The sequence below is a fragment of the Prionailurus bengalensis genome, chromosome B4, assembly GCF_016509475.1.
Source record: "Prionailurus bengalensis isolate Pbe53 chromosome B4, Fcat_Pben_1.1_paternal_pri, whole genome shotgun sequence".
Taxonomy (NCBI): Eukaryota; Metazoa; Chordata; class Mammalia; order Carnivora; family Felidae; genus Prionailurus; species Prionailurus bengalensis.
In genome coordinates this window covers 80,733,767-80,805,855 of record NC_057358.1, presented here as the reverse complement: position 1 = coordinate 80,805,855, position 72,089 = coordinate 80,733,767, and the positions used below count along the sequence as shown (strand labels likewise).

Sequence of the window (72,089 nt, the reverse complement as noted above, 5' to 3'; positions counted from 1 at the left end):
GTCTCTTACTATTATGGTATTACTATCAATGAGTTTCTTTATGTTTGGGATTAATGGATTTATATATTTGGGTGTCCCCCATTTGACGCATAAATGTTTACAATTGTTAGGTCTTCTTGGTCTATAGACCCCTTGATTATGATATAATGCCCTTCTGCATCTCTTGATACAGTCTTTATTTTAAAGTCTAGATTGTCTGATACAAGAATGGCTACTCTGGCTTTCTTTTATTGACCATTAGCATGATAGATGGTTCTCCATCCTCTTATTCTTAACCTGTAGGTGTCTTTAGGTCTAAAGTGGGTCTCTTGTAAACAGCATATAGATGGGTCTTGTTTTCTTATCCATTCTGTTATCCTATGTCTTTTGATTGGAGCACTGAGTCCATTGATGTTTAGAGTGAGTACTGAAAAATATGAATTTATTGCCATTATGATGCTTGTATAGTTGGAGTTTCTGGTGGTGTTCTCTGGTCCTTTCTAATCTTTTGTTGTGCTTGGTATATATATATATATATATATATATATATATATATTGGTATATATATGTGCTTGGTATATATATATATATATTCACCTTTGTCCCCTCAGAGAGTCCCCCTTAATATTTCTTGCAGGGCTAGTTTAGTGGTCACAAACTCCTTTAATTTTTGTTTGTCTGGGAAACTTTTTATCTCTTCTTCTATTTTGAATGACAGCCTTGCTGGATAAAGAATTCTTGGCTGCATGTGTTTCTGGTTCAGCACACTGAATATATCCCACCACTCCTTTCTGGCCTGCCAGGTTTCTGTGGATAGGTCTACTGCAAACCTGATCTGTCTTCCCTTGTAGGTTAGGGACTTTTTTTCCCTTGCTGCTTTCATGTTTCTCTCCTTGCTTGAGTATTTTGTGAATTTGACTATGATATGCCTTGTTGATGGTCAGTTTCTGTTGAATCTAATGGGAGTCCTCTGTGCTTTCTGAATTTTTGATGTCTGTGTCTTTCCCCAGGTTAGGAACGTTTTCCGCTATGATTTGCTCACATAATCCTTCTACCCCTATATCTGTCTCTTCCTCCTCTGGGACCCCTATGATTCTGATGTTGTTCCTTTTTAATGAGTTACTGCTTTCTCTAATTCTTAAATCGTGCTCTTTTGCCTTAATCTCCCTCTTTTTCTCTACTTCGTTATTCTCTATAAGTTTGCCCTCTATATCGCTGATTCTCTGTTCTGCCTCATCCATCCTTGCCGCCGCTGCATCCATCCGTGATTGCAGCTCAGTTATAGCATTTTTAGTTTCATTCTGGCTATTTTTTACTTCTTTTATCTCTGCAGAAAGGGATTCTAATCTATTTTCGACTCCAGCTAGTATTCTTATTATCGTGATTCTAAATTTTGGTTCAGATCTTGCTTGTGTCTGTGTTGGTTAAATCTCTGGCTGTCGTTTCTTCGTGCTCTTTCTTTTGGGGTAATTCCTTTGTTTTGTCATTTTGAAGGGTGAAAAGGAATTAATGAGGTAGAAAAATTGAAATTAAAAAAATTAAAATTAAAAAAATATTAAAATTAAAAACTAAAAACACACCCACACAAAAATCGAATAGATGATGCTAGATCCTAGGTGTGTTTTGGTCCGGGTGTAGAAAGTGGTTCGACAGATTAGAGAAACAAACAAAAAAAAACCCAAAAACAAAAAAAAGGGGGAGGGAGGAGCGAAAAAAGAAAAACACAAGGAAATCATTTGAGAATTTGAAAAAATGAATACACTAAAGGAGACTAAAATACACAAAAGTAGAGAATACAGTAGAAAAAATTATGGAAAAATATTTTTAATAAAAATTAAAAAGAAATATGAATTTTTTCATTTTCTGTATTTAAGAAAAAAGAAAAACAAAAAACAGAAAAAAGATAAAAAGGAAAAAAAGGAAAAGACAAAAAAAAAAGAAATCGTTCGAAAATTTGAAAAAGTGAATACACTGCAGTAGACTGAAATAAAATGATGGGAGTAAGATAGAATTTGAAAAAATTTACATAAAAGCAAAAAATATAGTAATAAAAGTTAAATGAAAATATTTTTAAAAGAAATTGAAAGTAAAAATGAAAGTTTTCTCTTTCTGCATTCAAGAAAAAGAAAATAGGGGCGCCTGGGTGGCGCAGTTGGTTAAGCGTCCGACTTCAGCCAGGTCACGATCTCGCGGTCCGTGAGCTCGAGCCCCGCGTCAGGCTCTGGGCTGATGGCTCCGAGCCTGGAGCCTGTTTCCGATTCTGTGTCTACCTCTCTCTCTGCCCCTCCCCCGTTTATGCTCTGTCTCTCTCTGTCCCAAAAAAATAAATAAAAATATTGAAAAAAAAATTAAAAAAAAAAAAGAAAATAAATGAAAAAGAGAAAAAAAGAAAAAGAAAGAAAAAAAGGAAATTGTTTGAAAATTTGAAAAGGTGAGTACACTGAAGTAGACTAAAATAAAATGATGGAAGTAAAGTAGAATTTGAAAAAATTTACACAAAAGTAAAAAATATAGTAATAAAAATTAAAGACAGATATTTTTAATAAAAATTGAAAATAAAAATGAGTTTTTTTCTTTACGTATTCAAGAAAAAGAAAAGAATTGTAAAAGAGAAAAAGGAAAAAGAGAGAAAAAAAGTTGAATAGATGAACCTGCTAACAGATTGAAGTAGGACTGAAATACTTCGTTTTCCCCTAGAAGTCAGTCTATGTAGCTCTTTATAGTCCATAGATTAAGCTGGCAGTGAGGTTCGTGCTCTTGCAGAGCAAAGTTGGCCCAGTTGGGTAGGGCTTGGTGTAACAGCTCCGCTCTCCACTAGATGGCGCTACTAGCCTACTGGGGTGGATTGTTGCGGGGCTGGTAGGTGCGTATGCGCATGCACCGGAGTGGTGAAAAATGGCACCACCCAGCCACCTGGTCTGTTCTCCCAGATCAGCAGTCACGCACCGGTCCTCCGTCTTCAGCTCTCGTCCACTCCCCGCTTTTCCACTCTCCGTGACCAGGCTCCAGGCAGTACCTCTCTCCCAAGTTTTGTCTCAGATGCGGCTGTTTCCCCCGGCCCCTGACTTCCGAAGGACTGCGGCTTTGACCCGCTTCGCCCCTTTGTGAGAGGGTCTCACCAAGCGATGGCCGAATGAGCAATGGCTGAATGTCGGCTGCACCCAGGAACACCCGCTGGATCCTGCTGTTGCCGGTTTCCCTCGAGACTGCAGCCAGGTGCCAGCCGGCCCCCCCAAAAAATCACGAGACAGTGTAGCCTCAGCGTTTCAGGGACCATGGAAAATCGCAACACACATCTGGCACCAGGCTTCACCCTCAACAACCTTGCCCCAACACCAGCGAATGTGGCTGTCTTCCGGGGTCTGCTGGGACCAGGTGGCTTCAACAGGCTCTACCAAATGTCCTTCCAGCAGTGGAACCGCTTTTCCCCATGTGGCCCAAGAAGCTCCTGGACCCCACTCTGTTCCTGGGGATTCACCTTTCCCACCCAAGCACCTCCAGGTATCCAGCTGCGTGCGGACTTGCAGCCTTTGTGCTCCCCTTGTTTACAGTCTTAATGGGATTTAAACCCTCTCCTTTCTCCTTTCTCCCTTTTTAGTCTAGTCCCTGTGGCTGTTTCCAATTTTCCACTTTCCCTCCAGCTGCTTCTGGGAGGGGTGCTTTTCCCGTATGCTCCCCTCCTCCCCAGTCTCCGTCCTCTTTCCACCCGCAAAAGGGGTTCCCTACCTTTCGGGGCTTCTTGCTCCCCAAGTTCAGCTCTTCATGTTGTGTACCTGCTGAATTCTGTGGTTCAGGTTGTGCAGATTGTTGTGTTAATCCTCCAATCGGTTTTCTAGATGTGTAGGATGGTTTAGTGTTGGTCTGGCTGTATTTCAAGGACGCAAGACACACAAAAAGCTAGAAATTATTTTTAAAAAAACATAGCCCAGGGTCAGGTCCCATGGTCAGGCCCACATTCATTGTGAGTAATTCCAGTTGAGTAACTGGAAGATATAAATGATCATTCATTTTATTGCTGACTTTTACTCTTGTTACACATAATGATGATTAACCATTATTACTGATAAAAAACAAAAAAACAACTGTAAGACAAATGTGCCTATCACGTTCCAGTCACTATTCCACATCCCAGTTAGCAATTTTATAAATGTCTAAAGTTTCTACAACATTGTACTAAGGAGAACGTTTTTAATTGGATATGTAGGGGGGAAATATCTCAAACTGTCTACAATATTAATGGAAATGATTGTCTCATGGCCTTGGAAGGTTAGAGAGAGAGTTGTCTTTACATATAGCTAGAACTTGTAGTCCCAATGGTGGGACCAGAGGACTTTATTCTTTCCATTTCTTGCCTCTGATTCTTTGATGATTGGTTATATTTTCAGTGAGTTTTGCCCTTCATCCTCCTAGAATTGGCTTCCACTCAGTCCTGGCCTCAAATCCTTCCCACTATGTATAACATGAAGCATGAATCTCTTTCCCCTATTTCAATACAAAAGCTTTTGGCTTCAGTCTGATTGGATCAACCTAAGTCACTGGCCTCTCACGAATCCCTCCATTCCTGAACAATCAACTGTGACTGAAGATTGAAGATTCACTCACTGGTTTGCTTAGGTTTCAGCCACAGGTTCCACCCTAAAGACATGGGTAGATTCAGCTTCCCCAGAAGCACATGGAGCTACCTGAGAGACACGTGGATATTCATATGTAAAGCAGGCTAGAGTTACACAGGAAAAAGGAAATTCATCCTATACAGCTAAACTACCATCTATAGACAGAAGACATTTTATGTATTTCACAGTGCATTCCTAACATTTAGGAAATAACTTTCTCCTGATAAAAATGCGAGATAAGTCTCATTGGCTGCACGTTTGTCAAAAAGAGGAAAACAAAATTAGAAGTATTACGTGACATGTCTAAGACCTAACAGGAGGGGTCAAGGGCCCTCATCTTCAAATAGCCAACCTATGAGTGGTTCACAGAAGTGACCATCCAACTGGATGCCTGGGGGGCTCAGTCAGTAAGCATCCAACTTCAGCGCAGGTCATGATCTCACAGTCTGTGAGTTCGAGTCCCGCGTCAGGCTCTGTGCTGACAGCTCAGAGCCTGGGGCCTGTTTCAGATTCTGTGTCTCCCCCTCTCTCTGTCCCTTCCCTACTCGCACTCTGTGTCTCTAAAAAGTAAAATAAAAAACATAAAATATTTTTTTTAAAAAGGGACCATCCAAAGTGAATTTTCCAGGAGGTATGTCTAGTGTTGTTTATTAGTACAGTTTTATTGAGAAATAAATAACATAACACTGTGTACGTTTAAGGTATACAACATAATGGGTTGATATATGTGTACATTGCTAAATGATTACCACAATAGGGGTGGTGGAAATCCATCATCTCACATAGTTACAATTTTTTTTCTTGTAATGAGAACTTTTAAGGCCTACTCGTTTGGCAACTGGTGGATACATATGGTGAACATATAGAGTATGGTGAACTATAGTCACCATGTTGTACATTATTCTCCAGAACTTCTTTATCTTATAGCTTGAAGTTTGTGCCTTTTAACCACCTTCACTCATTATATCCTTGCCTCTGGCATCACCAATCTGTTCTCTGTATCTTTGAGCTTGATATTTCATTTTATGATTCCACATACAAGGGAGATCATACAGTATTTATCTTTCTCTCTCTGACTTATTTCATTTAGTGTGAGGCTGTCAAAGTCCATACATGTGACAAATAGCAGGACCTCCTTCTCTTTTATGGCTGAATAATATACCATTTGTGTATATCTCCCATTTCCTTTATCCATTCATCTGCCAGTGGACACTTACGTTGTTTCCATGTCTTGTCTGTTCTACATAGGCTTCCAGTGAACATGGGAGTGAAAATACCTTTTCAAGATAGTGATTTTTTTCCTTCCAAAAAATACCCAGATGTGGATTTCCCAGATAATATGATAGTTCTATTTTTAGTATTTTGAGAAAATGTCACACTGTTTTTACATAGCAGCTGCACCAATTTACATTCCGCCAATGCTACACAAGTTTTCTTTTTTCCAAGAACTCAGTAAACACTTATGTTTTCTCTTTTGATAATCTTTACAATAGGTCTTCATATCTGGTCATAAGCCTTGAAAGGTTTGAAAATTTCTTCTTCTTCCAAGACTTCTTTTGCTATACATGTAAATTATAAAATAAATTTGTCATTTCCACAACAATACTTTATAGGATTTTTTTTATTTTTTTTTTCTTCAAAGTTTATTTATTTTTGGGACAGAGAGAGACAGAGCATGAATGGGGGAGGGTCAGAGAGAGGGAGACACAGAATCTGAAACAGGCTCCAGGCTCTGAGCTGTCAGCACAGAGCCCGATGCGGGGCTCGAACTCACGGACCGCGAGATCATGACCTGACCTGAGCCGAAGTCGGCCGCTTAACCGACTGAGCCACCCAGGCGCCCCCGTACAATTTTAAAATAACTGGCTTATTCACATTATGGAGTCCTCAATTCATAAACATGATCTATTTCTTGGATTTTATGTTTTCTTTAATTTATGTCAATAATATTTTCTATTTCTTAATGGAGATGTCTGGGAAAGTTTTATTAGATTTCTTCCTGGATATTTCATCCATTTGAACTGATAATAATTTCACATCAAAAATTAATTTGGGGGCACCTGGGTGGTTCAGTCAGTGAGGATCCAACTTTGGCTCAGGTCATGATTTCAAGTTTTGTGAGTTCGACCCCTGCATTAGGCTCTCTGCTGTCAGTGCATAGCCTGCTTTGGATCTTCTGTTTGTGCCCCTTTCTCTGTCCCTTCCATGCTTGCTCTATATCTGTCTCTCTCAAAAATAAATGTTTTTTAAAAATTAATTTTTACTTTGTTATTTCTGGTAAAACCAAGAAAGAAAGAATGAGAAATGCTTTGGTACATTTACTTCATATGCAGTTATGTTGCTAAATTTTATTAGTAATCCCAATTAATTATCTTCAATTTTCTATATGTTAAATATGTTCCTTATAAATGATGTTAATTTTATTTCTTCTTTTCCAAGCCTTAAACCTCTTCTATTTTTTTTTTCCTGCTTTATTGAACTGGCTTAGACCTTCAGTACAATGTTGAATAAGACTGGTGACAGTGGGCAACATTCACCATACTCAATCTCAGGTAAAAAGGGAAATGTTATTCCAAAGCTAACAAAACTCTTCGCACATATGCTCAAATGATCTTACATTTGAACACACTTAGGACTCTGAAATCAATCATATTACTTCTCTATTGCTGCATCACTAATTATCACAAATTTAGTGTGTCTTTAAAAATTATACATTTATTTTCTCATAGTTTCCATGGGTCAGAGGTTTAGGCACTAAAACACCAGGTCCTGGCCACAGACTCCCACAAGGCCGTCAGCAAGGTTTCAGCCAAAACTTGTTCCTTTCTGAAGCTTGGATCTTATTCTAACATCACGTGGTCATTGACAGAATTCATTTCCTTGCAGTTATATGACTGAGAGCATAGCTTCTTACTGCCCCTCAGCTGAGGCCACCCTCAAGTCTGAGAGGTCAGCTGTAGTTCCAAGTCACCTTGTTCTCCCATAAGCACTTTATATCATGAATGTTTGGTTTTTCCAAGCCAGCAGGAAATTTTGTCCCTGCAATGTATGAACAAAGCAAAACCAAAGGAGTGACATCATACGAACCTTCTCATGCCCTATTTAGTTAGAGTCAAGTCACACGTGCCATCCACTCCAAGGGAAGGGATTACACAAGGGCAGGCGTGGATCAGTGGGGTTCAGTCTACAATGTGGACACCACATGATGAAATCTCCTAATGGTGAACTATGTTTTCATTTTCATGCCACCTTGGAGTATTTAAGGGAGAGTCTGGAGAGCTATACCTGAACACTAGAAGAAGAATTCCATCAACAAAAGATGTGAGTCTAAGAGACCTTTTTTCATATTTGTCAGTGAATATGCTTGAATCCCATCAAGGAAGGACCCCCAATTAGATAGAGAAGGCATGACCAGGCAGTTTCACTTCAGTGGGTCAAGGAAGAATGTCACTGTATGACCCCACACCCTGGTACTGAGCAGGCATTCAGGTGAGAGACTGAATGGTAGGTGTTGACAGAAAGAATGATCCAGAGAAGGGATCAACAGAATCCGAAAACAAGACTGAAATGGTCCAAACTGAAGATCAAGCTCTGAGACAGAGCAGAAACTTGACCGTCACCTGCCATGAAAGGAGAACGTGAGTAGTTCAAGAAAGGCACATTATAGTTGTCAGTTCACTGGAGGGGCTGATGCGCAGGCTACCAACAAATTGGACCAAATCCACAAAGGTTTGGCCACAGCTATTTAAAAACGACTAACCTGGGGCACCTGAGTGGCTCGGTTGGTAAGCATCCGACTTTGGCTCAAGTCATGATCTCACAGTTCATGAGTTCAAGCCCTGTGTCAGGCTCTGTGCTGATAGCTCAGAGCCTGGAGCCCACTTCAGATTCTGTGTCTCCCTCTCTCTGTGTTCCTCTCCCACTCACACTCTGTCTCTCCCTCTCAAAAATAAATAAAGATTTTTTAAAATGTTTTCGATGACTTATCTGGGTATCTCAGTCAGTAAGTATCTGACTTCGGCTCAGGTCATGACCTCACAGTTTATAAGTTCAAACGCCGCATCAGGTTCTTTGCTGACAGCTCAGAGCCCGGAGCCCACTTCAGATTCTGTGTCTCCCTCTCTCTGCCCCTCCCCCAATCATGCTCTGTGTCTCTTTCTCTCCTTCAAAAATAAATAAACATTAAAAAAATTAATAAAAGATAAAAACGACTTGCTTTTTGCCAGAACAGAATAACCTTTCTTGTGATTATGTCCATTTCCCCAGCTCTGTAGGCAATAAGTAGGAAGCAAACAGAGCCTGAAATAGGAAATAAAAATGCCCGGGGAAAACCTCACAGCCCCAAAGGACACTTTGCTAAGGGTTGTTCGCAATACTTGCTTCTGAGTTTCCTCATATGATAGTTTTTCATTGCTGCAGTAACAAATAACCACAAAATTATCATCTTAAACCAGTATGCGTCTTATCATTTCTGTGGATCAGAATTCAGAGCACTACTTGGCTCAATTGGATTCTCTGCTTAAGGTCTTACAAGGCAAAAGGAATTATGTTCCTTTCTGGAGATCCTGGGGAAGAACCAGCTTCCAAGTTTATTCAGGTTGTTAAAGAATTCACTTCCCACTCAAGTGGTCCCCTTCCTGTCAAATTTACAAAGACACGTTGACCCATTTACGTTACTCAAATATTTCTACCTTTTACCTCTGCCTTCCTCTTTTGCTTTTTGGGGCTCACATGATTACATTGGGCTCAACTGGACAATCCAGGACAATCTTCCCATTTTAAGATCAACTATAGTAACCTTCATTACTGAAATTTCCCTTTTGTCCTATAACACAACATATTCATCAATGTGTTGTTTCTTTATATTTACAGTCCTGGGGATTAGGACCTCTGATCATTTTGGAGGTCGTTCTTCTGCCTACCTCACCTTCTACATATATAAAATATCTGTGTGTGTGTGTGTGTGTGTGTGTGTGTGTGTGTGTGAGTCTGTGTGTGTGTGTGTAGTTCTGTGAAGACTGTCCGTCTTCATTAATGGCATTGCTATTGTTCCAGTTGCTCAAGTACAAACCTTCAAACTATGCCTCACTCTTCTTTTCTTTCACAACCCATACCCAACTAGACAGCAATTCTTAAGCTCCACCTTCAAAACACCCAGAAACAAACAACTTCACATCACCTCAATTGTTGTCCTGGGCACGGCCAGCAGCATAGGTGGCCTGAAATAGCTTTCTATCCTTTGTCTTTGCACAGACACTGTCTCCCCATGTTCCGTCTTTAAGAAATTAGCCATAAGTGTCATGTGAAATGTTACTTCCTGTCATGTAATTCCTCTCCTTTCAGTCCTCTAAGGTTTGAAATCTCTCAGCAAAATCTGACGTCTTCATGATTGCCAACAAGCTCTACCTGACCAGGCCTTCTACACAAGACAGACTCATAGGTGGTTGCAGTCAGAGTACGTGTGGCTACAAAGCAGGGGCAGGAAGAGGAAAGAATGGAGTCAGCTAAAAACACTAATAGTGAGGCATCAGGATTTTATTTCTGACACTAGGAAAATTTTTTTAAAAATTTAATCCTCACGACTGATAACTGGTAACTAGCAATGAACTGTGGTTACTCTGTGACTGTGTGGCATAAGACATAAGTGAGACCACTCTGGAATCCTGGATGGACCCACTGCCACAGGACACGGTTCCACAAAAGTAATCAATCATCCCCCTTTAGTGGTGAGCATGTGTGATTACAACTGCTCTGTCAATAACAAATATTATGCCAAATTGATTCCTCTCCTTCCTTAGATGAAAAATTTGAGACACCTGCAGCTGTAGGGTCCATTCAGGAGACATAAACCATACAAAATTAGAATAAGAAATGTTGACCTGTTGGGCGCCTGGGTGGCGCAGTCGGTTAAGCGTCCGACTTCAGCCAGGTCACGATCTCGCGGTCTGTGGGTTCGAGCCCCTCGTCAGGCTCTGGGCTGATGGCTCAGAGCCTGGAGCCTGTTTCCGATTCTGTGTCTCCCTCTCTCTCTGCCCCTCCCCCGTTCATGCTCTGTCTCTCTCTGTCCCAAAAATAAATAAACGTTGAAAAAAAAATTAAAAAAAAAAAGAAACGTTGACCTGTTATTATGTGAAGAACATATAGAAATAGAACATGTAAAGACATGCAACATTTGGAATATATAAAAAAGAACTCAATGGAAATTCAGAAATAGCAGATACAGAGAGCAGCCACCACTGCTGGAACTGGAGCTGAGTCCCAAATTCAGAAGAAGGATTCTGAGGTTTAGAATTCACATCTTGGTGGAGAAAATATGGACGTGGCCCACTGCATAGCAGAGACATGCTGAACTGCTACGGGAAGCTACCCACAGGCAGGAAAGAACTCACTGGGGCTTATGGAAATGACTGGGAGGCTACCAGTGGAGAGAGGGAGAGAAGGAGCTTCTGGGAAGCTACCACAGTGGGGACAGCAAGACCTGCTGACACAACTGCTAGGGCACCACATCTTACTCCAGAAACAGAATTTGTAATTAGGAACCTGTCACAAGGAAAACCTCCAGCTTCAGAAGTCGTCCCTAGTACCTTTCAACAAGCACCCAGGGAAGAATTTATACTAGTTCTGTATTTAGAAACAAACAAACACCCCTCCTAGAAAATGTGAAAGGAGAAACTTCCCAGGTTGTTTTCATGAGGCTACCATAACGTTGATCCCAAACCTGACAAAAAGACTAAAATACATAAAATCACATACCAATAGTCTCATGAATACAGCCTCTTATAGTCACACACTAAGTAGACAAAACAAATAGCTTTAACAAAATATAGACAAAAGAACAAACAGCAGGTAGAGTGTATCCAAGGAATGCAAGGTGCAGTAACATTTGAATGTCAACTAGTGTAATCCAACAATTCAAAAGAATAAATGAGAAAACACATGTAATCTTCTCAATTGGTACACGTAAATTATTTTAAAGAATCAAAACAGGAGCGCCTGGGTGGCTCAGTCGGTTAAGCGGCCGACTTCGGCTCAGGGCATGATCTCACGGTCCGTGAGTTCGAGCCCTGTGTCGGGCTCTGTGCTGACAGCTCAGAGCCTGGAGCCTGTTTCAGATTCTGTGTCTCCCTCTCCCTGACCCTCCCCTGTTCATGCTCTGTCTCTCCCTGTCTCAAAAATAAATAAAACGTTAAAAAAATTTTTTTAAAAAAAGAATCAAAACATTGTCATGTTAAAAAGAGAGAGAGAAGAAGAAAATAACTCTCAGTAAACTAGGAATAGAAGAAATTTCTTCATCTGCTAAATAGCATCTATAAAATGTTACAACTAATAATATATACAGTGGAGAAGCGCTGAATGCTTTCCCCTAATATCAGGGATCAGAATTTGGTAAAGATCTCTGCTCCTATCACCTCTATGTAATCTTTATAAAGGTTCTAACCAGTTCAAAAGACAAGAAAAACAGGAAGAGACATATAAAGACATTTATAAAGACATATAAATAATGAAGCAAACTGACTTTCCTTGCAGATAACATGATGGCACACATATATAACCATATGCACCCATGCACGCAAAAAAAGTTTACAAGAAAAAATAAATAACTTAAAGTAACGTCATAAGACCGAAAGTCAAATATAGGAAGATCAATTATTATATCCACATGTCAGCAATGATCAACTGGAAAATGAATGCATTTATGAAAAATAAGCATTTATTTATGGATAAATTTATCCAAATATGTGCCCAAACTCTATAGTGAAAGCAACAAAACATTGATAACAGAAATCAAAACACCATAAATAAATGTAGGTATATTATGTTCATGTTTTAGAAAAACCAATGACCAAAAGGTATGAATCTATCTATATCTTCAATTCAATCCCAATCAACTTTTCTGTAGGATTTTTTTTTTAATTCACAGTTTCCAAAATGTACATGACAAACTAAAAACTGACAGGTAGAAGAAAGTAAATGGGGAGGAGTCAACATGGCAGAGAAGCAGGAGGACCTGAAATTCCCTCCTCCCTCAAACACAGCAATATTGAAGCCAGAAGACTTAGAATTCCAGGTATCCAGGCTACAGAGTGACAGAAACCTCTCCAGGGGCTCATGGGGACAACTTGGCAGGTCATAGTTGCATGATTGTGAATTGGGAGAGATAAAGCAGGTGGCGTAGGCATGGAGGGGAGGAATCCTCTTCTGTGGAGAGACAAAAGGAAGAGAAAGAGAGTCTGTGGGAGTGTAGGATTGTATTTGGATAAAAGAAAAACCACAGACTGGGGAATGAAAAAAACGAGAAAGAACCAATTTTTAACAAGATCCAGGGTAGGTCTTTATCCAGACTGGGGCCTGCCACCCTGTACATGCATGCAGGGAGGAAGGGAGTCAACCACAGGCTCGGTAGCAAGCTCAGAGGTGAAATCAGAGAGAGCAGTCCCCTCCACCGAGTGCTCCAGTAAGAAGGTATAAAGACGCTCCAAGGATAAAAGACCCTACAGGCCAGCCAGAGGCCTTTGTCAGCTGACTGGGTGGAGTGGCACTACCCCAGACCCAGGGCCAGCAGAGAGGCATCCTTTAAATCCGGGGCTGGTTTGAATCCCAGCTGAGCACCTGGGAGGTGCAGGAGACTGTGGAGCAGGACAAACAGACCCACTCATGCCCATGTGGCACTATGAGGATGGCTAGAATAGAATCGTTTTGGTCACCCAGTCCAGGGAGGAGAGACCAAGGTGTTGCCATTTTTCTCCTCAAAACCAACAAGGTGGGGCTTCAGGGAATGGACAGTGCTTCCACAGTGGAGGCGGGACCTGCCTACACCAAACCATGGCCCTCCGTGGTTGGTAACTGCATGTCTACAGAGCAATATTGACACTGACCAAACCAGACGGCCCCTCCTCCAGACCAGCACAGCCACCGATTCCAAGACACCATCAGATATTAGTCTACTGGTTTTCCATTTTCAGATTTAATGCTTAGTGAATTCTTATTATGTATATATTGTATATTATATATTATATACAATATATAATATATTACATAAAATATATAAAACTATATTATATAACTATAAATATATATATAATATAATATAATATAATATAATATAATATAATATATATATTGGGTTTTTTTCTTCTATTTCTTCCTCTTATTCTTTCTTATTAACCCATATAGTTTCTCTGATCCACTACCTGGTCTTTTTTTTTTTTATTCCTTTCCTCCACACCTGTCACTTCACTCTTTGTATGAGATAAGGCTTCTTCCACCACCCCCCCCCTTTTAAAATTTTTTCCAGGGTTACTACCATGAACAAATCAAAGCACCCCTGGTGGAAAGTCCAAACCACCACTACAAGTAGGGAGATAAAGCAACCAGAGTCACAACAACAGAGTGCACACAACACACACACCAAACACACCTTCTGAAGGGCCAAGCCCTGGAGAGTGTATGAATTCTTTTTTAAGCTGGTAGTGCTTGCAGGTGCAGGACACATAACAAGCTATTAAAACACATAAAGGACAGAAAACTAGCCAAAATGATGAAATAGAAGAATTCTCTTCAAAAGAAATTCCAGGAATAAATGACAACTAGAGAACTCCTCAAAACATATATACACAATATATCTGATCAAGAATTTAGAGTAATAGTCCATAAGCTGGGCTTGAAAAAACCATAGAAGAAAACAGAGACTCTATTGCTGCAGAGAGCAAGGAAATAAGAAATAGTCATGACAAATTAAGAAAGGCGATAATGAGGTGCAAAATAAAGTAGATACAGTGGTAACAAGGACAGAGAAAGCAGAGGGGAGAATAAGTGAAATAGAAGATAAAATTATGGAAAATGATGAAGCTGAGAAAAAGAGAGATAAGAAAATCCTAGACCGCGAAGGGAGAATTAGCCTCCACTTACAGCAAAGAACGGATTATCTAGTCAGGAAATCAGTAACAAAACAATGGCCTTGAATGATACTCTGGACCTGATGGATTTGACAGATATATTCAGAACTTTTCATCCAAAAGCAACAGAATACACATTCTTCTGGAGGGCACATGGAACATTCTGCAAGATAAATCACATACTGGGTCACAAAACAGCCCTCAATAAATATAAAAGAATTGAGATCATACCATGCATATTTTCAGATCACAATGCTATGAAACAAAATCAACCACAAGAAAAAGTTTTGAAAGTCTCCGAAAGCATGGACGTTAAAGAACATCGTACTAAAGAATGAACGGGTCAACCGGGCAATTAAAGAAGAAATTTAAAAGTATATGGAAGCAAATGGAATGAAAACATGACAGTCTAAACCCTTTGAGTTGCAGCAAAGGCAGTCTTAAGAGGAAAATACATTGCAATCCAGGCCTATCTCAAGAAACAAGAAAAATCCCAAATACAGAACTTAACGTCATACCTAAAGGAACTAGAAGCAGAACAGCAAAGAAACCCCAAAATCAGCAGAAGAAGAGAAATATAAAGATTAGAGCAGAAGTAAACAATATAGAATTAAAAAAAACAAAAACCAGTATAACAGATTGGTGAATCTAAGGGCTGGTATTTTGAAAGAATAAACAAAATTGATAAGCCACTAGCCAGACTTCTCAAAAAGAGAGAGAACCCAAATTTATAAAACCATGAATGAAAGAGGAGAGATCACAACCAACATCACAGAAATACAAACAATTATTAGAGAATACTTTGAAAAATTATATGCCAACAAACTGGGCAACCTGGAGGAAATGGACAAATTCCTAGGTATGCATACACTAACAAAACTCAAATGGGAAGAAATAGAAAATTTGAACAGACCCATAAACAGCAAGGAAATTGAGTCAGTTATCAAAAATCTCCTAACAATTAAGAGTTCTGGGCCAGATGGCTTCCCAGGGGAATTCTACAAGACATTTAAAGCAAAGTTAATATTATACTTCTCAAGGTGTTCTGAAAAAATAGACAAATGAAGGAAAGTTTCCATACTCATTCTATGAAGCCAGCATTACTTGATTCCCATCCCAGAGACCCCACTAAAAAGGAGAATTACAGGCCAATATCCCTGATGAACATGGATGAAAAAATTTTCAGCAAGATACTAGCAAATCAAATTAAACAGTATATCAAAAGAATTATTCACCACAATCAAGAGGGATTCATTCCTGGGCTGCAGGGCTGGTTCAATATTCACAAATCAATCAGTGTGATATGTCACATTAATAGAAGAAAGGAACAGAACCATATCATTCTGTCAATAGATGCAGAAAAAGCATTTGACAAAATACAGCATCCTTTCTTAAAAAAAAAAAAACTCAAGAAAGTCATGATAGAAGGAACATAACTTAACATCATAAAAACCATATGTGAAAAGCCCACAGCTAATATCAGCTTCAATGGGCAAAACCTCTGAGATCAGGAATACGACAGGGATGTCCACTCTCACCACTGTTGTTTAACATAGTGTTGGAAGTCCTAACCTCAGCAATCAGACAACAAAATGAAATAAACACATCCAAATTGGCAAAGAAGTCAAACTTTCACTCTTTGCAGACAACATGATATTCTACATGTAAAATCAGAAAGACTCCACCAAAAACTGCTAGAACCACTACAGGAATTCAGCAAAGACACAGGATACAAAATCAATGTACAGAAATAGGTTGCATTTCTATAAACCAATAATGAAGCAACAGAAAGATAAATCAAGAAATTGATCCCATTTACAATGGCACAAAGAACCATAAAATACCTAGGAATAAACCTAACCAAAGATGAAAAAGATCTGTATGCTGAAAACTATAGAAGGCTTATCAAAGGAATTGAAGAAGACACAAAGAAATGGAAAAACATTCCATGCTCATGGAGTGAAAGAAAAATATTGTTAAAATGTCAATACTACCCAAAGAAATCTACACATTCAATGCAATCCCAATCAAAATTGCAGCGGCATTCTTCTCAAAGCTAGAACAAACAATCCCACAATTTGTATGGAACCACAAAAGACCCTGAATAGCCAAAGTAATGTTGAAAAAGAAAACCAAAGCAGGAGGCATCACAGTCCCCGAGTTTAGCCTCTATTACAAAGCTGTAATCATAGAGACAGTATGATACTGACACAAAAACAGACACATAGACCAATGGAATAGAATAGAGAACCCAGAATTATACCCAAAATGTATGGCCAACTAATCTTTGACGAAGAAGGAAAGAGTATCCAATGGAAAACAGTCTCTTTAGCAAATGGTGCTGGGAGAACTGGACAGCAACATGCAGAAAAACCAACTTGGACCACTTTCTTACACCATACACAAAAATAAACTCAAAATGGATGAGAGGCCTAAATGTGAGAAACCATCAAAACCATAGAGGTGAATACAGGCAACAAGCTCTTTGACCTCAGCCGCAGCAACTTCTTACCCAACTTGTCTCCGAAGGCAAGGGAAATAAAAGCAAAAATGAACTATTGGAACCTCAAGATAAAAAGTTTCTGCACTGCAAATGAAAAATCAACAAATCTAAAGTCAACCAGTAGAATGGGAGAAGATATCTACAATAGACATATTGGATAAAGGGTTAGTATCCAAAATCTATAACTTACTAAACTCCACACCTGAAAAAAAAATAATCCAGAGACAAATGGACAGAAGACATGAATAGACACTTTTCCAAAGAAGACATTGAAATGGCCAACAGACACAAGAAAAGATGCTCAAAGTCACTCATCATCAGGGAAATACAAATCAAAACCTCATTGAGATACCACCTCACAGCAGTCAGAGTGGCTAAGTATAAAAACTCGGGAAAAAACAGATGTTGGAGGATGTGGAGATACGGGAACCCTCTTGCACCACTGGTGGGAATGCAAACTGTTGTGGCTGCTCTGGAAAACAGTGTGGAGTTTCCTCAAAAATTAAAAATAAAATTACCCTATGACCCAGCAATAACACTACTAGAAATTTATCCAAAAGATACAGGAGTGCTGATTTACAGGGGCACATCTATCCCAATGTTTATAAAAGCACTTTAAACAATAGCCAAATTATGGAAAAAACTCAAATGTCTATCAGCTGATGAAAGGATAAAGAAGACATAGTTTATATATGCAATGGAATAGCATTTGGCAATGAGAAAGAATGAAATCTTGCCATTTGCAACAACATGGATGGAATTTATGCTAAGTGAAATGAGTCAGTCAGAGGAAGACAGATATGTTTTCACTCATATGTGGAATTTGAGAAACTTAACAGAAGATCAATAGGGGAAGGGAAGGAGAAAAAACAGTGTCAGAGAGAGAGAGATAAACCATAAGAGACTCTTAAATACAAAGAACAAACTGTGGGTTAATGGGAGGTGCAGGGAAGGGGGGAAAATGGTGATGGGCATTGAGGAGGGCACTTGTTTGGATGAGCACTGGGTGTTGTATTAAGCGATGAATCATGGGAATCTACTCCTGAAACCAAGAGCACACTGTATACACTGTAAGTTAGCTAACTTGATAATAAATTACATTTAAAAAACACAAAAACTGACAGGTAGCCAAAACCATCTTGAGAAAGAGCAAAATTAGAAAATCACACCACCCGATTTACAAACTTTTATGGCTACATTAATCCAATCACTAGATACTGACTTCAAGAAAGAGAAATGGGTCCGGTCCATGAGGCAGAACAGATAATCTAAATATATACCCACACATATACAATTAATCATTTTTCACAAAAATGCTAAGAGTCTTCAACAGAAGAAAGTCTTTCAACAAAGTATGCTTGGGGGGAAAGTACAACTACCTGTAACATAAAAGAAATAAACCATGATTCATACATCATATCATACACAAAAATCAAAGACTCGGTCGTAAAACCTAACAATATAAATCATTCAGAAGGGGACCTAAAAGTGTATCTGTCTCAATTTAGGAGATGCTAACATTTCTTAGAAAACAAAAAAAGTCCTAACAGGAAAAGAAAATTGAAAAACTATATTTTATCAAAAGACATTATGTTTAATTTACCATCTCTGTTCATTGAATAGTACTTCCTAGCAGCAGTAAAGTTTGTAACCTGAGAAGAAGTATATTCCCATGGACCAAATTGATGAAGAATCAATTATTCAAAACTTTCATTGTATCTTTAGGATTGTTTCTTTACATTATAGGCAACTCCCAAAGAAGAACAGGTGCCCAGTTAGCACCAGTACTTACTTACACCCAGTTACAGAATCCTGGAGCTACCAGGAGAGGTTCAGTGTGATCCACTTGCCCATATCAACTAATTTCACCTACAGCTGTTATTAAGCCAAACCTATCTTGCAAATATTGGATACATTTTCTTGTTAATATCATTTGTCTTTGTTGAATTCAAGGGGAATATGTCCTCTCTAGCTCATGGGGCCTGACCTGAGCTTCCGCAGGCATCTCCTCTCAGGGCCCAGATATATGGAGAAAGCTATGTCAACATTTCAATCCTTTTCTTAGCCAACATTTTTGTTTGTTTCATATCCTCACAATTTTAATTCCTCTACTAAATTCACAAAGACATTTCCTTATCTGGGTGCATTATACACATAGATGTTTTTTTTAGTTGCCTGGAACCCATTTGCCTGACAATACATGCAACTCTTTTTTACAGCCCAACAGACTATAATATCTAAATGCTCCTCTAGAACAGGAGCCTAACACTTTGTCCACTGCTAAATGAAGAGCTTTGAATTCCACTCACTAGGCCAACTTAACCTTGCTCTCTTTCATCAGGGTTGTGGTATGAACACAGCCTGCTGAAAGCTGACTTCCAGGGGCATATGGGTAGCTCAGTTGGTTATGCATCCAGCTCTTAATTTCAGCTCAGGTCATGATCTCACCATTCGTGAGTTCAAGCCCCACATCAAGCTCTGTGCTGTCAGAACAGAGCTTGCTTGGGACTCACTCACTCTCTCTCTCTCTCTGTCAAATAAATAAATAAACTTAAATAATTTTTAAAAATCAACAACCAACTGACTTCCAAAGAGCAACATAGGCCTCAACTCAAGAATTTCTATGGGTAGTCCTTCAATCCTTCATGCCCAGGACCACTCAGGAATGAGGTCAGGGATGTCCTTGAAATTCTATTTTCTGCAAACAAGTAGCAACACAGCCTGTTTGTTTTGTGTGGTACTTTCCCTGAACTTCTTCTGCTAGAATGCTCCTTAAAATAAATTGCCACTCTATGAGTGAACTCTCCCGAGCTGCCAATACATATTCGACTGTATGTATGGCATCATCCAGGACACAACAGAAAGCCCAAGGTATTTGTCTCCTCAGAATCACTTGATACTCATCAGTGAGAGGGCTTGTTTTATCAAACACCACTGACAAGCTAGCAACCATTTTTCAAATAGTCTTGGAGGAGGATCTATTCCTTCAAGTAGTTTTCAAATCCAAAACCCAAGACAACTTTGCAAGAAATCCTGCTTGGTTTGAGCCAAAAATTCCAGATTCCAGCATATAGGTGATGGCAGAAACTTTTGTCATATAGTCACATCCTATGGGCTCACAGGAATTACCTGGGGCCAATTCTCAGTCAATCTACCAACAGTTTGGGCTCAGGTCTGCTGAAATTCAGATATCTTTCTGCTGACCTTGTGAGAAGAGGCTAACAGGACCGTTACATGAGGAGCATGGTTTTGCCATAACCAGCCTAGCCCTAATAGTCTTTGACCTTCTTACTTATTAGCATGATCTGAAAAATATGACAACATGTTGCAGAGTTGGGCAATATCCTGTTGCTCCAACTGACGTAATTCACAGGAATTTCACAGATGTGACATGGCCTGGAATATTAGCTAGCTATTTCAATTACCCTCCAGTTCTTCTATGGATACTAAAGGTTTTCATTCTTTGTAGTTTATTCCTCTGAGGAAGGATTACTCACAGTGTGTGCTAATTTTCCCCTAATGCTCATTAACTCCAGATCTTACCTAACTAAATTGTGACAATTTCTAATATACTCAGATATCCCTATGGATATATGGTAAACATACACTGAGCTCTACTCTATGAAAATTCTGTAGTGCAAGGGAGACTCAAACTACTGTGGAAAAGAAGGTGTTGGCTAACTCTATTAAGGTCTACCCATTCCACTTGGCCTATTGCACCTCCCAAATAGCCTTGATCACACCGAATCCTGCTCAAACAATCCGAATATACCTATTTAATCCTCAACAGTCTCCTGTACATCTTATCCACTGGCATTCCAGAATCGTTTTTTAAAAATCAAAAAGATTTAATTCAAATCAAATTCTAAACACCATCATTTCCTTATCAGAATATTGACATGTTGTTCTTCTTGAATTGAGCACTGCTTAGTGTACTGCTGGTAAGAACTAGGACAAGTTTAAAGAATCCCATTTAGTAAGTGTGGGAAAACTGGGCAGATGCCCACAGTTGAAACGATGAAGACAACTTGACTCATTCATGTGTAATATTCATCCTGATTGTGCATTCAGGTATTGAAGCCTGGCAGCCAAAAACCACCAGGAGCAGCTGTAGCTGAGAAGTTTGGGGTCTTTGTCACTGCTGTGGGGGAGAGCATACACCAAGGGGAATTGCAGAGAGGTGTCTCAGTTCAAGGGTGTTAGAAAAAAGTTATATAAAATTTGGGCTTGTATTAGGTGGTTTGGAGGTTGTTGTAGAGAAGCAGGCCTCTGCCCTGTCAAGGGGCATGAGTATGCTATGATTGGTTATCTTAAGAAATCTTTTCTATAAGGAGAAGAGAAAAATAAGGCAAAGCTGTGATAGGTAATAGAGCAGCAGTCACACATTAACTGGGAAAAAGAGATATGTGCGATTGTGGGTTTGGCACACTAACATTGCTTTTGTCTGTATTGAAACATACCTGGGAAGTGATCTGTTTTTGACAGAAAGAGAGACAGAGGGAGAGAGCAGGGGAGGGGCAGAGAGAAAAGGAGAGAAAGAATCTCAAGCAGCCTCTACCATTATTGCTGAGTGGTGTGAGGCCTATCTTGTGACCCTGAGATCATGAACTGCACCAAAATCAAGAGTCAGACACTTAACCAACTGAGCCATCCCGGTGCCCCACTATAAAGTGATCTTGATTTTTGACTCCTTTCATCACAGTCACTGAGTGCCCTTGTCTGCTGTTGGACTTCTATGACTTTTTATGTCCAACAGGAGTACACCGTGTCCTGGCTCTCAGCTCAGGTGAGCCCCTAATAACTCCATAACTCCCAACCCGTTGCCACTAGGCCAACTCCCACATGGCAGGGCTGCTTTCCTCCTACTCACCTGCTATATCATTGCAGATAAGAGAAAAATTATGACTCAGTTAATAGCAGAGATTGATGGAAACCAGAATGGACACTGGTGTCTAGTAAATGTTGATTAGTGCATTCATGTTACAGAAACCTCTAGTCTCTACTGATGCACTCGAGAAGAGGGCCTTATGTGTAAAAATTGGGTAGACATACACAAAGTCCATTTCATAGTGACACAGAAAGGATTAAATAAAATCTGTCACTAAGGACTGATGAAAGCATTTCACAACCACTTCCCAACATCTTAAAAATATACTATTTTTGATGTTGCTCAGTATTAATTTTATTTGAAAACAAACAAACTGATTAGAGATAGGAGAGACATGATAGGCATGGTACGTGGTTGGAGTAAATCAAATGAAAGGACATTCTGGCCAAGCCCAGCAGGATCACATGCAGGACATCCAGGAGACTTCATCTCACAATAGTAGGTTCCAAAAATCCTTAATAACTTCCAGAGGGCCTGCAAGAGAATAAAATATATCGTCAAGCAGGTTTCAAAAAGGATGAAGAATGTGGCTTCATTTGGGGAATCTGAAAGGAGACCAACAAATGTCAAATGGCACTGAATTCCATGGAGTCAAATGGCCATGAGATGTTCATCCCCCAAAAATGGGGTTTGCAGGCCTGGTTGGGAGCCCAGATAAGCTCGAAGTCTAGAGAGCCCAGCAAGTAGGTCCACAGGTACTAGTTCTCCCTCTATGATTCAACAGAGCAACTCTGCCACCTTCTCACCAGGGATATATACTCATTTTCTCCTCCATGCACTGCCCACTACTCACCCTTGTGCAAGGTGCCAAGCAATGGCCCCGACACCGAAAGGCTATAAAGCAATATTTGAAAAAGTTTCCTCAAGTACACATGCAACCTCTCCCATCTGTTCAGGGGAAAGTCTTTCATTGGAACTTTTCCATTTCTTCATCTTTACAGTGTTTCCTTGGTAGAATGACTCATATATAAATTACATTTCTATGTGAATTTTTTTTCATTTATTGCTTGGGCACCTGGCTGACTCAGTTGGTTAAGCATCTGGATTTGGCTCAGGTCATGATCTCATGGTTCGTGGGTTCATGCCCCACATTGGGCTCTCTACTGACGGCTCAGAGCTTGGAGCCTGCTTTGGATTCTGTGTCTACCTCTCTCTCTATCCCTCCCCCACTATCTCTCTCTTTCTCAGAAAAATAAACATTTTTAAAAATTAATGAAAAAAACTTTGTTTGTTTGTTTGTTTGTTTGTTTGTTTGTTTTAAGAGAGGAGAGTGCAAGCAAGCAGGATTGAGGCAGAGAGAGAGAATTCGTGAGACTGTGACCTGAGCCAAAACCAACAGTCCATTGCTTAACACAATAAGCCACCCAGGCACCCTGTATGTGAGTTTTATACCACAATACCTTGCGTATGTTCACAGTCAATAAATCTCATAATCGATGATACATGAAAGTAGGAGGGGAAAGATGAATCAGGAATAGGAAGACTGTACTATCTTGGTCCTCAATGGCTTTCCAAATTCCCAGGAAAACCCTGAATAATGCTCAAAAGTGTCTGCTTCAAGGAGGCCTCATTTTAAAGCTGTTGTCTACGTTTAGAAAAGTCTTTCAAAGAAACAAACACTGGGACACCTGGGTGTCTCAGAGCTTAGGTGTTCACCTTCAGCTCAGGTCATGATCTCACAGTTCGTGAATTTGAGCCCTACATCAGGCTCTGCACTGAAAGGATGGAGTCTGCTGAGATTCTCAATCTCTCTCTCTCTCTCTCTCTCTCTCTCTCTCTCTTTCTCTCTCTCAGTCTCCCCCTCCACCTCCTCCAACACTTGCATTCTCTCTTTCTCTCTCTCTCAAAATACATAAACTTCATAAAAACTTAAAAATAAAAGAAACAAACACTTTTCTATAAAAAATAAACATAAACAGTCACCTGGCCCCCTATCTTTCTAATAATATTTCCACTAAAGACAAAATTCCCTATTAAAGCCAACGTGTCAGGAACATGCAGGTAATATTAGTGAACAAGAAGCTGCAACCTCAGGGCTCCTCTGAGATCTATCTGCTGACTTGATTTGTAAAGCCAGAAATAATTAGAGAATGATGGAAACAGAGCTCTCTCATGGCTTCTCCTTCCTGACCACACAATAGAATCTGCCGGGATCATAGGGAACCAAGGAATCAAAAGCCCCGAAAAGAAAGCACAAAGATGAGTGGCTTACTCTTTGGAGGGGTAGTAGGAGCTGCAGTGGTGGCAGCGGCAGTGGTGGCAGGAGCAGCAGTGGTGGCAGCGGCAGTGGTGGCAGGAGCAGCAGTGGTGGCAGCGGCAGTGGTGGCAGCGGCAGTGGTGGCGGCAGCTGTGGTGGCAGCAGCTGTGGTGGCAGCAGCTGAAATTAGAAGAAAAAGATCCAGGGGCTCTTGGTGGCTTAGTGGTTTAATTTTCTCTTGATTTTGTCTCAGGTCATGATCTCAAGATTCATGAATTCGAGACACTTGAGCTCTGCACTCACAGTGCAGAGCCTCATTGGGATTCTCTCTCCTTCTCTCTCTTCCCCTCCCCTGCTGGTGCTTCCTCTCTCTCTCTCTCCCACTCTCTCTAAGTAAATACACTTAAAAGAAAACTTAAAAAGACAGAAAAGATCCAGCTGAGACTTTTGACTCTTCTCCAGGAATGGAATTTGTCCCACTTGAGCTTGGAGGTACATTCTTCATTCTGAATTCAGTTCTGCAATTGTCAATAGTTTGTCCTCTCTTTCGCCTGGCTACCCACTTTTCCCAGACTCATTCTTCCTAGCCCTTCCCTTGATGGGACAGAAAGAATTTGGGGTTTCCTTACAAGGACTATAAGACTAAGAGACAAACAGATACTTCCACCTAGTGGTGAACACAAAATACCAAATCCATATGTGTTCTTATTCACAGGGATCATGGCTCACAGGCAAAAGGAAATCCCTAGTGAGCTGACTTTATGGTTCTCTCCCATGGGATAACTTGATCTGATTAGTTTTCACTGCATCATGAATCAGTGTGAGTAGCAGAATAAACTATATAGGAGAACAACACAAGAAGAAGATCATGTATTGGGGGAAAAAAAAGAAGTTCATGCATCTCAGATTTGTACAATAGTATCTCCTTTCTTTGAATGAAGTCCAATCTCTTCTCTCAGGTTCTGGCCTAAATGGGGATTATATTTGTCTCACCTGTTCTTCAAGTTGGACTCTGTCTATTCTAGAAGTAACTAGGAGAGCCACATTAGACATAAAGGGAGACAAGGGTACTATTCTGACTGTATTAAACATGAGCAAATGCCCCCAAACACCCCAGTTCAAAGGAAATGTGACAATTTTGGTGACAATTATCACTCTCCACACCTTACACCAGAGCTTCTGACAAATCGCCAGAGTCAGACCCCACACTTGTGGGTTACACCTACCCCAGCAAGTAGATAGCTCAGTCTCAACACTCACACTGCAGCGATAATGTCTCAGTCCTCAATCACTTGAGATGATATTTTCTCAGTTGGCCCTGGCTTTGCAGGTAGGATGTATGGCACAGTGTATGAGGTCTGACCATAGTCTATGCCCTTATTACCAAAGGAAACAAGTCCTTCCCCAACTGAGAAGGGCAAAAAGGGAAGTCGTCCCAATATATGCATGAGTACAACACACACGGCATAGGATGTAGAGGACACTTGTGAGAAGCCCAAGAAATGCGCTTGGGGCTTTTTTACACAACCTTCAGTTTCACATAAGAAAAAAAAAATGCAGATCAGCATGGGACTGAGGCATGCGTCACAAAGAACAAAGCATAAGGCCATTCATCAACTTCACCCTATATTCCTCAATCTCCATTCCACACTCCCATGCAAGCCTACTGCTGTCATTTCTATATCACCTTCAGGAATTAATTACATTGTGTTTCTTCATCCTGAAACTGATTAATCCCACTTCTACACACTGACCCTATATTCACCCCTTCAAGTTATGGTCATCAAGAAGACTTTACATGCAACTCCCCCAAATTCCCACACCACAAATTCAGACCATAATCCCTTGTCTTTTCTCCTAGACAACACTTACAGTTTGCATTGGTCCTTTCCAGAGACTATATTCTCTAAAAATGTATAAGAAATCAGCAGATTTTCTACAGTCACAATGAACTTTACAAGCAAGAATGTGGCTTTCCCAAGCAGCTGCTTTGCATTCTGTCCTCCATGGCCGCGTGACACGAGACAGAGATGGAAAACAGTCATGGCAGGAAGGACATGAAGTACAAACACAGACTTACCAGTAGAGCTATCACTTGCAGCGCCAGTTGTCTCTACAAGAGAAAAAGAAAAATAGGCATAAATTAAACACCAGCTTAGGGCATAGAGGGAAGAGAAATTATAGACAACATTGCAGGCTGTCATAACTGAAGAACCTTAGGCTTTTCTACTTGTGCTGAGGGCAAAAAGATACACACATAATATAAAACCAACAAAACCCCACAAAAGACATAATACGGCACCATTTTTTGCTCTCCTGAAATAAAACTCTGATTGCATTCTTTTCTTTATTTTTTTATTGATTACATTCTTGAATGTATTTTAATGACACTCACAATGACGTTGAACACCAAGGTTAAAACTGAGCAAAGACCTGACTGGATTGCCAAAGCCTAAAGGGAGAGTCCACTCTATCTTGAGGGGTCAGTCAAAATGGGGATGGAACAGGGCAGTGGGGTGGAGGACGTGGGGGCCACCATTCTAAGCTCCTCCAAACCCACACCCACACAGAGCGTATACGTTGATGGACTCTTGCCCCAGACCTTCTTTTCAGGTAAGAATCTTTACTTACGGCCTGAAACCAGGAAGGTGGAAATGGCCACCAGTACCAGCAACGCCAAGAGCTTCTTCATGCTGGTGAGTTGATTAGCAGGGAGCACAGATAAGAAAGCGTGGAGCTCAGGAGAAGGTAGGACGCTGCCTTCAGCATTCCACATCCTGACCTTATATAGGCAGAGGGCACCAATCAGGAACTGCCAGATCAGAATCCGGGCTAGTTAATGCCAGGCAATGTTGGTACTGAGAGAAACCACTAGAGAGTCAACAGTACAGCCAGAGGCCCTTTGAAAATATCACTTTAGTCCCTTGATTATGACACAGGTTTCAGGTCAAGACTTTTCAATAGGAAACATTTTCCAGAAAACAACTTTGTTTCCAGGCTTCCTCTCAACTAAGAGAATCAAATGGCACCACGATTACCAGTTCTGCTGACAAGCCAGAGGAACCCAACACCTAGCCTTGGGGGGATCACTCACCCTGCAGTGCCCCTTTCAGACACGTTAGAAGATGGACATCTACAGCTTGCTCAGCCCTAGGATTCCTCAAAGGGGAATAACCAGGGCATGGCAGCCTGTTCTCAGATCCATCCACCTAGGTCAGGCTGTACATTCCTCCACAGATGGCCTCCCTCGTGTACATGTAGATACTGTCATCTGACACTCACGCACAGTGAAGCAACACTGATATGATCTCTCTGGATTGAAGCATTTCTTGTGGAAAAATCCAAAGTCAAAGAGAGAGACAATAGAAAATGAAACTAACGTTGCTTAATTAATGCAGCCATTGAATCGATGCATTCATCCAACAAATATTTAGTGAGGGCTACGCAATAGAGAAACAGCAATGAACAAAGTGCTTAAAAATCCCATGGGCTACATGCAACTGTGGGAGTTCATACATTAAAAAGTGAACAGAAAGGAAGGAAGAAATGGAAGGAAGTAGGGAAAGAGAAAGTTGGGGAAGAAGGAAGGGAGGAGAAAGGAAGAAAGGGATTAGGAAGGGAGGGAAGAAGGAGGAAAAAAACAGTGTATTATTTGTAAAATGATAAGGCCGAATATGTAATAATACAGGAGAGAGAAAGGAAAGTATCTTTGGAGACAGGAAGCAAGGTTACAATTTCAGATGAGGTAGTCATAACAGGAATGAAGGGAAAGGTGATATGTGAACAAAGACTTGAAGATGCTGAGGAATCAATCTGATTACATCTTGGAAAGTGTGTTGCCAGGAAAGGAAACAGTGGGTGCAAACCCATTATTCGTGCGGGTCTCTTGGCAGCTGTTGAGTTGGGCCCAACACTGCACCAAGACACAACCAACTATTTGCCCTAGTCACACACCCCAGCTACTAAGTCAATACAGCAATGAATCCAATACTCCATATTCACATCACAACCAAGTGTGATTCAGATCTCCAAGGAGAGGTACTGAACATGTCTTGGAAAACCTGGAAAGAATGAGAAATCACTACCTTCTAAAGGTTCCTTTGCAGTTAAATGGTTCTAGTACTTTGAAGGCTGTTCTTGTTCATACAAAGGATGCTTTCTGTGACATACCCTCAGTGAGAGAGTCTCTTTCATATGGAACAGTATTGAACATCTATTTCCACTTTCCTATTGAAATACACTTGATATTCAACCCTGTGCAAATTTAAGGTGTACACCATGTAAATTGGATACATTTGTATGTTGTAATATGATTGCCTTGTACCATTAATTAACACCTCTATCATGTTACAGAATTATCATTTCTTTTTAGAGGTTGGAGTAATTAAGTTCTATTCTCTTAGCAAGTCCGATGACTATAACAATATTGTTGTTTATCTTGCGTCTATCGCTATACTGTGCATTAGCTCTCTAGGGCTTATAAATCATCAGGGGATGCAAACCAAAACCACAAGGAGATATCACCTCACACCTGTTAGAATGGCAAACATCAAAAAGACAAGACATAAGAAGTGCTGGCAAGCTTCTAGAGAAAAGAGAACCACAGTGCTCTTTTGGTGGGAATATTTGTTATGCTTATTTTCACTTCCTGATTATAGTACATTTGAGCACGTGCATACATTTGTAGACCACTTGAATTCCCTCTTCCAGGATTTGCTTACTCGACTCGTTTAATTGAGTGTGTCTCATGTTCTTATCACTTAAGGACTTATACAAGATGAGAAATATTAACATGTTTATCTTTTCTAAAACCACAAAGATTTCCAAAATAACACAGATGTTTTAGTTTATTCACAGTGTGCTTTTAGATGTTTTATTCAAGAAGACCTATCATCTTGATTATAATGTTTATATTAAATATTTGAGAAAGATGAAATGGGGTCATCTTAAATTTGTGACACCTTCGTACTCATGCATACAGAGATCACAGCTCTCTAATCCTTAGATTTTCCCAATGATCACAAACCTGACCCCAGTCACCAGGGTACACTCTTCTGTGAAGCATATTTGAAAGGGAGACAGGCCCTGAGATGAAACCAGAAAAGCAGCGTCAGCCTGAAGACAGGCCCTAGAGAGAAGCATCAAGGACTCAGTCGAAAACCAGACCCCTCACCCTTCAAAGTACACCACTCAGAAGGTGGAAGTCTCTGTAGCAGTCATGGGCTGCAACGGGCAAGGACACCTAACTGAGTCTCAACAAAACAAGATTAACAAGGCACAGACTGATGAGGGCTGAGGGAAGTCCCAGGGTGATGGGAGGATTTGGTATTAGGACCAAAGGGAAGATCTTTCCCTGTTCTGCTTCAAGGAGCTGAGAGATACAAAGAGTGCACAGTGACTCTCCAGCATTAGAAATCTGAAACTCCGAAATCTACTCTTTTTCAATACATGTGACTGCTATCATACGTTCTTACCATTCAGTCTCAACTTCAATACCACCTCTTCAGGGAAGTGTCTGATGGCTTCTAAACTCAAGTACCCCTCAACTTACAGCCAGATAACTTGATTCTATTCCCATCATAATATTTATGGCTACCTGATATTTTCTTGACTCTTTGTTTCTTTGCTCTTTGTTTGTCTGGTTTTCTGCCTCCTCTGTCAATAAATATGATCTAACGGAACAAAAGGTTACTTTGTTCAACAATATTCCATAGGACTTCCAAGAGTGCCAAGCAGTTAGTAAGCTCCTGAGAAATGTGAGTTAAGAATGCATTAATGAATGAAATAGAAAGTCATAAAATAAGCATAAAGCAAACAGAGAGGGCTTTTCTTCACATATTCAGGAGGGATATACTCTAAAAAGCAGGACAGTGGATGTGGATGACATCTTGGAAAGCAGAAGCTCAAGAAATGCCTAGAGTTATGATCTAAAATAGACAAGGAAGAGTTAGGCAGGCAGGAATCCCATAAGCAAAATTAACAAAGAGAGAATTCCAATGGTGTTTAGCTACAAATGTACTTTGTTGTCTCCAATCTCTTTAATCAAATAAATCTGGATATACGCAGAGTTACACAAAAAACAACATGCACATTTAGGGGAAAATATGACTTCCACATATACAGGTGAAGCCTACACCTTACTAAGCTGTACCTCAACACCTCACAGGTACTTCCTGTAATGAAAATCCAAGAAAGTGTTTTCCAGAACTTCCATGTGTCTTTGTTCATTATTTTGGTAACAGGAAAGATCTCTGCTAAGCATGAATTCTCCCCATCATTGGCTTTTCCTAATTAACGAAAGGAACTTCCACATATTCTCCTATTTCTCCTTCATTTCCCATTCCAGGATCAGCCCACTTACTGCTTTATATCAGTTCCTACCATTGTCCCATGGTCTTCCCTCCAAGTCTGAATGGCTGCTCCATGCTGGAAAGCCCAGGGCAAACCACTGAATGCTCCCCACGAAGCTAAATTCAGAGGAGTGATAGTTCCCAAATCTATCACTTTATTTTTATTTCTCTTCTAGGAATACTTCATTGTTACTCCTGTCTTTCTTGTTTTTTCCACTCTTTCCGTTTTCTGAAGCTTTTCCCATTTCTGTCTACACTTCTTTCTCATCCGAATGTCTTTGTCATCTTCCAGTAATCTGTAGCTTCCATCATCCTTTGACCCCATCCAAACTTCACTACTAAATTGCCTTTATTTTAGTTAAATGTCACTGGCTGTGCAACATTCCAGGCATCCAAAATGCCCTTCCTGGAAATCCGAAAACGATGACACTTTGAGAGTGTCACCCCTGATATCCTAGGGAAATATGTTTCTGAAGACAGTGGCAGGTGCACCCTGAAATACTTAAAAGAGCCTCCTTTTTCCTCCTCCTCACCTCCCTAAAACTTCACACTTACTCCTTCCATCTTTGATCATCCCATTAACCTCCTGGACATCTGACAATACTCATGTTTCTACAGTTTCCCTCCTGACACCTTAGGGCAGTATCAGTATGAATATGGTGCCAAGCTGACCTTGAAATACCGTCAAGACTGCTTCTTCCTGCTCACTTGCTTCTACCCTAACATTTACATTCTCAGGCTTGTGAGATCATCACACTTGCCAGATGTTGACTCTGTACACTGACAACTATTTATTCAAAAACCTGCTCAAATATCTAGGACACTGATATAAATTTTATCTGCAATTATTGTTCACCTATTGGCACCTTTGTAGAAGGAAAGTGAGGAAGGAAGGAAGGAAGGAAGGAAGGAAGGAAGGAAGGAAGGAAGGAGAAAGGAAGAGAGAGAGGGAGGGAAGGAAGGGAGGGAGGGAGGGAAAGACTTATGGCCTCTTTTGAGAAGAACAGATTCTGAGGTGATATTAATTCATACCAAAACCTTCAGAACACATCTTTCAAGAGGAAGTCTGCACTGCATCAAGGTTTAAGTCAAGAATAATTTCAGTGTTTGTATAGACAATAGATAGACTTTGGAGAAATCCACATGGATTGGATCATAAGAGTTCATCATTTACCCTGCGTAGGACATAATGCCCCCTGTGTAGCACTCTGGTGGGAAATGTATAACCTGAATCTAATTATGAGGGACAATTTAAAAAACCCCAAACGAGGAAATTTGTATTTTTTCAAAACGGGAGGGCAAGTGATCTTCAACTTATCAATGCCATGCAAGACTTTTTTTAAAGCAGAAACATTGGTCCAAAGGAAAGGAGATTAAGACACCAAGTAATTAGATAAAATATGTGATCTTAGACTGGATCATATACTAGAGGAATACAATTACATAAGGGACTTTATTGTGTCAAGTATTAATAGTGGATACATTTTTTACAATAGATAAAGGATTATAGCCGTGTTAAATTCACCAAGATTAAAAACTCTACTCTGGTTACATGAGGGAAGCTGTGGTAGAATCTACACTAAGGTAATTAATGGTAAAGAAATATACCTAAGGAACTTTGGGATCTGACAAAGGAGATTAATCATCTCCACTCTGTTAACCATCTTGAGATGGAATCATCTCCACTCTGTTAACATACTGAGAAGTCCCTAGCTTCAAACAACTCTTTTGTCCCTGCAACAAAAGTTCATATAGACATTCTGGTCTACAGACCCCACTAATCTCTGCCGTAATGGCATCCATGACTAAGCAGAAGAAACATGTTTGAAAGAGCCTCCAAATGATTTTAGCCTCTAGCCACTCCTGGTGTCCCCAGTGTGGCTCCAGACAGAGTCAAGAAGAGACAAGACATTCCTTTAGTGCCTTAGCCAAACTCCTCATCTGCAGATAATCTAAGCATACAAAAGTGATTGTTGTATAGGATCTTAGAATTTTGCAGAATAAGTGATCAAAGTGGATTTTGTTCCTTCTTCCTCACTTGGTTAGTGCAATATGAAGTGACCATTCCTCAATACAACTTTCTCCTTCCAAACACATTACTGTAACTAGCCTTGGTCACCGAGAAACAATCACATGCAAACAGATGCTATCTGTGCAGGAAAGTGAACAGACAACATGGCTGCACTGGTTCACACCCTTACGGGACTTACCTGGTACACAAGTCATATCTCAAACGGATTGACGAGGGCAGAATGACTTGATCCCAGCCACAGAGGATGCATACTAATGTGTGAACTCCTTCAACTGAACTTTAGCACTTACCTTCTACGGCTCTCAATTTCCTTATCAGTTCAAAATGGGAATAATAATGTGAAAACAGTTTTTTTTCCCCTCTCAATTGATTGTCATGAAGATCAAAGAGGTAAAGAGTACTTTCTCAACTGAAAATCATATATATAATAAAGCATTTATTGTGTCTTCTTACAAAATCACCACTGACCTATAAATTCATTTTTATCCTATAATCAAACTAAAGATAAATGTAGCTATATTTTGAGAAAAGCACATTACTCAGTCTTTGCCCCTGTCGACTATCATCAGTGTGATCAGGACACAGAACCTTCGTAAGGGTGCCTTCTGATCTTGGCACATGCAGGAAGAAAAGAGGAAAGAACACAGGACTGTCAGTAAGAAACCTTGGCTAGTGCCTCGCCATGGCTATCACCTGCTGTCTGTCCCTGGACAAGGCTCCTTCCATCTCTCAGCCTCAGAGTCCTCATCTGCTTCCTCTTATGCCCGTAGCAGCCCAGCCCCCATCAATCCATATCCCCCTTTCTTGCTATCATTTTTCTCCACAGATCTTACATGATTTCACATTCTTATATAGTTTCCTTATTGCCTCTGTCTCCCTCATACAATGTAAGCTCCGTGTGGGAAAGCAGTCTTGTCTATTTTCTATCCGCAGGCCTAGAAAAGCCCATGAAAAGATGATGATGCACTCTACCTGTCAGAGAAACGAATAGATGAGGAATTAGGATATCAGATTAGATTATCTCGAATCTACTGGTCTTAACTGTTTGAATCTTTAATTTAGTCATGAGATAGTTTCACCATTTCATCTCATGGCCCCAAGTGAACTATAAAAACTATTTCCACCATCTTGCGAGCTTAACAAAAGCAACAAAGATTCAGGCTAGATGGAAAGACATTCTGATACATAGAAATAAATTCTAAGATAGTTCTGACACCAGAAATGGCTCCCAAGTTTTCCATTTGTATACAATTTATCTTCCAAAATATACTAAACTTGCTGGAAGACAGAGAACTCCTCTTTATCTGTTTACCCAAAGGCAGAGGGTAGGCAATTTGAAAATAGGGCTCAGTGACCTCCGAAGGAACAGTATGAGGGGACCCTGGGACTCATTCCCTCTCCTTGAGGATCCTAGCATTTCAAAAGAAGAAAGAATATGCTCTGCACGGCAGGAGTTGATCCTGCCCAGAGGCAGAGAGATAGGTAGGTCAGATGGTATTTCATCTGCCCAAATTGCCTTAAAATTAGATTGGAAGGTTTCAGTCTGCGCAGTGGTCTTTAGGAGGATTCAGCTAAAGAAGAACAGACCAGAGGATATAAATGATCGTTAATTTTATTGCTAACTTTTACTATTTTTACACATAAGGGTAATTAACCATTATTTTTCACACACACACACATACACACACATAAAAAACCATTTTGCTTGCACATCAAAGCCACGATTGTTACCTGCAAACATAGGGGACAGTTAGTTGCTCTTTCCTGCTGAATGGGAGGAGAGAAATGAGCTAAGCGTGCAGCAGAATGAAGTTGAGACTATACCTCAGGGGGGCCTAACTGCCAGTAACAAACCAGGAAACGACATGGCCATGATGACTGAACAAGATGCTGTATAAATTTCTGCTTTGGAACCATTGCAAAGTAAAACAAACAGGAATTCTACATTGAATTCGAAGGCCTATGCGTTCAGAACAACTTTAAGGTGTTCTTAAGGTGACACACATGTGTCATCAGGGAGAAGAACTGGGAGTAGAAAGGCATGATTAATCCTAGAAGACCAACTTTCCAGGTCTTATCCAAGGAAGAAAAATATTTAAAACCCCTTGATATCCTGGTGTGGCTATTACCCCTTCTGAATGCCTGTAAAGGAGCCAAAATAGGACAGAGAGTTGAAATGATGGCGTGTCTCAATTTCAAAGGGGACAACGTCAAGGGGTCTTCTGTTAAGACATGAACTGTGTGTTTGCAGGTGTTGAAGAAGGAACACAGATGGAACAGGAAACAGGAAGATAAACTAGGTCCTGTTAGAACACAAGCTCAGGCCCCAGGGTGGGGCCCACATTCACACTTAACTAGAGGATATAAATGATTGTTAATTTTATTGCTAACTTTTACTATTTTTACACATAAGAGTAATTAACTATTATTTTTTACACACACACATACACACACACCATTTTGCTTGCACATCAAAGCAAATAAATAAATAAATAAATAAATAAATAAATAAATAAATAACATTTTTAAGCAAATGCGCCTGTCACGTTCCAGTCACTTTTCCACGTGCTGGTTAGTATTTTTATAATTGCCTAAAGTCTCCACAACATCAGACTAAGGAGAATGCTTTTTTTTTTTTAATGTTTGTTTACTTTTGAGAGAGACAGACGGAATGCAAGTGGGGAGGGGCAGAGAGAGAGGGAGACCCAGAATCTGAAGTTGGTTCCAGGTTCTGTTGTCAGCACAGGGCCTGACACGGGGCTTGAACCCACAAACTGAGAGATCATGACCTGAGCCAAAGTCAGACGTTTACCTGACTGAGCCACCCAGGTGCCATGGAGAATGCTTTTAATTGGATATGCAGGGGAGAAATATCTCAACATGTCTACAATATTAATGGAAATGATTGACTCGTGGGCCTGGGAAAGTTAGAATGACAGCTGTCTTCACATGACGCTAGAGCTTATAGCTCAAGTGGTGAGACCAAAGGACTTTATTCTTTCCATTTCTTGCCTCTGGCTCTTTGATGATTGGTTCTATTTTCAGTGAGTTTTGTCTTTTGTCCTCCTAGAAATGGCTTTCATTCAATCCTGGGCTCAAATCTTCCCCCAACTCCTATAACATGAAGTGTGAATCTCCTCCCTTATTTCAATACAAAAACTTTAACCCTCAGTCTGATTGGATCAACCTAAGTCACTTGCCTCTCACAAATCTCTCCATCCCTGAACAATCAACTGTGACTGAAGATTGGAGATTCGCTCACTGGTTTGCTTAGGTTTCAGCCACAGGTTCCATCCTAAAGACCTGGGTAAATTCAGCTTCCCCAGAAGCACAAGAAGCTACCTGAGACACACATGGATAGTCACTTGTAAAGTAGGGTAGGCTCACTCAAGAAAAGAGAAATTCATCCTATACAGCTAAACTACCAACTCTTGATGGAACACATTTCATGTATTTGACAGTGGGTTCCTAAGATTTGGGCAATAACACTCTCCTGACAAAACTGTCAGACAGCTCTCGTTGACTGCACATTTGCCAAACCGAGAAAAATGAAATCAGAAGTACTTGGTGACATGTAAGAACTGACAGGAAGGGTCAAGACCTCCCATCTTCAACTAGCCATACCTGTGATGGTTCACAGAAGCGACCATCCAAAATGAACTTTCCCGTAGTTGTGTCCCGGGCTGTTTTTTCTTGCAGTTTGATTGAGACATAAAAAATATAACATTGTGTAACTTCATGGGGTACAACATAAGGGCTTGATATAAATATCTAATGCAAAATGATTACCACAATATATCTGGTTAGCATGTATCACCTCAAATAGTTACATTTTTTTTTCTTGTAATGAGAACTTTGAAGGTCTACTCGTTTGGCAACTTGCAGACCCACATACAGTATGGTGAACTGTAGTCACCATGTTGAACATCATTCCCCAGAACTTCTTTAGCTGGAAGTTTGTGCCTTTCTACCACCTTCACCCGTTTTGTCCTTGCCTCTGGCACCACCAATCTGTTCTTTGTATCTGTGTGGTCAATTTTCACCTTACAATTCCACTTACAAGTGAGGTTATACAGTACTAATCTTTCTCTTTGACTTATTTCACTTAGAGTAATGCTATCGAGGTCCACGCGTGTTGTCACAAATAGCAGTATTTCCTTCTCTTTTATGGCTGAATAATATACCAGTTGTGTATATATCCCATTTATTTATCCATTCATCCACCAATGGACACTTAAGTTGGTTCCATGTCTTGTCCACTCTGCATAAGGCTCCAATGAGCATGTGAGTACAAATACGAATTCAAGACAGTGGGTTTTTTTTCCTTCCCAGAAGTGGATTTGCCAGATACTATGATACTTGTATTTTTAGTATTTGGAGAAGACTTCACACTATTTTACACAGCTGCTGCACCAACCTACATTACACCGACCCTGCACGAGGATTCTCTTTTTTTCAAAGAATTCAGTAAACACTTATGTCTTGTCTTTTGATAATCTTTATAATAGGTCTTCATATCTGCTCATAAGCCCTGAAAGTTTTCCAAGTTTCTTCTTCTTCCAAGATTTCTTTCGCTATACATATAAATTATAAATTAGTCAATTTCCACAAAAATATTTTATAGAATTTTTATAAGTTGTTTTGAAAGTATATACAATTTGAAAATAATTGGCTTTTTTAAATTATTGAGCCCTCAATCCATAAACATGATCTATTTATCGGCTATGAGGTTTTTCTTTAAATTATGGCAACAGTCTTTTCTGTTTCTTAACAGAAAATTCTGCAAAAATGTGACTTTATTCCTAGCTATTTAATCCATTTGAACCTATAATAATTTCATTTAAAATTAATTTTTAAGGGCACCCGCGGGCTCAGTCAGTTAAGCATCTGGACTTCAGCACAGGTCGTGATCTCCCAGTTCCTGATTTTGAGCCCCACATCAGGCTCTCTGCTGTCAACACAGAGCCTGCTTTGGATCCTCTGTCTCCCTCTCTCTCTCTGCCCCTCCCCACGTCATTTTCTCGCTCTCAAAAATAAATTAACATAAAAATAACTGAGGAGTGCTTGTGTGGCTCAGTCAGTTCAGCATCCGCCTTTGGCTCAGGTCATGATCTCGGGGTTTGTGAGTTCAAACCCCACATTGGACTCACTGCTGTCAGAGATGAGCTGGCTTCGGATCCTCTGTCCCTCTCTCTCTACTCATCGCTCACTTGCACTCTCTCAAAAATATATAAGACATTTTTAAATTTTTGTATCCTCTCTTTTTATAAAAAAAAATAAAGAAAATAATTTTTTTTATTTCTTCATCTGGTAAAACCAAAAACAGAAGAAAAATGCTTTTGTATATTGACTTCATATGCAGTTATGTTGCTAAATTTTATTAGTAATCCCATTTAATAATCTTCCATTACCTATACATACAATAATGTACCTTACAAATGGTAGTAACATTATTTGCTCCCTTCCAAACCTTATGCACCTTTCCTGTTTCCTGCCTTATTGAACTGGCTTAGACCTTCAGTACAATGTTGAATAAGACTGGTGACAGTGGGCAACATTCACCATACTCAATCTCAGGTAAAAAGGGAAATGTTGTTCCAAAGCTAGCAAAACCCTTCACACATATATTCAAATGATCTTACATCTGAACACACTTAGGACTCTGAAATCAATCATATTACTTCTCTATTGCTGCATCACTAAATATCATGAATTTAGTGTGTCTTAAAACATTACACATTACATTCTCATAGAGTCCATGGGTCAGGAGTTTAGGCACTAACACACCAGGTCCTCTCCACAGACTCTCACAAGGCCGCCAGCAAGGTTTCAGCCAAAACTTGTTCCTTTCTGAAGCTCTGGATCTTATTCTAATGTCACATGGTCGTGGACAGAATTCATTTCCTGGCAGTTGTATGACTGACAGCCCAGCTTCTTATTGACCCTCAGCTGAGGCCACCCTCAAGTCTGAGAGGTCATCTGCAGCTCCAATGTCACATTGTTCTCTCCATAAGCACTTTGTAACGTGAATGTTTATTTCTTCAAAGCCAGCAGGAAATTCTGTCTTTCCAATACGTGAACAAAGCGTAATCAAGGGAGTGACATCGTATGGCCTTTGTCATGCTCTGTTAGACTCAAGTCACACATGCCACCCACTCAAAGGGAAGGGATTACACAAGGGTAGGCGTGGATCAGTGGGGTTCAGTCTATAAGTGGGCACCACACAATGAGGTCTCCTAAAGGTGAACTATGTTTTCACTTTCATGCCACCTTGGAGGTTTTCAGGGAAGGCTTGGAGAGCTACCCCTCAAAATCCTAGAGGAAGAATTACATCATCAAAAGATATGAGTCTAAGAGACCTTTTTCCTGTTTGTCAGTGAATAGGCCTGAATCCCATCAAGGCAGGACTCCCAATTAGAGAAGGCATGACCAGACAGTTTCACTTCAGTGGGTCAAGGAAGAATGTCACTGTATGACCCCACACCCTGGTACTGAGCAGGCATTCAGGTGAGAGACTGAATGGTAGGTGTTGACAGAAAGAATGATCCAGAGAAGGGATCAACAGAATCCGAAAACAAGGCTGAAATGGTCCAAATTGAGGATCAAGTTCTGAGAGAGAGCAGAAACTTGACCATCACCTGCCATGAAAGGAGAACATGAATAGTTTAAGAAAGGCACAGTGCAGTTGTCAGTTCACTGGAGGGGCTGATGAGCAGGCAACCAACAAATTGACGGACCAAATCCACAAAGGTTTGGCCACAGCTATTTAAAAATGACTAACCCAAAGCTGGAACAGAATAACTTTCTTGTGAGTAGGTCCATTTCCCCAGCTATGCAGACAATAAGTGGGAAGCAAACAGAGCCTGAAATAGGAAATAAAAGTACTTGGGGGAAACCTCACCGCCCAGAGGACACTTGGCTAAGAGTTGTATGCATGCAACACTTGCTTCTGAGTTTCCTCATATGATAGTGTTCCCTTGCTATGGTGACAAATTACCACAAAATTACCATATTAAAACAATACACGTCTCACAATTTCTGTGCATCAGAATTCAAGGCACTACTTAGCTCAACTGGATTCTCTGCTTAGTGCCTTACAAGGCAAACACCAAGGCAGGAGGAATTCTGCTCTTTTCTGGAGATCCTGGGGAAGAACCTGCCTCCAAGATCATGGGGGTTGTTGAAGAATTTACTTCCTGCTCAAATGGTCTCCTTCCTGTCAAATCTACAAAGGCACTTTGAACCATTTCTGTGACTCAAATATTTCTGCCTTCCACCTCTGTCTTCCTCTTTGTTCTTTGGGGCTCATGTGATTACATTGAGCTCAGCTGGATAATCCAGGGTAATCTCCCTATTTTAAGATCAAGTATAATAACCTTCATTATTGTAAAGACGCTTTTGTCATATAACACAACATATTCTTCAGTGTGTTATCTCATCATGACTGACCCTCTTGGGGATTGGGCCTGAAGCCACCGTGGAGGCCATTCTTCTGCCTACATCAACTTCTACCTAAATGTACATAATACACATACAGTTCTGTGAAGATTTGCTCCCTTCATTAATGTTCCAGTTGCTCAAGTACAAACCTTCAAAATGATGCCTGACTCCTCTGTTCTTTCACAAGCCATATCCAACTTGTCAACAATCCTTAAGCTCTACTTTCAAAATATATCCAGAAACAGACAGCTTCTCATCACCTGCATTGTTCTCCCGGAACAGGGTCAGCATCGTGAGTGGCCTGAAATAGCTTTCTAAACTTTGTCTTTGCACATACACTGTCTCCCCAAGTTCCTTCCTCAAGAAGTTAGCCATAATTAGATGAAAAAGAATGAAATACTGCCATTTGCAGCAACGTGGATGGAACTGGAGTGTATTATGCTAAGTGAAATAAGTCAGTCGGAGAAAGACAGATATCATATGATTTTACTCATATGTAGAATTTGAGAAACCTAACAGATGACCATATGGGAAGGGAAGGAAAAATAAGATACAGAGAGGGAGGCAAACCATAAGAGACTCTTAAGTACAGAGAACAAACTGAGGGCTGATGGGGGTGGGGGTTTGGGAGGGTGGAGAAAATGGGACATGAACATTGAGAAGGGCACTTGTTGGGATGAGCACTGGGTGTTGTATGCAGGTGATGAATCACGAGAATCTACTCCTGAAGCCAACTGTGTGTTACTGTAACATACATAACACTGTATGTTAGCCAACTGCATGTACTGTAACATACACAATGACACTGTATGTTAGCAAACATGACAATTAGAGAAAAAAGAATAAAGGGTGGAGGAATGCCAATAAATAAATAAATATAATTTATTAACAAGAAAAAATAAGTTAGCCAATTTAACAAGAAAAATTATCATGAAAATGTTAATCCTGTGTTGTAATTCCTCTGTTCTCAACCATCTAAGGCCTATAATCTTGCAGCAGAATCCGAAGTCTTCATAATTGCCGACCCCCTGCGGGTTACCTGGCCTTCCACACGTGACAGGCTTGTAGGTGGTTGGAGTCAGAGCACATGTGGCTACAAATCAAGGGCGGGAAGTGCATAGAATCCACTCAGCCAAAAACGTTATCAACGAGGCATCAGGATTTTATCTCTGAGGGTAGCAAAGTCGGTTAAGCGTCCCACCCTTGGTTTAGGCGAGGGTCATGATCTCACAGTTTCATGAGTTCCAGCCCATCTGGGGTTCTGCATGGCGGAGCTCTCTCTCTTTCTCTGTCTCTCTCCCTGCCCCTCCCCTGCTTGCGCTGTCTCTGACTCTCTCAAAATAAATAAATAAACTTAGAAAAAAACCACTCACAAGTGATAACAAGTAACTAGCAACGAACTGTGGTTACTCTGTGACTGCGGCACAAGACATAAGCGGACCCACTGGTTCCGTAAAAAGTAATTAAGCATCCCCCTCTAGTGGTGAACACGTATGATTACAGCTGCTCTGTCAATAACAAATCTTCAGGCCGAATTGATTCCTCTCCTTCCTTAGATGAACATTTTTAAGATAATTGTAGCTGTCAGGGTCCATTCAGGAGGCGTAAAGCATACAGAAAATAGAACAGAGAAAGCTTATTTATTGACATATGAGGAACATTTAGAAACGGAACTGTAAAGATATACAAAGTTTGGAATATAAAAGAGAATTTAGGGGAATTCAGGAATAGCAGATACAGAGAACAGCCAATACCACTAAGGATGGAGCCGAGTACACAAGGAACGAATAAATGAGAACGAAGGATTCTGAGGCTGAAAATTCAGATCTCGGTGGAGAAACTATGCACGTGGCCCACTGCATAGCAGAGACGTGCTGAACCGCAACAGGAAGCCACCTGCAGGCAGGAAACAACACACTGGACTGAGAAACAACACCCTGGACTGATGGAACTGGCTGGGAGCTACCAGCGGGGAGAAGGAAAGAAGGAGCTACTAGAAACCACTGGGAAGCTACCGCAGTGGGGACAGCGAGACCTGCTGGGACGCAAGCCTTAAAGGCACCACTCATCACAAAGGTTAACTAACTTAAGAATTAGAAAAAGAAAAAAGAAGAAGAAAAGGAAAAACAAAGTAGAAAGTTATAGGAGTCGAGTGAAGGGAACGGCTGAAGAAAGAACTTCCAGGTAGGGTCGAAATAAATAAATAAAGAGAGAGAGAGAGAGAGAGAATTCTCAGTAAACTCCAAACTGAAGAAATTTCTTCATCGGCTAAATGGCATCTACAAAAGGCTACCACTAATAATATGTACAATGGAGAGGCCCTGAATGCTTTCCCTACTATCAGGGATCAGAAATTGCTAAAGATCTCTGCTCTCATCCCCTCCAAGTGATATCTTTAAGAAGTTCCTATGCAGCCCAACAGGTGAGAGAAGCAGAAAACGACATGTGAAAAGGTCAGAAATGATGAAACACTGACTTTACTTGAAGATGATGTGGTGATGCACACATACAACCACACACACAGGCAAAAAACATCTGCTAGAAAACATAAGTAATTTACAGTAACATCACAGACAGAAAGTTAATATAGAAAGATCAATTTTATTTTCCATGTGTTAGCAACGATCAACTGAAAAATGAACATTTTACAACACTATCTAAAACAGCACCAAAATATGTATTTATTTACGAATAAATTTATCCAAAAGGGGGCCAGACTTCGATAGTGAAAACTACAAAACATTGATGATGGAAAATGATCTATATAAATAAATGTAGATGTATATATAGTATTCATGGCTTACAAAGAGCAACAACATCAGGATATCAGTTTAGATCTTCAATTCATTCTCAATCAATGTTTTGGCAGGCTTTTTTGTAAAAAATGACAGACTCCAAAATGTACATGACAAAGTAAAAACTGACAGATAGCCAAAACCATCTTGGGAAACAACAAAGTTAGAAAATCACACCACCTATATAAAAACGTTTCCAACTAAATTAATCAAATCACTGAGATACTGACTTAGAGACAGAAAAATGAGTCCATGGAGTGAAACAGAGAGTATAAAAATTGATTCATTCATATACAGTTATTTTGTTTGGGACTAAAATGCTAAGACTACTCAATAGAAGAAAGAAGTCTTTCAACATATTATGCTGGGAAAAAATACAAATACCTGTACGATTAAAAAAAACACGATTGGGGCGCCTGGGTGGCGCAGTCGGTTAAGCGTCCGACTTCAGCCAGGTTACGATCTCGCGGTCCATGAGTTCGAGCCCCGCGTCGGGCTCTGGGCTGATGGCTCAGAGCCTGGAACCTGCTTCCGATTCTGTGTCTCACTCTCTCTCTGCCCCTCCCCCGTTCATGCTCTGTCTCTCTCTGTCCCAAAAAATAAATAAATGTTGAAAAAAAAATTAAAAAAAAAAAAAACACGATTCATGCCTCATACCATAAACAAAAATCAAACACTTGATCATAAAACTTAACATTATAAATCATCTAGAAGAAGACCTAAGGGCACTTGGGTGGCTCGGTCAGCTAAATGTCAGACGTCAGTTCAGGTCATGATTTCACAGTTTGTGAGTTTGAGCCCTGCATCGGTGCTGACAGCCTGGAGTCTGGATCCTGCTTCAGACTCTATGTCTCCCTCTCTCTCTCTGTCCCTTTCCCACTCATGTTCTCTCTCTCTCTCTCTCTCTCTCTCTCTCTCAAAAATAAATAAACATTATTTTTAAAAAGAGAAGAAAAATAAGACCTAAAAGTGTATCGTGTCCATCAACTGATGAATGGATAAAGATATTGTGGTTTATATACACAATGGAATACTACGTGGCAATGAGAAAGAATGAAATATGGCCTTTTGTAGCCACATGGATGGAACTGGAGACCGTTATGCTAAGTGAAATAAGTCACACAGAAAGAAAGACAGATACCATATGTTTTTACTCTTATGTGGATCCTGAGAAACTTAACAGAAGACTATGGGGGAAGGGAAGGAGAAAAAAAAAAAAGTTACAGAGGCAGGGAGCCAAACCATAAGAGACTCTTGAAAACTGAGAACAATCTGAGGGTTGATAGGGGGTGGGAGGGAGGAGTGGGTGGGTGATGGGTATTGAGGAGGGCACCTGTTAGGATGAGCACTAGGTGTTGTATGGAAACCAATTTGACAATAAATTTCATATTTTAAAAAAAAGACCTAAAAGTATATCTTTTTTAATGTAGGGAATGCTAACATTTCATAGAAAGAAAACCAAAATGAGCCCTAACAAGAAAAAGAAAATTGAAAAACTGGATTTCATCAAAAATGTTATGTTTCATTTACCATCTCTGTCCATTAAATAGAAGTCCCTAATAGCAGTACGATTTGTAACCTGAGAGGAAATATATTCCTGTGGCCCAAAGTGATGAAGAATTGGGTGTTCCAAATTGTAATGGCATCTCCATTTAATCGCTCCTTTACAAGATAAACAAATCCCAGAGAAGAACAGGTGCCCAGTTAATACAGTACTTACACCCATTACAGAATCCTGGAGCTACCAGCAGAGCTTCAATGTGATTCACTTGCCCATATCAACTAATTTCACCCACAGCTGTTATTAAGCCAATTCTTTCCCGTAATTATTGGAGGCATTTTTGTTTGTTTACATCATTTCCCTTTGTTGAACTCAAGGGGAATGTGTCTTTTCTAGCTCACGGGGGGGGGGGGGGGGGGGGGGGGGGGGGGGGGGGGGGGGGGGGGGGGGGGGGGGGGGGGGGGGGGGGGGGGGGGGGGGGGGGGGGGGGGGGGGGGGGGGGGGGGGGGGGGGGGGGGGGGGGGGGGGGTTTGTGCCTGACCTGAGCTTCCTCTCCCTCTCCTTTGAGGACCCAGGTATATCTAGGGAGCTATGTCAGCATTTCAATCCTTTTCTGAGCCAACATTTTTGTTTGTTTGTTTCATTTCCTCACAATTGTAATTCCTCTTTAAATTCCCAAACACATTTGGTTATCTGAGTGCATCATACAAGTAGCTTTTCTTCTTAGTTGCCTAAAACCCATCTGCCTGACAAGACACACACCTGTTGGCTGCACCTCAACAGACTGGGATATCTAAATGCTTCTCTAGAACAGGAGCCTAACACTTTGTCCACTGCTGAAGACCTTTGAACTCTACTCACTGGGCCAACTTAACCTTGCTCCCTTTCATCAGGGTTGCAGTATCCACACAGCCTGCTGGGTACTGATTTCCAAACAATAGCATGATCCTCAACTCAAGAACTCCCATTGGCAGTCCATCCATCCTTCTGGCCCCAAACCACTCAGGAATGAGGTCAGGGATATCCTTACACTTCTATTTTCCACCCAAAGAATAGCAACACAAACCATTTATGTTGTATGGAAATTTCCCAGAATTTCTTCTGCTAGAATGCTCCTAAAAATAAATTACCACTCTATGAGAGAACTTTCCCATGATACCCATCACACATTTGACTGCCTGGCATCAGTCAGGATACAACAGGAAACCATATTTATGCCCACAGAACTACCTGCTGCTCTTCAGTGCAAGGTTTTGTTTTATTAAACATCACTGACAAGCTAGCAACTATGTTTTCAAATAGTGTAGGAGAAGAATCTGCCTCAAGTAATTCTCAAATCCAAAACCCAAGACAACTTTGCCAAGGAATCCTACTTGATTTCAGCCCCAAATTCCAGATTCCAGCATTTGTATGATGGCAGAAATTCCTGTCATATAAATCGTCACTACCTATGGACCCATAGGGACTACCTCAGGCCAACTCTCAATCTATTAACAGTTTCGGCTCAGGGTCTGCTGAAATTCAGATATCTCTCTGTTGACTTTGTGGGAAGAGGCTAACAGGATTCTTACATGAGGAATACGATTTTTCCATAACCAGACTACTCCCAATAGTCTCTGAACTTTCTGCTGATTAGCATGATCTGAAAATCATGACAGCATGTTGCAAATATTGACCAGTATCTCGTTGCTCCAACTGACATAATGCTCAGGAATTTTGCAGATTGGACTTGGCCTGGACTATTAGCTGGCAGTTTCAACTACCCTCTAGTTGTTCTACAGATACTACAGGTTTTCATTCTTTGCAGTTTATTCATCTGAGGAAGGAATAATCACAATGTGTGCTAATTTTCCCCCAATGGTAATTAACTCCAAATCTTGTCTAACTAAATTATGGCAATTTAATTATGGCAATTTAAATTATGTCTAACATACTATGGATATAAAGGGAATGTACATTGATATCTACTCTATGAAAATACACAATTGTAAAAATGTGACTCAAACTATTATGAAAAAGGTGTTAGCTAAGTCTATAAAGGTCTACCCATCCCTCTTGGCCTATCACATTTCCTTAACTGACTGAGCCACCCAGGTGCCCCTGGCCTATCACATTTCCTAAATAGCCTTTATCACATAGAGTCCAGCTCAAACAATCAGGGAACACCTATTTAATCTTGGATACGCTTATTCACCTCTTATCCATTGACATACCAGAATCATCTTTAAAAAATAAAAAAAAAAAAGTTTACGGGGCGCCTGGGTGGCTCAGTTGGTTGAGTGTCCAACTTCAGCTCGGGTCATGATCTCACAGCTTGTGAGTTCAAGCTCCACGTCGGGCTCTGTGCTGACAGCTCAGAGCCTGGAGCCTGCTTTGGATTCTGTGTCTCCCTCTCTCTCTGCCCCTAACCCACTTGCATTCTGTCTCTGTCTCTCTCAAAAATAAATAAACATTTAAAAAATAAAAAATAGAACATTTTTAGTGGGGATCATATACCAAACTCAATCATTTCCTTTTAGGAGTAGTGCCATGTTGTTCTTCTTGAATTCAGCACTGCTAAGAGTACTGCTATGAGAACTAGGAGAGTGTAAAGGTTCCCATTTAGAATACTACTTGGCAATGAGAAAGAATGAAATCATGCCATTTGCAGCAATGTGGATGGAACTGGAAGATATTATGCTGAGTGAAATAAGTCAGTCAGAGAAGGACAGACATCACATGTTTTCACTCATATGTGGATCTTGAGAAACTGAACAGAGGACCATGGGGGAAGAGAAGGGGGAATAAATAGTCACAACAGAGAGGGAGGAGGCCAAACCACAAGAGACTCTTAAATACAGAGAACAAACTGAGGGTTTATGGGAGGTGGGGGAGTGGGGAATATGGGTGATGGGCATTGAGGAGGGCACTTGTTGGGTGTCGTATGTAAGCCACTGGGTATTGTATGTAAGCCAATTTGACAATAAATTATATTCATTAAAAAAATTAAATAAGTAAACGTTCCCATTTGCAAGCATATCAAAACTGGGCTACAGGTAAAACTAGATAGATGTCCACAGCGGAAAGGATGAAGACACCGTGATTCATTCATACACAATATCCATCCCAATTATGCGCTCAAGTATCAAAGCCCTCCAGCCAAAAACCGCCAGGAGCACAGCTGTAGCTGAGAAGTTTGGGTTCATTGTCACTACAGTGAGGAAGGGCACACACCAAGGGGAATTGCAAAGTGGTGCTTCAGTTCAAAGGTGTTGGGAAACATTTAAAAAGGAATTGGGGTTGTGTTAGGTGATTGAGGGGATGTTGTGGGGAAGCGCCTCTGTCCTGGGCTGGATGTGGTCAGGGAGCATAAGTATGCTAGGATTGGGTGTCTTAGGAAACCTTTTCTAGAAGAAGACACTTAATGAAGCAAAAGCAAAAGCAGTGATAGGTAATGAAGCAGCTGTCATTCATTATCTAGGAAAAAGAGACATGTGCTATTGTGGGTTTGGCACACTAATATTGCTTTTGTCTGTACTGAAACGTAACTGGGAAGTGATCTTACTTTTTGCCTCTTTTCATCACGGACACTAAGTGCCCTCGTGTGCTGTTGGTCTTCTGAAACTTTCTTTGTGTCCAACAAGATAACACCATGTCCTGGCTCTCAACCCAGCTCAGCCCCTAAGAACTGCAAACCTGGTGCCGCCAGGTCCCTTCCCACATGTCAGGACTGCTTTTCTGTTTCTCACCTGCTACATCATTGCAGATAAGAGAAGAATTATCGCTCAGTTAATAGCAGAATTTGGTGGAATCAAAAATGGATATTCAAGCCTAGTAAATGTTGATTAGTGCATTCATGTTACAGAAACCTACATGTTTCTGTAGGACATACAGAAAAGTGTATGTAAGACACACACAAAGTCCATTTCACAGTGACACAGGAAGGATTAAATAAAATCTGTCACTAAGGACTGATGAAAGCATTGCACAACCACTTCCCAACATCTTAAAAACATACTATTTTTGGTGTTGCTCAATGTTAATTTTATTTGAAAACAAACAAACTGATTAGAGATAGGAGAGATATGATAGGCATGGTATGTATTTGGAGTAAATCGAATGAAAGGACATTCTGGCCGAGCCCAGCAGGATCACATGCAGGACATCCAAGATACTTCCATCTCACAATCACGTCTTTAAATTTTTCCCAACCAAATTCTTAAGGCCTGCAAGAGAATAAAATATATCGTCAAGCAGATTTCAAAAAGGATGAAGAATGTGGCTTCATTTGGGGAATCTGCAAGGAAACCAACAAATGTCAAATGGCACTGAATTCCATGGAGTCAAATGGCCATGAGATGTTCATCCCCCAAAAATGGGGTTTGCAGGCCTGGTTGGGAGCCCAGATAAGCTCGAAGTCTAGAGAGCCCAGCAAGTAGGTCCACAGGTACTAGTTCTCCCTCTATGATTCAACAGAGCAACCCTGCCACCTTCTCACCAGGGATATATACTCATTTTTTCCTCCATGCACTGCCCACTACTCACCCTTGTGCAAGGTGCCAAGCAATGGCCCCGACACCGAAAGGCTATAAAGCAATATTTGAAAAAGTTTCCTCAAGTACACATGCAACCTCTCCCATCTGTTCAGGGGAAAGTCTTTCATTGGAACTTTTCCATTTCTTCATCTTTACAGTGTTTCCTTAGTAAAATGACTCTACGATTTAAATTACATTTCTATGTGAGTTCTTTTTTTAGTTTATTTACTTATTTTGAGAGAGAAGGAGAGAGCAAATGAGCAGGATTGGGGCAGAGTGAGAGAATCCCAAGCAGGCTCCACGCTGTCAGCATAGAGACCAATGCAGGGCTTGATCTCACAATTCATGTGATCGTGACCTGAGCTGAAATCAAAAGTCAGTCACATAATCCATTTAGCTGCCCAGACTGAGTTTTACACCACAATACCTTGCATATGTTCACAGTCAATAAATCTCATAATCGATGATACGTGAAAGTAGTATAGGAAAGATGAACCAGGAATAAGAGACTATACTATCTTGGTCCTCAATGGATTTCCAAATAACCAGAGATACCCTGAATAATGTTTAAAAGCATCTACCAAAGGAGACCTGATTTAAAGCTGTTGTCTACCTTTAGAAAAGACTTTTAAAAGAAACAAAAACTGGGGCTCCTGGGTGGCTCAGAGCTTAGGCATTCAACTTCAGCTCAGGTCATGATCTCATGGTTCATGAGTTCAAACCCCACATCAGGCTCTGCACTAACCATGTGGAGCCTGCTGGGATTCTCTCTCTCTTTCTCTTTTTCTCTGCCCCTCCCTACTTGCGTTCTCTCTCTCTCTCTCTCTCTCTTTCTCTCTCAAAATAAATAAACTTTAAAAAAAATAAAAGACAGAAGAACAGACACTCAGATCAATAGAATAGAATAGAGAACCCAGAAATGGACCCACAAACATATGGGCAACTAATCTTTGAGAAAGCAGGAAAGAATATACAATGGAATAAAGACAGTCTCTTCAGCAAGTGGTGCTGGGGAAACTGGACAACGACATGCAGAAGAATGAACCTGGACCACTTTCTTACTCCATACACAAAAATAAACTCAAAGTGGATGAAAGACCTCAATGTAAGACAGGAAGCCATCAAAATCCTCAAGGAGAAAGCAGGCAAAACCTCTTTGATCTTGCCCGCAGCAATTTCTTACTCAACCTGTCTCCAGAGGCAAGGGAAACAAAAGCAAAAATGAACTACTGGGACCTCATCAAAATAAAAACCTTCTGCACAGTGAAGGAAACAATCAGCAAAACTAAAAGCCAACAGACAGAATAGAAGATATTTGCAAGTGACATATCAGATAAAGGGTTAGTATCCAAAATCTACAAAGAACTTATTGAACTCAACACCCAAAAAACAAAGAATCCAGTGAAGAAATGGGAAAAAGACATGAATAGACACTTGTCCAAAGAAGGCATCCAGATGGCCAACCAACACACAAAAAAATGCTCAACATCACTCATCATCAGGCAAATACAAATCAAAACCACAATGAGATACCACCTTACACCTGTCAGAATGGCTAACATTAACAACTCAGGCAACAACAGATGTTGATGAGGATGCAGAGAAAGAGGACCTCTTTTGCATTGTTGGTGGCAATGCAAGTTGGTGCAGCCACTCTGGAAAACTGTATGGAGGTTCCTCAAAAAACTAAAAATAGAACTATCATACGACCCAGCAATTGCACTACCAGGCATTTATCCAAGGGATACAAGTGTGCTGTTTTGAAGGGACACATGCACCCCCATGTTTATAGCAACACTGTCAACAATAGCCAAAGTATGGAAAGAGCCCAAATGTCCATCGATGGATGAATGGATAAAGAAATATGGTATATATATATATATATATATATATACACAATGGAGTATTACTTGGCAATCAAAAAGAATGAAATCTTGCCATTTGCAACTACATGGATGGAACTGGAGGGTATTGTGCTGAGTGAAATTAGTCAGAGAAAGACAAAAATCATATGACTTCACTCATATGAGGACATTAAGAGACAAAACAGATGAACATAAGGGAAGGGAAACAAAAATAGTATAAAAACAGAGAGGGGGACAAAACAAAAGAGACTCATAAATATGGAGAACAAACTGAGGGTTGCTGGAGGGGTTGTGGGAGGGGGGATGGGCTAAATGGGTAAGGGGCACTAAGGAATCTACTGAAATCATTGCTTCACTATATACTAACTAATTTGGATGTAAATTTTTAAAAATAAAAAAAATAAAGTTAAAAAAAGAAAAAAGAAAAGAAACAAACACTTTTCTATAAAAAACAAACGTAAACAGCCACCCGACCCCTTATCTTCCCATACTTTTCTACTAAAGACAAATATCCCTATTAAAGCCAACACTTCAAGAACATGCAGGTAATACTAGTAAACAAGGGCTCCTCTGAGATTTATCTGTTGACTTGATTTGTAAAACCAGGAACAATTAGAGAATGATGAAAACAGAGCTTTCTCATGGCTTCTCCTTCCTGACCCCAAAGTAGAATGTGCCAGCATCACAGGGAACCAAGGAATCCAGAAGCCCCCAAAAGAAAGTATCATCTATAATAAGTGGCTTACTCCAAGTAGTGGTTTGAGCAGCATTTGTGGTGTCAGGAGCTGCACTGGTGTCAGCATCATCGGTTGTGGATTCCTCAACAGGACCTGAAATTAGAAGGAAAATAGCCAGGGGCATCTTGGTGGTTTGGTAGATTAAACGACCAATTCTTGGTTTCGGCTCTGCTTCCAGATCAGGTCATGATCTCACAGTTCGTGAGTTGGAGTCCCACCTGAGCTCCACTCTGAGAATGCAGAGCCCTGCTTGTGATTCCCTCTCTCCCTCTCTCTCTGCCTCTCCTCCTCTCACACTTCCTATGTCTCTCTCTTTCTAAATAAATAAACTTTAAAAAAAAAAAAAAGAAGAAGGAAAAGATCCATCTGAGACACTTGACTCTTCCTCAGAAACAAAATTTGTCCCACTAGAGCCTGGATGTATCCTCCTCATCATGAATTCAGCTCTGCTATTGTCAACAGTTTTGTCCTGCTTTTAGCCTAGCTACCCACTTTCCTTTGGCCTCATTCTTCCTAGACCTGCCCTTGGTGGGACAAAGAATTTGGGGTTTGCCTACAAGACTATGAGACTAAGAGACAAGCAAATACTTTCTCCGAGGGGTAAGCACAAGTTACCAAATGCATATGTGTTCCTATTCACAGGGATCATGGCTCAGAGGCAAGAAGAAACCTCTAGTGGACTGACTTTCTGGTGCCCTCTATGGGCTAACTTGATCTGATTGGTGTCCACTGCAACATGAATCAGTGTGAGTAGTGGAATAAACTGTACAGGAGAAAAGAAGAAGAAGCTCATGTATCAAGAAATAAAAAAAGAATAAGATCGGGGCGCCTGGGTGGCACAGTTGGTTAAGCATCCGACTTCAGCCAGGTCACGATCTCGCGGTCCGTGAGTTCGAGCCCCGCGTTGGGCTCTGGGCTGATGGCTCAGAGCCTGGAGCCTGTTTCCGATTCTGTGTCTCCCTCTCTCTGCCCCTCCCCTGTTCATGCTCTGTCTCTCTCTGTCCCAAAAATAAATAAACGTTAAAAAAATTTTTTTTAAAAAGAATAAGATTATGCATCTCAGATTAGAGCAATAGTATCTCCTTTCTATGAATAACATACAATCTCTTCTCTCAAGTTCAGGCCTCAAATTGGATTATATTTATCTCACCTGTTGTTCCAGTTGGACTCTATCTACTACGGAAGTATTTAAGAGACCACATTAGACCTACTAGGAGACATTGGTAGTATTCTGGCTATAATAAATGTGAGCAAATGCCCCATGAATCACCTCACATTCAAAGGAAATGTGACAAGATTGATGATAATCATCACTCTCCACACCTTACACCAGAGCTCCTACAAATAGCCAGAGTCAGACCCCACATTTGTGAGTTACCCTTACCCCAACAGGTAGATAGTTCTATCTCCACACCCACACTGGAACCATAATGTCTTGGTACTTAATCACAAATGAGGATTTTTTTTAATTGGCCCTGGCTTTGCAAGTAGGACATATGGCACAGTGTATGAGGTCTGACCACACTCAATGCCCTTATTACCAAACGAAACAAATCCATCCCCAACTGAGGAGGGCAAAAAGAGAAATCTTCCCCATGTATGCATGAGCACAACACACATGGCACAGGACATACAGGACATTGTGCAAGAAGCCCAAGAAACAATAGGATATTTCTTCCACAAATTTGAGTTCCAGATCAGAGAAAAAAACCCACATCGGCTTGGGAATAAGACATGCATGCAGTTACAAAGAACAAAGTGTAAGGCCACTCTTCTACTTCACCCTACATTCCTCAATCTCTATTCCACACTCCCATGTGGTCCTATTGTCCTCATTTCTACATCACCTTTGGGAATTACACTGTCTCCTTCATCATGAAACTAATTAATCCCTCTACTACACAGTGGCATACCCCTTCCATTTATGGTAATCAGGAAGACATTACATGCAACTCCCAAATTCCCAGACCACAAATTCAGACCACATTCCCTAACCTTTTTTCCTAGAGAACAATTAATAATTAATTGACAATTTGTATTGGTCCTTTCCAGAGACTTTTATTGTCTAAAGACATATAAGAAATAAGCAGATTTTCTATGTTCACAATGAACTTTACAGGAGGAACATGGCTTTCCCAGGCACCTGTTTTGAGTCTCTATATTCTGTCCTCTGTGGCTTCCTGACACAAGACAGGGATGGAAAATAGTCATGACAGGAAGGACACGAAGTGCAAACGCAAACTTACCAGTAGCACTCTCAGATGTATCATCGGTTGTCTCTGTAAGAGAAAAAGAAAAATAGGTACAAGTTGGACACCAGTATAGGACATAGAGGTAAGAGAGAATACAGACAATATTGCAAGCTTCCATAACTGAAGAACCTTAGGCTTCTCTACTTGTGTTGAGAGCAAAAAGATGCACAGATAACATAATACCCACAAAACTCCACAGAAGACATAATACATCACCATTTTTTGCCCTCCTGAAATAAAACTCTGATTACTTTCTTTTTTGGTGTTTTTGTTGTTGTTGATTACATGCTTGAACATATGTTAAAACACTCACAATGACGTTGAACACCAAGGTTAAAACTGAGCAAAGACCTGACTGGATTGCCAAAGCCTAAAGGGAGAGTCCACTCTATCTTGAAGGGTCAGTCAAAATGGGGATAGAACAGGGCAGTGGGGTGGAGGATGTGGGGGCCACCATTCTAAGCTCCTCCAAACCCACACCCACACAGAGCGTATACGTTGATGGACTCTTGCCCCAGACCTTCTTTTCAGGTAAGAATCTTTACTTACGGCCTGAAACCAGGAAGGTGGAAACGGCCACCAGTACCAGCAACGCCAAGAGCTTCATACTGGTGAACTGATTAGCAGGGAGCACAGATAAGAAAGCGTGGAGCTCAGGAGAAGGTAGGACGCTGCCTTCAGCATTCCACATCCTGACCTTATATAGGCAGAGGGCACCAATCAGGAACTGCCAGATCAGAATCTGGGCTAGTTAATGCCAGGCAATGTTGATAGTCACAGAAACCACTGGGGAGTCAAGAGCACAGCCAGAGGTCCTTTGGAAAGATCATTTTAGTCCCTTGATTATGACACAGGTTTCAGGTCAAGTCTTTCCCATTTTAAAATCTTCCAGAAAGGAACCCTGCTTCCAGGCTTCCTCTCACCTTATAATAGGATCAAGTGGCACCATGCTTACCAGCTTCGCTGAGAAGCCAGAGGAGCCCTACACCCAGCCTAGGGGGATTATTCACCATGCAGTGCTCCTTTCATACACATTAAAAGTTGGACACCTACAGCTTGCTCAGCCCTAGGATCCCTATGGCAGCCTGCTCTCAGATCCATCCACCTAGGTCAGGCTGTACATTCCTCCACAGATGGCCTCCCTCGTGTACATGCAGATACTGTCATCTGACACTCACGCACAGTGAAGCAACACTGATATGATCTCTCTGGATTGAAGCATTTCTTGTGGAAAAATCCAAAGTCAAAGAGAGAGACAATAGAAAATGAAACTAACGTTGGTTAATTAATGCAGCCATTAAATCAATGCACCCATCCTCTTTCTCTCAAAATAAATAAATAAACTTAAAAAAACTTTTAAAAAATTATAATTTTTATATGAAACTATTTGAGAAATATGTAATGGGGTCATCTTAAATTTGTGACACCTTAGTACTCCTGCATTTAGAGGTCACAGCGCTCTAATCCCTGGATTTGCCCAATGATCACAAACCTGGCTTCAGTAACCAGGGTACACTCTACTTTGGAGCATATTTGAAAGGGAGACAGGCCCTGAGATGAAATTAGAAAAGCCACCTCAGCCTGAAGACAGACCCTAGAGAGAAGTATCAAGAACTCAGTCCAAAACCAGATGCCTCACCCCTCAAACTACACCACTCATGAAGTGGGAATCCCTGCAGCAGTCACAGGCTGTGATGGGCAAGGACACACAACGGAGTCTCAACAAAAATAAAAGTTAACAAGGCACAGACTTCTCAGGGCTCAAAAGAAGTCCCAGAGTGATGGAGAGCCAGTAGGATTTGGTCTTTGGACCAAAGTTAAGATCTTGTCCTCTTCTCCTTCAAGGATCTGAGAGACACACAGAGGGCACAGAGACTCTCCAGCATTAGAAATCTGAATGTGTGGCCAAGCACCATATACAGACACAGTGTGTGTCTACTCTTTGCAATACATGTGACTCCTCTCCTTCACTATTAACATTAAATAACAACTTTCAATATCGCCTCTTCAGGGAAGTCTATGATGGCTTCACACTAAAATACCCCTCAATTTACAGTCAGATAACATGATTCTATTCCCATTATAATATTTATCGCTACCTGGTATTTTCTTGTCACTTGATTTGCTCCTTGCTGGATTTCTGCCCCCTCTGTCAATCAATATGACCTAAGGGAACAAAAGGTTACTTTGTTCAACACTATTCCATAGGACGTCCAAGAGTGCCAAGCAGTTAGTAAGCTCCTGAAAGATGTGAGTTAAGAATGCATCAATGAATGCAATACAAATGTATAGAATAAGCATAAATCAAATAGAGAGGGCTTTTCTTCACATATCGGGGAGGGATATACTCTGAAACAAAAAGACAGTGGATGTGGATGACATCTCAGAAAGCAGAACCTGAAGCACTGCATGTGAGTTAGGATCTAAAATAGACAAGGAAGCATTAGGCAGGTAGGAATCCCATAAACAAAATTAACCACGACAGAATTCCAATGATGTTTAGCTACAATGTAATTAATTGTCTCCAATGTCTATAATCATATAAATCTGGGTATACACAGAGCTATACAAAAAACAACAGACATACGTGGGAAGACACAAGCTCTGCACGCACAGATGAAGCCTAGTCCTTACTCAGCTGTACCTCAACACCTCACAGGTACTTCCTGTAATGAAAATCCAGGAAAGTGTTTTCCAGAACTTCCATGTGTCTTTGTTCATTATTTTGCTAACAGGAAAGATCTCTGCTAAGCACAAATTCTCCCCATCATTGGCTTTTCCTAATTAACGAAAGGAACTTCCACATCTTCCCCTATTTCTCCTTCATTTCCCATTCCAGGATCAGCCCACTTACTGCTTTATATCAGTTCCTACCATTGTCCCATGGTCTTCCCTCCAAGTCTGAATGGCTGCTCCATGCTGGAAAGCCCAGGGCAAACCACTGAATGCTCCCCTATGAAGCTAAATTCAGAGGAGTGATCTGAATTTTACAGATTTGAGGATTCCCAAATTTATCACTTTATTTTTATCTCTTTCTAGGAATACTTCGTTGTTATTCCTGTCTTTCTTGTTTTTTCCATTCTTTCCATTTTCAAAGCTCTTCTTGTTTCTGCCTACATGTCTTTCTAATCTGAATGTCTTTGTCATTTTCCACTAATCTGTAGCTCCCACCATCCTTTGACCCCATCCAAACAACACTACCAAATTGCCTTTATTTTACCTAAATGTTACTGGGTGTGCAACATTCTAGGCATCCAAAAGGCCCTTCCTGGAAATCTGAAAACAATGACACTTTGAAAGTGTCCTGCCAGACATCCCAGGGAAACACCTTTCTGAATACCTTTGGCAGGTACACCCTGGAATACTTTAAAGGAGCCTCCTTTTTCCTCCTCCTCACCCCCCTCAACCGTCACACTTACTCCTTCAATCTTTGATCATCCCACTACCCTCCTGGACATCTGACAACACTCATATTTATACAGTTTCCCTCCTGACATTTTAGTGCAGTATCATTCTGAATATGGTGCCAAGCTAACCTTGAGATAGCATCAAGCCTCCTTCTTCCTGCTTACCTGCCTCTATCCTAACATTTACATTCTCAGGTTTGGATCATCACACTTGCCGGATGTTGACTTTGCACACTGGAAACTATTTATTCAAAAACCTGCTCAAATTTCCTGGACATTGTGATAATTTTTATCTGGCATTACTGTTCATCTATATGGCACCATTGTCTAAAAAACAATTTACAGACTTTGATGAGAAGGACAGATTCTGGGGTGATATCAGTTCATACCAAAACGTCAAGAACACCTCTTTCAACCAGAAGTGTGTACTGCATCAAGCCTTCACTCTAGATTAATTTCACTGTGTTAGTAGACGACATATAGGCTTTGGAAATCCACATCAATTAGCCCCATTAGAGTTCATCATTTACCTTGAATAGGACACAATATCCCCTACAGAGTACTCTGGTGGGGAATGTATAACCTGTATCTAATTATGAGGAATGATTTTTTAAAACCCTAGTGAGGAAATTCATACTTTTTCAAAAATGGGAAGAGAGATATATTCTTCCATTTATCAATGTCAAAAAAGATGTTTTTAAGTCAGAAAAAAATGCCCATAATAAAGGAGACTAAGATACCAAGTAATTAAATGAAATAGACAATCTTAGACTGGATCATTTACTAGAGGAATACAATTTTATAAGGGATCTTATTGGGTCAAATACTGATATTGGGTGATTTTTTTTAGAAGAGATAAAAGTATTGCATCACTGTTGAAGTTACTAAAATGAAAAACTGTATTCTGGTTCTGTAGAAATATACACTAAAGTAATTAGTGGTAAAGAAATATACCTAATGAGCTGTTGAATCTAAGAAGGCAAACCATCTCCACTGTGTTACCTACCCTGAGGCCACCATACAGAGGAGTCCAAGATGGAAGAAAAGTTCATGTGTAGGCATTATGGGCCACAGTCTTACCGAAACCAATTCTTAATATCATCCTGGACGAAGTAAAAGAAGTAAGTTTGGAAGAGCCTCCAAATGATTTCAGCCTTCAGCCACTCACATGGCCCAAGTGTAGCCCCAGAGTGAGAAAGAGAGAAGACATCTCTTTGGTGCCTTAGCCAAACGCCTCCCCTGCAGATTCTTTAAGCATACAGAAGTGGTTGTTGTATAATATCTTAGTATTTTGCAGTGGTTTTTTAATGCAGAAATAAATGATCAAATATGGATTTTGGTACCAGAAATGGGATGCTGTGATACCAAAAACCTAAAACGTATGACACTGGGTTTCAGAAAACATAAGAGATTGGAGGTGATAGTTAGCCAACACCTGACAAGACTACAGCTTGTTGGTGAGGACTTAAAGGAAACTGAGGAAAATGTTATTAAAAACTAGAGCACAGGGAAACTTTGCTATATAGTAGCATAAAAGTGAAGAAACCCTTGCCTGGAGTAATGAAGAATATAAAAATGTACTTAATGAAGTGTTAAATCTGTCTAAGGAGATTTCCAGGCAAAATGTCAAAAGTATCATCAGTATTTATTTTAGTTGCACATCGTAAAGTATAAATGGAAATGAGACTAAGAAACCCAGCATGCCATAGTACCCCTGTGCTAGATCCTTAGGCTCTTGAAGGATTTCATAATCTGTGTCACAAATTCTTCCCATTAAACTAGAAGACATCTAGAAATCATAAGGGCATTGTTGCTCAAAGACCACTCAGGGGGCCAGACAGAGAAAGGTCTATCTAGAAGAAACAATGGATTTGAACTGTCATTTATCTATTAGATAAACTGAATTCACAATATTCCATCTTCCCAATAAGAAAACTGCAGTCCCATATGGCTTCACCAAGACTTTCTACCCAAAATTTAGGGAAGAAAACACCAACCTTCGCCAGATTCTTCCCAAATGTTGAAAACCCAATGAAAGATTTTTAATCTAATTTTATGATGCCAGGATATCCCTGATGCCAAAGCCTGAAAAAGGTATTACGAGAAAGAAAAATTACAAAATCATCATTATCATGACCATAAAAGCAAAAGTTATAAACAATAAATTACCAAAGCAATTCCTGTAACAAATACAAAACATTAGACATCACAGAATTCAGTTTTTTCTGGGAGTACAAGACAAGGTTAATATTTGGAAATCAATCAAGGGAGCCTGGGTGGCTCAGTGGGTTGAGCATCCGATTTTGGCTCAGGTCATGATCTCACGGTTCGTGGGTTTGAGCCTATCATCAGGTTCTGTGCTGACAGCTCAGAGCCTGGAGCCTGCTTCAGATTCTGTGTCTCCCTCTCTCTCTGCCCCTCCCACCTCTCAAAAATAAAGAAACGTTTTTTAAAAAGCAACCTTTGAAAATCAATGTCAGTACATTAGTTTCCATTTTCTTCGCAACAAATTACCATAAACAGTGACTTAAAACAACACAGACGTATTATCTTATAGTTTGGGATTTCAGAAGTCCAAAATGGGTCTCTGGAACCTATTATCAACATATGGACAGGGTTTCATTCCTTCTGAAAGTTCTGAAAGAGGAAAATCAATTTCCTGTTCTTTTTCAATTTCTAGAGTCTGCTCACATTTTTTGGATTGGCCTTTTTCCATCCTCAAAGCCAGTGATGGCTGCTCAAGTCTTTCTCATTTTGCCTCCCTCTTCCACATCTGAAGGACCCTTGTTGATTAAATCAGGCCATGCCAGATAATTCAGTATAATCTACCTATTTTTATATTCATATGATTAGTAACTTTAATTCCAACTGCAACACTACTCCCACTTTTTCATGTAATCTAACAAATACAGGTTGAAGGGATTAGGATATGGATATCTTTGTGCACCCATTATTCTGTCTACCAAAGTTAGTCATCCAGTTAGCAGAACAAAGGAAGAAAATCATGATTATCTCAACTGATGCAAAAAAACATTTGATAAAATTCAATACCCATTTGTTATTTTTTTCATTTTTAGACAAATATAAATAGAATCGCCTTAAACAATAGCAAATGTCATACTAAAGGTTCAAATACTGAAAGTGTTCTCCAGAGATAAAGATGGACACTATTTATATTATTATTGTGCTAGAGATCCAATGAGGGCAATCACACAAGAAATGAAATGAAGAGGAAAGGAATAGAAAGAAAATATGAAACTGTAGTTAATTATTTACAAGTGGCATAATTCTGTTCAGAGAACATCTAAAAGAAACTACAGAAAAACAATGAGAACTAAAAATCAACTCTAGCCATTTCCAAGGTATCAGGTGAATATATAAAAATCAATTGCAGGAGCGCCTGGGTGGCTCAGTCGGTTGAGCGTCTGACTTCAGCTCAGGTCATGATCTCATGGTTTGTGAGTTCAAGCCCTGCATCGGGATCTGTGCTGACAGCTTGGAGCCCGGAGCCTGCTTCAGATTCTGTGTCTCCCTCTGTCTCTCTGCCCCTCCCTCGCTCATGCTCTCTCTCTCTCTAAAAAAAACAGAAATCTGGGGCGCCTGGGTGGCGCAGTCGGTTAAGCGTCCGACTTCAGCCAGGTCACGATCTCGCGGTCCGTGAGTTCGAGCCCCATGTCGGGCTCTGGGCTGATGGCTCGGAGCCTGGAGCCTGCTTCCGATTCTGTGTCTCCCTCTCTCTCTGCCCCTCCCCCGTTCATGCTGTCTCTCTCTGTCTTAAAAATAAATAAACGTTGAAAAAAAAATTTAAAAAAAACAGAAATTTAAAAAATTTTTTTTTTTTAATTTTTTTTTAACGTTTTTATTTATTTTTGGGACAGAGAGAGACAGAGCATGAACGAGGGAGGGGCAGAGAGAGAGGGAGACACAGAATCGGAAACAGGCTCCAGGCTCCGAGCCATCAGCCCAGAGCCTGACGCGGGGCTCGAACTCACGGACCGCGAGATCGTGACCTGGCTGAAGTCGGACGCTTAACCGACTGCGCCACCCAGGCGCCCCTAAAAAATTTAATAAATAAAAATCAATTGCATTTATCTGTACCAGCAAAAATCCATTTGAATTTTTAATGATACCATTCATAAGAGTTATATGACCAAGAAATTAGTAATACATCTTTTAAAACATGTTCAAAACGTCTATGCAGTAACTATGAAAAATAAAGTGAAGGATAAATCATATAAATGAGCAGGAAAATTGAGTCTTATGAAGACACTGTTTTCTCTAAATTAATTCATACATACAAAGCACTAATTCTGAGTGGCCATTCCAAGCCTGGAAATGCAAAACAAATTAACAGAGACTCTTCCAAAAGCTAAACAATTAGAGTGATATTTCTAAGTATTATCCCTTTTTTCCCTTTGCTCTTTCTTTCTGGGAATATGGCACTATTTCTTTCTCCTTTATCATTTTTTCTTTCCCTGTTCTAAGTTTGAAAGTCTTTCTATTCCTATTGTACATGTCTCCGAACATTTTTTTTCATATTCAGTTTATCCACATATCTCATTATCCCTTACCTCACTTCAAACTCTGCTAACACTGTTTTACTTACACAATTTTTACAGTTAGCACAGTATTTAGAGAATTCTAAAACTTCTTTCTTGGAAGCTTAGAGACAACTATACTCTAAGACTCTCTCTGACTCCGTGTCAACATCCATCTGATATGGTGCCATGCTTGCCCTGGAAAGGTTAAGAAGTGTTCTTCTTAGAACTCTTCCACCCTCACACATACCCTGTCAGTGTTGATCAGCTTATTTGCTGAAGGATCCAGATTGTTTACTCGGTACCCTGCCAACCTTTTTTCAAAAACTGTCTTAGGTGCCGTCAGATATTCTGGTACCTTTTCTCTGTCATCACTGTTGATCCTGAGCAAAAGATTCGAGCAAGAATTGAAGACTTCACTAAGAGAAACAATTTTTGAGGCAACAGTAATTCCTAATTATCTGGGAAGCTCCCGAACATGTCTGTGCAACTGAAAGTCTATGCTGCTTCAAGTTCCAAGTAAACAATAATTTCATGTTAATGTTAGGGAACAGATGTATATATTAGAAAACCACATAAATCAGCCTCATCAGAGTTAACCCTCTTCCCTGAGTAGGACTAGGAATTCAATTATGGCTGGGAATATACGAAAACAGTATATCCTTGATACCAAAAGTCAAATCCTGAAAAGATAATAGAATAAATTGCTAGATAATCATTATCATGGCCATAAGTGCAAAAGTCCTAAATAATGTATTGCCAACTTAAATCCAGTTATAAATAAATAAACACAAGGCAGCCAAATAGCATTTATTTTAGGAATACAAGATAGAATTAATGCTAGAAAATCATCAGTGTTGAGCATCTGATTAGCAGAGCAAAGGAAGAAAACCATATGATTATCTCAAGCGATGCAAAAAAAATTGGTAAAATTATCACTCATAGATATCATAGAATTTATAAAGCATACCAGAAACTCTACCAATATTTTATCAAAATCAAAAAACAAATGTATCATTGTACTGGACACAGGACACTATAGAAAAATCAATTGTATTTGTACTAACAACAAAAAACTAGAAATGCTTACATGATACCCTTTATGATACCATTAATAAAATCAAATACTCAAACAACCATTTAAGGGAAGATGTTCAAGACTTCTGCACAGAAATTACTACAAACAATTGGAAGGGAGAAACCATGTAAACAGCCTAGAAGATACAATATTGTAAGATGCGAGTTCTTTCCAAGTTGGTGGATAGATTTGAGGAAATTCCAGTCAGAATTTGGGCAGTTTACTTTTGGAAACTAATAGCTTCTACAATTTCAAAGTTGTGGTAGGGGGAATTTCTATAATGGTCTCCAAAGATGTATGACCCTAATCACAAGAAGCTGTAAATTTGATGAGCTTTCAACCTTCAAATAATGAGTGGCTCATATCATGATGTCAAGTAGAATAAATTATCTACTTCTGTGACACAGTCTTATAATTTGTTTTCATTTTTTTATAATCCCAATAAGTAAAGAAATTTGTGCTACAAATTCATGTGTAAATTACAGAATACATACTGTAGCTGGTACTTTATTTAAAGGAATGTAAACCAATGTGAGTCTCTCAAAAAGTGGGAAATTAGAGTTTCTGTCTTTCTAACAAAACGCAAACAAACAAAAAAGCCTAATTATGGGCCAAAGAAATACAGTGAAAGCATAATATATCATTAAGAAAGTGGGAGTGCCTGGGTGGCTCAGTGGGTTGAGCATCCAACTCTTTTTTGGCTCAGGTCTTAATCTCATGGTTTGAGATTAAGTGGGATTGAGCCCCGGGTTGGGCTCTGCACTGAAAGTGCAAAGCCTGTTTGGGATTACTGTAAATTTCCAAAATGCAGCCCTTACAGCTATTTTTCTCGGTGCTTCCTCCTTTCCACATATGGAAAAATATAGGGTTTTATAAGGGAAAAAACCCTCCAATTCTCACGTTGCTGGTGATTATTCTTTATGTGAAAGGAGATAAACCATTGTCAATAGAAGATGTGAAGGAATGGGGAGACAACCCGTGGGTTGAAACAGGGCACATTACAGCTAAGTATGGGCCAATCTGTGCATGTGAATGATTCAAGATTAATTACGTGCCCAGATATAAACCACTATTATGAGCTTTTCCTCCCAAAACCTATAAAAGAAAAAAATGATAGTGTTTGTAGTGTTTCATACCAGGTTGCAGAAGGTGACTTCCTATTTGATATCTGTAACAGGAGAAAAACTGTCTAATGCAAAGGGATCTGGGGTTTAAGATCTTGCAGTATAGCACTGGTGTGAGGATCACTCCTGTTCAAAAGAATTTGGTTCAAACAACTCTGGATGGAAGCCTACAATGGATAAAATTTACAATGGGAAGTATCCCAGGATATATTAATTTTTCCTAAAATACACAACAAAGTAAGACAGCCTTTCTCAGAAAAAGGAAAGGAATCAATTTTTCAGCTCTAGTCTGTTTGATTCAAATTTTTATTAAATTTATTTATTTTTGAGAGAGACAGAGACAGCATGAGTGAGGGAGGGGCAGAGAGAGAGAATCCCAAATAGGATCCACACTGTCAGCTCAGAGCTCGATGTCGGGCTGGAACTCGTGAAACCACGAGATCACGACCTGAGCCGAAATCAAGTGTTGGACGTTTAACCGACTGAGCCACTCAGGCGCTCCTTGATTCAAATTTTTGATGAAGATGTCAAGATACTAACCCAGACACTGAAACAGTATAAAGTAATGTTGGCAAATTTCTTCATGGTTATAGGTCCCTTTATTTCAAATACGGTCTTTTACTCTTGGTCTTAGTCCCTTTGGACTGCTATCACAAAATACCATATACTTGGTAGCTTGTAAACAACAAACATTTATTTTTCACAGTTCTGGAGGCTGGAAGTTCAGGATCGGTATGCCGGCATTGTTGTGGAGGGGTCCCTCTGTTCTGGTGAAGGCCCTCTTCTGGGTTGCAGACCACTGACTTCTTGCTGTGTTCTTACATGGTAGACAGAATGAGATATCTCTCTGGGGCTCCTTCAATAAGAGTACCAATTCCATTTATGAGGGCTCTGCCCCATTGGCCTACCATCTCCCAAATACCCAACCCCCTAATACCAACCATCACCTACAGTTATGTTTCAATGTATAACTTTTGAGGAAGACACAAACATTTAGACCATAGCACCCTACTCCCATGTGTCTGTTTACTCACTGTCTCTACCTACATTTCCTCATTTAAAAAATTTACCATTCCCTAAAGTTGGAGTAAGATTAAAATAAAATTTTATATGTGAAATGATCAAATGAGATGTATAGTTTATGTAGACATTTCCAGAAATCTATGCTCATAAATCTATAGATTCTGGGTTTATTTAATACAAGAAATCATAAATCTGGATATCCAGCTATTCTAGTACATATATATGATATATTTATTCTCTAGATAAGATCTCTGCCTCTTAGTAATAAATATTAGTCTACTTACCCAACATCCAGCTGATGTGCTGTCACTGGGTTACCTGTATTCTTTTACTTCCTTGATGATTTGTCTTCAAGAAAAGAATTGGCGAGCTTGGTTAAATTGATTAAATAATTAAGCAGCCAGAAAGAAAAGTACAGTTTCTGCTAGAATTGAACTACCTATTGCCTGGGACCCTAGTGTCTTTTGTGCTTTTAGCACTTATTTTGAAACCCAGATTATACTACTTAATGCATACATTCCATATTTATTACTTTAAATCTCCAAAGTGCACCCTAACTCCGGTTGCTTCCTGAGATTTCCCCATTCTTATCTGGATAGATTTGTTTAGTAGCTTTATCGAGATCCAGTTTATATGCCATAAAATTCACCTGTTTTAAATGTATAGTTTGGTGGGTTTTAGTATGTATTGCACAATCCCATATATATGAAGTGTCCAGAGCAAGCAAATCTGGATACTTTCATAAGAAGACACAAACTCCAATTCTGATGTAGCTTTACTTGAATGCAGAGAAATTTGTTGAGGATAGCATGAAGACAAGGTAGGCAATCAGGTGAGATGAAATGCAGGCACACTGTAGCCCAACAAAGCCAAAAGTGGAAAGGCCAATGTAGGCATATGATGAGCCAGCTCCATGACTTCACCAAATGTCCTCCAGTAGTGAGGCAATCCATGCAAATAAATCTATAACACACATTTAAAAAAAACAGAAAGGAAGAAATATATTGCTGACATTTCCATAGAAACTTACAGAATGTGACTTCCTTATTTGCTGCCAGGGGAACAACAAAGCCCAATGCCACTGAATTCACAGGAGTCCAGGGAATCTAGGGTTAGAACATCCAGAGCCTAGTACTTGTGAGAGGATCAACTCCTCTCCAAGAGACTGTGGTCTATGCAACCCATACCAGAAGCCTAAGATGAACTGCAAGCTTTAGAATGAGAAAGATCCCAAGGTTTATTAAACAGCTTTCCAAACTTATGCAAAACAAGATAGTCATCCTGGGGTGGGAGACGGGAGGCCATATTTTCAGCCACTTACAGTCCAACACAGATTCTTGGTCATGTGCCACACTGTGCCCAGACATTGAAATAATATAAAGCAATATTGGTAAAAGCCTCCTGGGGACTTAGATTTCATAAATACAAAACAGCTCTTGGCCATGTACACCATGTGCCTAAAAGAGTGGCACACTATCTCTGTACATCCATTTCTACTTCTTCAAAATGTACTACTTCAAAAAGCTGGTGTGAGACTGAACTTATATTTAAGATGTGACATATTTAACAATGGGGCCTGGAATAGTCTCAGAAAAACAAATGATTGTAATAAATCAGTACTGTGGTAGGAAGGAAGGGATAAGCTAACCTGGAAGGCAGACCTGAACCCTGACCCTCGAGAGAATTAAATATTCCCAATATACCCTCAAAGACCCTCAAAATTATCTGGTCTGTATTTTATTTCCCCGGGGAATACCCAGTATAAAGTCATTTTCCATTTCTTAGGAAATTCTCCCACAAACAGGTACGTGGCCAATGGTAGCACTTTTTTGGTATTTGCAGTATAACTTTTATTAAAGATGAAATTAGACATATTCCATGCTAAAGGAAAAAGTAAGTCAAGGTGGTAGCCAAGAAGTATATATTTTGTGGTCCCTCTACTTTCTTTCTTGTTGCTATGGAAAACCAAACGAAAGTAGGAAGCAAAAAGAACACAGGGCATTTCTCATGCCTTCTCCCACCTCGACATAGTCCACTGTGAAAGTGTGGGACCTAGATGATCCAGCAGCCACATAAAGACATCCCTTCAAAATGTGGACAATGGCTGGCATAGCAGTGTGAGCATCAGCCGCAGTGGAGACATCTACAGGGACTGCTGAAATTAATATGAAAACTCACAATGAAAGTTTCGATACTTTTCATGGAAGAGAAATTAGTCTCACACTTTCTTGAGCTTACATCCCCCAAAATGTATTCCTTTCTCTTTTATCTCTGCCATCATAACTGCATCCTGACCCACCAACATCCTTACATGATACATTTTATGAAGAATATATCATAGTGACATCAGAGAGGAATTCTAGAGGGGAAGAAAACAAAGATTAAAAACCTATGTCTTAGATAAAGTATTAGTACCTCCTTCCTAGTGCCATATATATCACAAGCTTCTAAAACAATTGAGATCCCTTGGGGTGTCTGGGTGGCTCAGTCAGTTGAGCTTCTGACTCTTGATTTCAGCTCAAGTCATGATCCCAAGGTCATGGGTAGAGCCCCACATCTGACTCTGCACTGAGCATGAAGTCTACTTAAGATTCTCTCTCTCTTTCTCCCCCCTGACACTTTCCCCTGCTCATGCTTTCTCTCCCTCTCTTAAACAAAATAAATATAAAATGAAGTATTTAATTAAAAAGTACTAGTAAAATAAAAATAAAACAATTGAGATCCCTTTTATTACTCAGAAATGTGAGAATAACGGAGAGGTGGAGAAATTGGTACTGTTCTTGCAGTTAAACAAATGAGTAAATGAGCAAAAATCACCCACCAATTACCCCATGTTAATGGAACCATGTCATAGGTTGATGACAATTATCAAGCCCTACGTCTTATACTGGGAACCTACACACACACGTCACAGAAGATACATATACAGAAAAAATTTGAGAGGTCCCCAGAATCTCTAACCAGGCTGATTAGTGAGGGGCTTCTATACCAGGCCAGAACATGAAGAATGGGAGAGGAGGCTGTGTTTTCTAATGTTCAGATACCAACACATAGAGTCAAGAAAAATAAAAAGCTGTGTAATTGGGTACATGGGACCTCTCTGTACTATTTTTGCAACTTCTTCAGAGTCTATAAATACTTCAAATAAAAAAATTTACAAAGAGGGGTACCTGGCTGGCTCAGTGGGAGGAGCATGAAACTCTTGATCTTGGGGTTGTGAGCTTGAGTCCAATGTTGGGTGTAGAGATTAAAAGACAGTAATAATAAATAAACTTTAAAAAGTTATTAAAAAATAAAGCAAATCCACATAAGGTGGAAGACACTACAGCAAACATAACAAAAAGTGAGTTTTATCCAGAATATGTAAATAATTCTTATAAATCAATAGAAAAAATACAACTGGATAGAAAATGAAAAATACGTTTGAGCAGATAAATAACACCAAAAAAAAAAAAGATATACAAATGGCCTGCAGACTTATAGAATGGTGTTCAACCTCATTAATAATCAGGAAAATCACCTTCCCAGAATAATGAAACAAATGAGTGGATCAAATCTCAAAAACAAGGATTCACTCAACTTTGACCAGAAAGAATGATGTACACCCTTAGACACCAGGGTGCTGTGAAGAAGGCAGAAGGTGAGAAAATGGAGAAGTAGAAGCCAAGAGAAGCAACGTCCAGAAGTTCATGTGAAACACATTTCATGAGAATCTACAGGTGACTCACTGGAAAAAAAAAATGCTTTGCAGTACCAATTGGTTCCTCAATATGTCTGTTATTAGATATTAAAAAAAAAAAGGATTGTCTCTGGAAATGAACAAGATAGTCTCACATACATTCCATGCTATAATGGATTAAAGCTGTGTGAAACTGAAGACTTTATTCATCTTACGATTCTTCCTATAATTTACTTTAAAATTTTTCTTTTACCTTACCTGTAAATAAGAAAGTTATTTTAAAGGCTGAAGGTGTAAAATTACAAAGTTGTAGAGATAGAGAACAAATTAGTGATTGCCAAGACTTAGGGATGGTGGGACAAGAGGAGGGGACGTGACTACAAAGGGGTGGACAGAGATCTTTGTGGTGAGGGAAATGTACGGCAGCTTGATTGTGGTGATTGTTAATGGGTCTAACTCCTGTGATAAAATGTCAAAGAGCTCTACACACACCTTGTGTCAGTGGCAATATCCTAGTTTTGATACTGTACTATTATTCTGTAAGACGCAACCATTGGAAGAAAGTGGATAAAAGGTATATGAGATCTCTGTACTATCTCTGCAAATTCCTGTGAATCTATAATCATTTTTAATACTGATGTGAAAGGGCACATGCACCCTGCTGCTTATAGCAGCACTATCAATAACGGCCAAATTATGGAAAGAGCCCAAATGTCCATCGACTGATGAATGGATAAAGAAGATGTTGCAAATGTGTGCAGTGGAATATTACTCAACCAACAGAAAGAATGAAATCTTGCCATAGGCACCAATGTGGCTGGAGCCAGAGGGCATTACGCTAAGTGAAATAAATCAGTCAGAGGAAGACAAATACCATATGATTTCACTCATATGTGGAATTTGAGAAGCAAAACACATGGGGGCACCTGGGTGGCTCAGTCGGTTAAGCATCTGACTTCAGCTCAGATCATAATCTCGTGGTTTGTGGTTTTGAGCCCCACATATGCTCTGTGCTGCCCCTCTCTCTCTGCCCCGCTCCAGCTTATTCCCTCTCTCCCTCTCTCTCTCTTTCAAAAAACAAATAAAGAAACATTTTTTAAAAAGGAAAGAAACAAAACAGATGAACATAGGGGAAGGGGAAAGAAAGAGAGGGAAGCAACTATAGAGAACAAACTGAGAGTTGCTGGAGGGGAGGTGGGTGGGGAATGGGCCATTAAGGACGGCCCTCACGTGGAGCACTGGGTGCTGTATGTAAGCAATGGATCACTAAATTCTACTCCTGAAACCAACATTACACTATACGTTAACTAACTAGAATTTAAATAAAAACCTAAGACAAGCAAAAGATGTATACATTCAATGCTGTCTAAACGCAATTAGCACAACTATATAAAATGAGCATGTGTGGTAAAGACAGAGAGGTAAGAGTAAGTTTCACTAGGAGGGTACTTACTGCAAAGTGGCCTCACCTAAGGCTAATTTCAGCAGAAAAGTTACTTCATACAAACTGTCAGCTGGCTCCTAAGAACCCCTAGAAGGGCTGGAGATGAAGTTTCAGCTTCCAAGGGCGTTGCAGATACCTCTGCCACAGGACTGGTCTGGTGAGAAAACCAGACCAGCCACCAGTGCTGCCAAGCACTAACGGCTAAGACTTTGATTAACAACAGTGATTGCTACCTGTAAAGTGTGCTTCTGTGTCAGAATTCCGCCCTGCAACCGTTGTTCCCCTTATACCCCAGAAGCTTCTGCAGGTAATGTGTGCCAGCAGAACGAAGGCTGTTTTCACCCACGGCTCCTCTTCCGACCAAGGTCTTGTGAACGTTCCTAAGATGAGCAGAATTCCTTCATGAGCCTGCCTCCTGGAAGCTGAGAAAGTTCCCAACTTCACTGTTGGGAAAATAATACACAGAATCCTGTTTAATTTTCATTACAAAAAAAAAAAAAACCAGTCAACATTATAATCCAGATTTTAAAAATAGAGAAATTTTAGTTATGTCTATTTTATAAATTATAGGTTGTTTGGGGGTTTTAGGAAAGAATACGTGGAAATTAAGAATCTAGAACTTTGTTTCGTTTAAGCTCTCTGTAACTGTGTACCTCTGAGGTAGGGTACCCCAGCTCGAAGATTAGTAGTTTACCCCAGTTCATTTGGGAGACGAATACAAGGTCATCAAGTTCAATTAATCTCATTTAATAACTTTAATAACTGACTGTTAAGTAGCATATTGTAAACATGTGCAACAAAGAATAAGAACAATGTAATGGATCCCTTCCAGAAGAGATAGTTAAAGCTATACAAGGACACATAGAGGTGGGAACATTGAGTGATGGCGTCAGGGCTTAAAGCTGAGAGGAAGACGGGTGGCTACTGAAATCTTCAGGTCATCCACAAATGACGACATTTTTCACTCTTCCTTTCCAACTATTTAAATTTTTATTTCCATTTCTCATGTTACGAACCTAGGACAATGTTGAAAAAAAGTAGTGACGGCAGCATTCTCTGAATTATTCCTGATTTTAAGACCTTTAGTAATTCATAATTCAAAATTGACTATGTTTGCCGTAGGTTATTTGTAAATGACCTTAAGTTTTTCATGTTGAGCAAGTTCCCTTTTACTCCTCATTGCTAAAGACTTTTAATAAGTATACGTATTTTCTCTGTTAATCTTTTAATATATTGAATTACATTAATAGACTCCTTATCTTGAAATACCTTCCTTTTGAGGAGGAAACCCAGTTTTCTGGAGGTAGTGTCTTGTCTGTAAAGATAGTTAGATTCAGACTGCTGCTAATTTGATTATGAGTTTTGCAACTCTTCATTAACAAGATCCACCTGTAATGTACAATCCTTCTATCATCCTCAAGAAGTTTTAGCATCAAAGTTATATTATTTTCAGGGGTACCTGGGTGGCTCCATTGGTTAAGCGTCCAACTACTGATGTTGGCTTAGGTCATGATCTCACAGTTCGGAGATCGAGCCCCACATCAGGCTCTGCACTGGAATGGAGCCTGCTTAAGATTCTCTCTCTTTCTCTCTCTCTCTCCCACTCCCTCCCTCTACCTGTGCCCCTCCCCACTGCACACTGTCTCTCTAAATAAATAAATAAAGTTTTGCTATTTTCATAAAATAAGTAGAAGAATATTCCTTCTTTTGTATCTTCAGAAGGAGTTGTTTGTGTTTAGAATTATTTATTCTTTAAATTGTTACTATGACTCATGCACACAATGAGGGCTGGAAACTCTAGTCCACCATCTTGCTGACAGCATTCCTCGAATTTATATTTCTTGAAAGTTGGCACATTTCATCTGTTTTCAAATTCATTGTCATGACATCCTCCTTACCTTTTTAGTCTCTGAAGCATCTGTAGTTACATTCCTTTTTTATACTGCTAATAGAGTTAATTTGTGCATAAGCAACATCCATCCTCAGAAGGAATGTCACTTCTGATTCCTTCTGGTTGTTCTAAATCCACAGCACAGCAGAGTGTCCAGAGTCATGGGGTGTGCCATAATCGTTGATTGTACAGACCCCTAGCAAACTTGAAATATTCATTTATTACTTATTAACCAAACAATAATGCCTATGCGTCCCTTGGGCATTTATCCACTTTTAAAGCATTCAATCCCAAAACATCAGAAAATTCAATATATTAAACAGTAAACATCAAGATAAATGCC

At 40.0% G+C, this 72,089-nt stretch overlaps 1 protein-coding gene across 5 annotated transcripts; it reads right to left on the bottom strand.

Annotated features, from left to right (window-relative positions):
• Window positions 1-22,155: 22,155 nt before the first annotated feature.
• On the bottom strand, window positions 22,156-54,268 carry MUCL1 (mucin like 1). 5 transcript variants are annotated; one of them, XM_043564215.1, is made up of 4 exons: window positions 54,112-54,268; window positions 26,157-26,189; window positions 24,092-24,256; window positions 22,156-22,353 (listed from the first exon to the last, which is right to left on the bottom strand). In XM_043564215.1, the coding sequence occupies exons 1-4, from the start codon at window positions 54,251-54,253 to the stop codon at window positions 22,310-22,312; spliced, it is 384 nt and encodes a 127-aa protein (XP_043420150.1). In that variant the 5' UTR covers window positions 54,254-54,268; the 3' UTR covers window positions 22,156-22,309. The 5 variants fall into 5 exon arrangements, with proteins under 5 accessions (XP_043420150.1, XP_043420149.1, XP_043420151.1 ...); XM_043564214.1 differs by lacking the exon at window positions 54,112-54,268 and adding an exon at window positions 26,708-26,867; XM_043564216.1 differs by lacking the exon at window positions 54,112-54,268 and adding an exon at window positions 26,708-26,867 and having other exon boundaries at window positions 24,092-24,241.
• Between the last annotated feature and the right edge of the window lie 17,821 nt (window positions 54,269-72,089).

What these genes read in the sequence shown, in the direction of transcription:
- MUCL1 (XM_043564214.1), bottom strand. Translation starts at nt 26,852, where the DNA reads ATGTGGAATGCTGAAGGCAGCGTCCTACCTTCTCCTGAGCTCCACGCT. An exon ending in CACCTTCCTGGTTTCAGGCC is followed by an intron (nt 26,190 to 26,707) that starts GTAAGTAAAGAT and finishes TTTCTCTTGTAG; the next exon opens with AGACAACTGGCGCTGCAAGT. An exon ending in TGCAAGTGATAGCTCTACTG is followed by an intron (nt 24,257 to 26,156) that starts GTAAGTCTGTGT and finishes TTCTAATTTCAG; the next exon opens with CTGCTGCCACCACAGCTGCT.